This window comes from Triticum urartu, chromosome 7A (assembly GCF_056163025.1).
Source record: "Triticum urartu cultivar PI428250 chromosome 7A, HENAU_Tu73, whole genome shotgun sequence".
Lineage (NCBI taxonomy): Eukaryota > Viridiplantae > Streptophyta > Magnoliopsida > Poales > Poaceae > Triticum > Triticum urartu.
In genome coordinates, this window is record NC_141879.1 from 250,714,674 (window position 1) to 250,786,762 (window position 72,089).

General features: G+C 47.7%; 2 protein-coding genes and 1 pseudogene across 2 annotated transcripts; 2 read left to right on the forward strand and 1 right to left on the reverse strand.

Annotated features, from left to right (window-relative positions):
- Positions 1 to 17,448: 17,448 nt before the first annotated feature.
- Positions 17,449 to 38,415, forward strand: LOC147959210 (bifunctional cytosolic FAD synthase/FAD diphosphatase-like; annotated as a pseudogene).
- LOC147959211 (uncharacterized) lies at positions 23,944 to 25,587 on the forward strand. Its single transcript, XM_087537229.1, has one exon. It carries the CDS (start codon positions 23,944 to 23,946, stop codon positions 25,585 to 25,587), a length of 1,644 nt encoding a protein of 547 aa, XP_087393355.1.
- A 271-nt stretch (positions 38,416 to 38,686) lies between the features above and the next one.
- LOC125530313 (putative cyclin-dependent kinase F-2) lies at positions 38,687 to 40,310 on the reverse strand. The gene has a single exon (XM_087534726.1). The coding sequence runs from the start codon at positions 40,124 to 40,126 to the stop codon at positions 38,963 to 38,965; it is 1,164 nt and encodes a 387-aa protein (XP_087390852.1). The 5' UTR covers positions 40,127 to 40,310; the 3' UTR covers positions 38,687 to 38,962.
- Between the last annotated feature and the right edge of the window lie 31,779 nt (positions 40,311 to 72,089).

Below are 72,089 nucleotides of genomic sequence, written 5' to 3' on the forward strand. Positions count from 1 at the left end.
CGAGGCAGTCTTGCCGAGTGACCTGCTTCACAACGCCCCCCGAGTCGAGCTCTACTCTGAAGATGAAGCAGAACAAGCCCGACAGGACGCAGTCGACCTCCTGGAAGAAGAAAGAGAAATGGCCTTGATTCGATCGACCATATATTAGCAAGACTTGCGTCGATTCCATGCCAGAAACGTGAAGAATCGAGCCTTCCAAGAAGGAGACTTAGTCCTCCGAGTGGATCAGCAGAAACCACATAAACTCGCTCCTACTTGGGAAGGCCCCTTCATAGTCACCAGAGTCCTCCACAATGGAGCATACCACCTCTACAATGTCGATCGTCAGATTGACGAGCCACGAGCCTGGAATGCGGAGCTACTCCGCCCCTTTTATACTTGAATTCTAATTCGGATAAGATGTAATAAGAGAAAACTCCTGTAGTTTATTTATCAAAGACAAGAGCATTATAATTTTCCCAGTGATTATTATTATTTTTGTTTACGTAAGAAATCCCCAGTGGGTGGCTTAGCTGCGAATCCGCTTCGCCTAAGTTTATAAAAATGATCTCCTACCGAGTGGCGAGCCAGCCTCCCACTCGGAGTCTTAGCTGCGAATCCGTTTCGCCTAAGTTTGAAAAAAATCCTACCGAGTGGAGAGCAGCCCTCCCACTCGGGGGCTTAGCTGCAGCCAGGCACTCGCCTAAGTTTGAAAAAATCCTACCGAGTGGAGAGCAGCCCTCCCACTCGGGGGCTTAGCTGCAGTCCAGTACTCGCCTAAGTTCTCTCACTTGAGGACTTAGCTGCAGTCAGGCACTCGCCTAAGTTTGAAAAAATCCTACCGAGTGGAGAGCAGCCCTCCCACTCGGGGGCTTAGCTGCAGTCCAGTACTCGCCTAAGTTCTCTCACTTGAGGACTTAGCTGCAGTCAGGCACTCGCCTAAGTTTGAAAAAATCCTACCGAGTGGAGAGCAGCCCTCCCACTCGGGGGCTTAGCTGTAGTCCAGTACTCGCCTAAGTTCTCTCTCTTGAGGACTCAGCTGCAGTCAGGCACTCACCTAAGTTTGAAAAAATCCTACCGAGTGGAGAGCAACCCTCCCACTCAGGGGCTTAGGTGCAGTCCAGTACTCGCCTAAGTTCTCTCTCTTGAGGACTCAGCTGCAGTCAGGCACTCGCCTAAGTTTAAAAAAATCCTACCGAGTGGAGAGCAGCCCTCCCACTCGGGGGCTTAGCTGCAGTCCAGTACTCGCCTAAGTTCTCTCTCTTGAGGACTCAGCTGCAGTCAGGCACTCACCTAAGTTTGAAAAAAATCCTACCGAGTGGAGAGCAGCCCTCCCACTCGGGGGCTTAGCTGCAGTCCAGTACTCGCCTAAGTTCTCTCACTTGAGGACTCAGCTGCAGTCAGGCACTCGCCTAAGTTTGAAAAAAATCCTATCGAGTGGAGAGCAGCCCTCCCACTCGGGGGCTTAGCTGCAATTCAGTACTCGCCTAAGTTCTCTCACTTGAGGACGTAGCTGCAGTCAGGCACTCGCCTAAGTTTGAAAAAATCCTACCGAGTGGAGAGCAGTCCTCCCACTCGGGGGCTTAGCTGCAGTTCGGTACTTGCCTAAGTTCTCTCACTTGAAGACTTAGCCGCGGTCAGGCACTCGCCTAAGTACAAAAACACATCCCGCTCTGCAGTAACAAGCTACAGGTCGACGACCGCCTCCTCCTTGGAGAGCTTCGCCACAAATACAACATGCACTCCATCCTGCCCTGCAGTACCAAGCTGCAGGTCGACGGCCACCTCCTCCTTGAAGAGCTTCGCCACAAATACAACGTGCACTCCATCCTGCTCTGCAGTAACGAGGTGCAGGTCGACTGCTACCTTCTCCTTCGGAGCTATGCCACAAGTACAAAAAAGTTGTCTCGAATGAAGAACTATTTCCACTCGACGGGGGATTTATAAAGATATTCAACGATAAACCGAGTTCAGATAAATCCTAAAGGGTCCAGACCACAGATCAAAGTGCTCAGGCATTCTGCCCGAAAGAGTTTAACGGTTACAAAAACCACTCGGCATTCCGAGGCAAATTTAAGGTGGGGCATAAAAGTTTGTTCACTCCGCAGGAGGAGGGCTGGCAGGCTCGACGAACTCGTCCAGGTCGACTACATCGGCAATCCGAGTGGCGGCAGCGATGAAAGTCTCCATAAAAGTTCAGAAGTCATGCTTCTGGGTGTTGGCGACCTTGATTGCGGTCAGCTTATCTTGCCGCACCTCCTTGCAGTGGACACGAACCAAAGACAGAGCCACATCAGCGCCACACCGAGCAGAAGACTTCTTCCACTCCTGCACTCGGTCAGGGATTCCATCAAGTCGAGTCATCAGGGACTCAAGATCATTTTGGAGCGTGGCCTCTGTCCAAAGTGCCGGGTCGATTCGTGACATGGCGACCTTCAGTCGAGCCAGGTAGTCCACGACACCGTCGATACGAGATTCCAGACGGAGCAGATTCATGGCAGTTTCATCTTTCATGGGAGAGTTTATTGGATCCAAACCAGGTTCGATCCGCCCAGTCTCCTCCTCGAAGTTTTGGCAAAACTCTGCATTTACGGCCCAAAGATAAGTCAATTTTTTTACGTTGAGTCAACACAAAAAGAAAATCAGTCGGAACAGAATGTGCACCTTCAAGCTTGATGAACAACTTCTTGGCAAGACTTCTTAGATAGCTCTCCAAATCGTCCCTCCTGCGAGCAATGCTTTCCATTTTCTCGCCCTGGACGAGATTCGCCTTCTTCCAGCGCGAGCACTCCTTGTTGGCGTCGTTCAGAGCAGATTTCAGCCTGGTATTCTCTTCTTCCAACTGGCCGACCGAAGCCAGTTTCTATTGAGCTAGAGCGTTTCTATCGTCAGCTTCCTTTCGAGCAGCAGCCAAATCTTGGTCCTTCTTCGCCAGAGCTTCTCTCAGCTTTTCTGCAAAGAAATTGGGCTTGATTCAGAAAGAGCAGAAGGGTACTCAAGCCCAAGACAAACCAGTCGACGAACTCGTCTTACCATTGGCGCCATCCTTAGCCTTTTGCAGCTCAGTCTTGGCCAGCTCCAAGTCAAGACTCAGTTGGATCTGCTGTTTCTCCAAGTCAGCAAAGCGAGCTCCAAGATCACAAGATTTTTGCAATCAAAGAGGAGAAGTTATTTTATAGCAAAAAACAACAAAGACAATAAATACTAAGACTACGGTCGACTGCCCACAGTCCACCATAGTCTCGGGGACTGCACCCAGTGGGTGCACTTTGCGTGCCCCCACCGGTTCTAATCCCACTCGACCGGTCCGCCGAAGTCGAGTCCGGAAAAAAAAGGAAGGCCGAAAGAGAGAAAGTAGAACTCAGACTACAGTCGACTGCCAGCAGTCCACCGTAGTCTCGGGGACTACACCCAGTGGGTGCACCTTGCGTGCCCCCACCGGTTCTGATCCCACTCAACCAGACCAAGTGGAAGAGATAAACTACCAGTTTGGTTTATACATTCAAAAAAATACAACGACTACAGTCGACTGTCAGCAGTCCACAGTAGTCTCGGGGACTACACCCAGTGGGTGCACTCAGCGTGCCCCCACCGGTTCAGAAATTTCAATTGACGCACCCAGTGGGTGTACAGATGCAAAGATTTTTCGGAAAGAGTCTTCAGATAGCATATCCTAATAGAATAAGCAGTGACCAATTAACCTGAACATTGCTTTGGAGGGCCGAGCTGGCGTCGTAGGCAGCCTGACTAGCGTCCCGCACCATCCTCATCTTCTCCATCATGATGCCCGCCTGACGTATGGCTTCCTTGGCAGCATTCGCTTCGTCCTCTGGGACATGATGGGTCGCAAAAACTAAAGGTGGGACAACAGGAGCCTGAGCAGTCGAGGAAGAAGGCAAGGCACTCGACAGTGGCACAGCAAAGGTAACAGAACCCCGATTGGCGTCGCCAGTGTCCTGAACGACTGGTTCCATCCTCGGTGTCGACTCTAGCGCCTCGCTTGTAGGAGCCTGCCTACTCTTCCTCGTCAAAGGCCTCTCGGGCTCTTCATCATCATCGGGGAGGTCAATAATGTTGGGAGCTATGCAAAGTTCAATTGCCAAAACCACATCACCCAATGATGCACATTGCAGTTGAATCGACCAAACAAAGACAGTATGGTGGAAATCATACCTGGATTAGAAGTAACCGCATCCTCCATCACCTCATCATCATCCCTGTAAGCTGAGGTCCCTGAAGTGGCAGCGCTGACAGTTCCAAAGTTCGTCCGGTTAAAACAAGAAAAACAAACAGCGTAGAGCGTCGAGTGAATACAAAGGGAGACACTCACGCGGAGGCGACAGGGATGTCAATCTTGATCTTCGGCAACGTCTTCCGAGTCTGCGGCTCGGCAACTTTGGGATGCTTTGGTGCTTTCTCAATCGGGGTTGGTGAAGAGATCCGAGGACGCTTCGAAGACTGACCAGCCTGAGCCGTTGCCTTTTCACGGGCACTCGGTCGTTCTTGGGCAAGCTTGGATCGCCTCTCCCTGCGAGGAGGCGACTCGACTTCTTCTCTGTTGCTTGAGTCGTCGCTCTCTCCGTCCCCTTCACCGTCGGAAGTCCACTCGCCACTGTCACCGCCGCTCGCCTCACCTTCCAGAGTTTGCTCTTGCTCCCCGTTGGGCATTGAATACATTTCAATAATGGCCTAAAAGAAAGCAGAGAGAGAACAAAGTCAGTCGACGCGGTATAGGCAGCTGCATGAGCCAATTCAGATTACAAGCAAAAGCCCAGAATCAAACCTTCTGGTACATGGGACTGGTCGAATGGAGGAACTCTCCTGGCTCCCCTGGGGTTGTCCTTGTTTCCAGTCAGGCCCGACAGCCACTTCTCCAGTGTGTCATCGTCGACCTCCTCTGGGTGGATCCGAGTGGAGTCTTCAAGACCCGAATACATCCACATCGGGTGGTCTCGGGCTTGAAGAGGCTGGATGCGCCGCTGAAGGAATACCTCCAAGAGATCCATACCGGTGACCCCATCACGGATAAGCTGGACCACTCGCTCGACCAGCACCCTCACCTGCGCCTTCTCCTCCGGGAGCACCTTCAAAGGAGATGGTTTCCTCACTCGGTCCATGGTAAAGAGAGGGAGGCCAGTCGAGTGCCCTGGCATCGACTGGTCTTTACAGTAAAACCAGGTCGACTGCCATCCGCGAACTGAGTCGGGAAGAATCATGGCCGGAAAGGAGCTTTTTCCTCTCATCTAGATACCAAGACCCCCACACATCTGGATCACTTGAGTCCTCTCGTCACTCGGATTAGCCTTTTTCACTGTCTGGGAGCGACAGGTGAAAATATGCTTGAAAAGACCCCAGTGAGGCCGTCAACCCAGGAAATTCTCACACAAAGAAATGAAAGCGGCGAGATAAACGATTGTGTTGGGAGTAAAATGGTGGAGTTGTGTGCCAAAGAAATTCAGAAATCCTTGAAAGAAAGGGTGAGGAGGCAAGGAAAATCCACGGTCGACGTGGGTGGCAAGAAGAACGCGCTCACCCTCCTGGGGTTGCGGCTCGGATTCCTTCCCCGGAAGCCGCGCCGAGTCATAGGGGATCAGCCCTCCCTCGGCCAAGTCGTCGAGGTCGTCATGGGTGAGCTTCGAGTGGATCCAGTCGCCCTGAATCCAGCCCTTCGGCAGGCCGGTTCGCGAGGAGGATCCGCCCCGGCTGGTCGCCTTCCCCTTCGACTTCGCCGTCGCCTTCTTCGCCCGCTCCAGAGTCGCTGTCTTCTCCTTCCCCATCGTCTCCGGCGAGACGCGTGCAGAACGGTGGCGCGAGGGCGAGAGTGGGCGCAGCGGAGGAGCGTGAAGAGGAGAAGAGATAATGGGGACGCACTGTTCGGGGAGCCCCGGTCCAACGCCTTATATGAGGCCGCTTCCGAGTGGCTGACTGGTAGGCCCGGGCGGTTCTGTCAAATCCCGTAACGATCACGCGCACGATACGTGGCGAAAAGGGTGGCGCGGGGATCGAGGCGGCTCCGCTCTATCCCATCCGATTACTGCGGCCTCCCCCGTTCCGCGCGCTTCCCAAAATTCGGATCCCACAAAATCTGCGGGCAGCGGAACAACTTGTCAGACCAAAGATCTCCTCCGCACCGTCACTCGGAGCCTTTCAAGTAAAGAAACTCACTCGACAAAACCCTAAGAATGGATCAAGGCGACTGGAAAGGAAGTCGCTGTCATCGCTCAGGTTCATTGATCCAAAACAAGAAATGCTCACGGCATGAAAAATGAGTCGGAGAAGTGCTCAATCCCTTTTCCACTCAAACCTCGATCCATTCGGAGGCTAATGATGAAGCTATGTACCTAGGGTAGGGGCATGGGTCTGTCCTAACTGACCTACCCAAGGACATCTCCAGAAGAAAACATCTTTCAATCGACTTAGAGGTGTTTCACTCGACAGACTCGAAGATACTCGACCAAAAAGCAATCACTCGACCAAGACCAAGCCACTCGACAGTCAGGAGACTTAAAGGCACTCCGCATGACAACGGTCGGTTATTAAGTAGCTTTTATGGTCCTCATAACACTTTATTACTAGCGTTACCAGTAACGCCCTGCCTTAATGTACATTGAACCCTTTGTAACGTGGGCCAGCTGGGGTCCTGGCGCACTCTATAAGCCACCCCCCTCCTCTGAGACAAGGGTTCGCACCCCTGTAATTCATACACACATAATCCAGTCGACCGCCTCCGGGCTCCGAGACGTAGGGCTATTACTTCCTCCGAGAAGGGCCTGAACTCGTAAACCCTGCGTTCTTACAACTTCTCCATAGCTAAGATCTTGCCTCTCCATACTTACCCCCCTACACTACTGTCAGACTTAGAACCACGACAGAAGCCACGAGAGGAGTCGGCATAGAGTGATCACCGTCGCACGCGTAAACCGCGAGAGGAGTCGGTGTAGAGCAGGCACCACCATCGCGGGCGAAATCCGCGAGAAGAGTCGATGAGTAACGACCATCACAGCCTGCTGAAGATACCGTAGAGGACAGAGTCACACACGGATGAGCACCAAGCACCGAGCGACGGCGCATGTGTGAGACGGGATCAATATACGGAACACCGTCGGGAGTCGGTAGGCAGCGAGGAAATGCAGGCGTGGCGTAAACGCCATATCAGTTTTTTTTTCCTTTTTTTTCTCTTTTTTTCTCTTTTTTTTCTCTTTTTTTTGCACTAAGGGACAACCAACAGAATCAGCCCAAGAGGCAGACGTGCACCCAGCGTGCAATCAGCCCAAAAGGCACTCACGCACGAGGCAAGCAGCCAGCACTCACGCGCGAGGCAAGCACCAGCGGCCGAAACCAGAAGAAGCAGCGGCGGCAAGGGCGCTCGATCCAGAGGACGAGCACGAAGAGCGCCCCGATCGAGAGCGCCGAATCGGGAGACGGGCGTCCCGAACTGGACGTCGGGCCGGGTCCAGTTCCCCTCGTCTTCTCTCCAACCAGAGGAAAAGACCGATGGCGGCGGCGGACGGAGAAGTCGCGGGGCCGCGGCCGCGAGGAGGAGGCGGCCGGCGGAGAAGTCCGAGGCCGCGAGCTGGGAGGAGGCGGCGGCCGGCAGACGTGCGACCAAGGCGGACTCGATTCAGAGGAGGAGAGCGCCGGCGGCTCGAGCCGCTCCTTAGAAGGCGGCAGAGGAGATCCAGCGAGCGGATCGGCTGGAGGCGTGTGTGTAGCAGAGGTCCAGCGGGCGGGTGCGGTGCAGCAGCAACGAACAGCCACGAGGAAGGAGCAGTGGCTGCCGGCAGGGAAGAAGACAGCGACGGTCGGGAGTACCGGTGGACGTGAGATGGATCGGAGAACGCACGAGTTGCGCGTGCGGAAAAAAAACCTAATGCTCTAATACCATGTTAGGAACAACAACTTGTATTATTAGGAGGCCAAAGCCAACATATATACACATACATGAGGATGCCAAAAGGCTACAAAAATATGCCAAAAGACTGAATGCAAAAGGTCAAAAGGCATCACTAATATAACTCTAACAATTGCAACCCGGAAAAGTATTTATTGAAGAACAACACAGAAAAGAGGTACTAGGCAGAATTCGAATCGAGTATGACTAATTGACTATGATGTAGATAAAGAAAACTCAAAATTATGTTGCTAATTTTATAAGGCGGGAGATGGGATCAAGCGAAGAAAAATTTACACCGTAGTCCAATTGATGGTGGTGGGAGGAGTCAGGCGCTGTAGTCTGTAGGCTGTTGATCGACGGCCTGCCGGTTGCCGGCTTGCCGCTGTTGCACCTGCACGAAGGCGTGACGGCGTGAGCCGGCCGGCCGCCCAGCCGTCAGGATCACGGAAGACGATGGGATTGGGATTTGGGAGTTGGGATCGCTGTTTTTCTTTTCTCCAGTGAAAAACTGAAAAGTCACGAAGACGAAGACCGATCGCCCAGCCGCCTCTACGTTCGTGCGAGCGAGATCGAGCGTGAATGTTTTTTTTCGAGGCATCGAGCGTGAATGGGTGAGTTTTGAGCGAGCGTGAATCGATGAGTTGGGCTGCGAGCGTACGTACGTGAACGGGTGCGGGCTGGTTGCTTGGTTTGATGGGCCACCCTGATGCACACCTGATGGGCTACCCTGTTGCCTCAGACCTTATGCCTTAGAAAGAAGTATAGTTTTGTCTCAAAAAAAAAAGTATAGTTACATCATCGTAATATGGCGACAACGAGTGTGTGCGCTTTCTGTTCGGCGCAAGATGATTGGAAGCATGCACTGATAGATTGCGTAATGGCTAGAAGTGTTTGGTCTCTTTGCTTGGAGGAAACAGTGGAGGTAATGCTTGACAACTTGTCCCTTGACGCAAAAAACTGGGTTTTCACGATGCACGACTTGTTATCACATGAAGAATTCACTCGGATGGTTGTGACTCTGTGGGCTGTTTGGCGAGCGAGGAGGAGAGCTATTCACGAAGAGATTTTTGATAGCCCGTTCTCTACCAACTCTTTCATAATCCATTATCTGAGTGATCTGGAGCTACTTGAGAAAGGAGAGAGGGGGGCACAGAAGCAAGCTAGCAGCAGACCAAATGTGTGGCTGGCACCGCCGGATGGGCATGCAAAATTGAACGTGGACGCGGCGGTGTCTACAGACGAAGAGTGCGGTGCAGTGGGTGTGGTGTGCTGAGACCACATTGGCAGGTTCTTAGGAGCTTCAGCATTAAAAATCAATTTCATCACTGATGCAAGTACGCTGGAAGCTATTGCTGTGAGGGAAGGGCAAGCCTTGGCGGAGGATCTTTACGAAAACAAAATTCAGATTGCATCGGATTGCAAGCGGGTGGTAGAAGATGTCCACAAAAGCTCGTCATCGGAGTATGGAGCTATAGTGCATGAAATAATACATCGTGCTAATTCTTTTATGTCATGTAAAGTAGTCCATGAGTTTAGGAGTTCGAATTTCGAGGCTCACAATCTCGCTAAATATGCTTTGTCTTTGGGTTTTGACCGTCATGTGTGGTTGGGCCAGCCTGGAGAGCTTGATTTTGTACCGTTAAACATTATGAAGAGTGAATAAAGCATGCGAGGTTGTCTCAAAAAAAAGTATAGTTTCCACCCTCAAATCCCTCTCAAGGTCTCCATAACCCCCCAAAGTTAATTTTGGTTTGATTTACATCCTGAAATTGTCAAAACCGGTTTAATCAAGCCCTGAGTGGTTTCATGTCACATCTGAAGCGGTTTTGCTGGTGTTTTCATTTAGTTGGTGCTGACTTGGCGCATAAGTGTTGGTGACGTGGCCGTTGATGGCCGAAATAAATGTACGTGTGTTCTCGTTTTCCCTTCGTCTGTTTTGATTCCTCTGTTCGCCCGAGGAGGACGCGCCGCAGCCAGCCATCGTCGTCACTGTCGTCGCCCCAATCGTTGCTGCCAACCGCTGCCGTCAATCGTTGGCGCCTGGGCATCCACTTCGCATGGGATAAAGTGCGGTCTGTGGTCATCCACGGTTAGGGCTACACTGTCATCGATCGTTGCGCCTCCATCTCCTTCAGATTCAAGCCACGGTTGAAGGTATGTTTGTCCGTCTTGGATCTCATCATGTTTCTGTTTCGTGGCCAGTAGTTTAGTGGCATCATGTAGGGTTGTTCCTGATGTTGTTCTTCCATAAAAAGGTTATGATTTTTTGGACGATCGTACTTGTTTTCAGAAGAAAGTAGTTTCTTTTATGTTGTTTCATTAATGACTGGGTTGATAAAAACTGAGCATAGTGACTTTCACCGCATTATTGGGTAACTCTGATTTTGACTGAATTTTGGCTGAATATGTGCGCTGTGTTAACTCTGCATTTGTTGACTGAAGAATGTTAAATCTGCACTTTGTTTTTTGCACTCCAATTTTGACTGAACAATCATTTAACTATGCATTAGAGAGGAAGGATGGATTTAATATTGGACTCTGTCATTTATTTGCACTATAATTTTGATTGAATATTAAGTACTGTACAACTGAATATTTTGACTGAATATTTGAACTTTGTCAGTCATTTGCACTACTATACAACTGACCAGAAATTTCTATCAGTTTGCAGCTTCTTTGGATCCTCGTGATCCACTTGATTACATGTTTGCGAGATTTCATTATCTCGGCTATTTTGAGAGGAAGGATGGACATGTTGATTACTCAGGAGCACTGGAGGCAGAAATGTTATTCCAAGAGACATGCTAAGTTATGCAGAATTGTATTCTTATACTAAAGATTTGCATCAAGTAGAAAGAGGTCACTGCCATTCTGCAGAATGGATGTATGTTTATGTCAAGAACATGAGTTCTGTAGCATGTTATGTGAGCTACATGGGTTTCTGTAGTGAGCAGTCTTGTAATGACTATATTTTGCCAAACTATCTGCTGAATATTGTCTCGTCAAACCATCTGCTATGACAATTCCGATATTCTGCAATAGTATTTTTTTTTTTGCATGATGTGTTGTCAAACATATATGTTGTCAAATTTTTGAACATCGTGGTGTCTAACAGATAGTGTTGTAAGATTTTTTAACACCATGTTGTCAAACAGAAAGCAAAGATATATGTTGTAAGGTTTCTGGAGATCATGTACATTTCAGAATAATTCAAACAGGGCATCCATTTCTAAACATTTCAAATAAAGATATATGTTGTGCATTTCAAATAGTGCTCTTAGGTTTCTAGAGACCTTAACTTCTCAAAATGTACATGCATTTCTGAAGGAAATTTCTTTTTGAAGATATCTAAAGTTCTAAAACAAAAAAGATCATCTCAAACTGTACGGAACATATCTGAACAATTCAAACTTTCTTGATTAACAAGCATTTCTCAAACAGTACATAAGAACAAGCATTTGAAATGCATTACACTATTTTATCTCATCTAAAAAATGGCAACCAGCACACCATAATTCTCTCATTTCTCTGACAGCCAAAACACTAAATAATTCTCCTTTTCTCTCTTGGATTTTGTCGCTCTCCACCACGTCCTGTGCCTGATCTTCCTATTCAAATCCACCACCTCCAGGTTGGATAAAATATACTCGAAACTGTTAGAATAAAACGCTAACGCAAGATCATAGACGACACACCGAGGCACGATATTTGTTAACAAGGTTCACCGATATGGCTACATCTCCGGGGCATGACTACGGGCGCTTCTTCCCAAGATACCGCAACACCGGCCGCCCGGGCACTGGCACAAGCCGTCGGCTCCCCCGCGTACCTGTTGCTATCAAGTCGTCATGGGTTACAACGTGTGGTGCCCCTCCGTATATAATAGGCCTAGGATACAGGTGTCCGACTCCTACACAACTCGTACCTAACCACAACAATTACAACTTCAAGTCCACGTAACCCCTTGCATACATAATATTCGACACAAATATAACAAACTCCACCTTGGCGAATATTCTTCACCAATTAGAAGTCGTCCATACTCGAACCTCCATGTACTCCGGACTTGGGTTGTCTCCTTTGTAGCTTACTGAGAGCTACCCGACGGGTCAGACCCGCCGCCACCGTGGGACTTCGCTGCTACTCCTGCAGCTCCACTCTCCGTGGCTTCACCTGCAATAGTGCTTCCTTGCAACTTGTAAAGATGTGAAGCCGTCCTCTCTCCTGTCATCACAGTCACCCCATCTTTCATGATTTCCATGGTCTTCGTATCCCGATCACAACGAAATTCCATACCACCGTCATGAAGAACACCAAGCAAAATTAGATTTCTCCTTAGCCCTGGCACATGCCTGACTCCCCGAAGCATCCGCTCAACTCCGTCAAACATCTTGATTTTGATGTCACCTACTCCAGCAACACGATAACCTGTATCATCGTCCACATAGGCTAAACCAAACTCACCAGACTTGTACGAAGAGAACCACTCCCTTTTGGGCGTCGCATGAAAAGAGCAAGCTGAATCCAACATCCACGCTTCAGCTTTTGTTGACCGCATGTTTGATACTACGAGAACATCACTACTGCTGTCTGAGTCATCACCATGAGTAGCCGCATTAGCACTTGCCCCACCCTTCAGTTATGGGCATTCCCTCTTTATATGTCCCCAGTCCTTGCACCTATAGCACTGCACCTTTTTCTTCTTTTTCTTCTCCGCCTCTTGTCCCTTCCTGATCTGATAGCCTTTAACTGCCAACCCCATACCTTGAGTACTCTCCTCTGTAGCATTCTTTTGCTTCCTCAACTCATGCCCAAGCAACGCTGCATTGACTTCCTCATTATTGACGGTTGTCTTTCCATGTGTCAATGTAATGACCAAATGCTCATAGGACGGTGGCAACAAAACAAGAAGAAGCAGTGCCTTATCCTCATCCTCAATCTTCACATCCAGACGCGCTAGATCCATGACCAATTGATTAAAGGCATTCACATGCTCCACAAGATCCGACCCCTCCTGCATCTTCAGCCCATAAAACTTTTGCTTCAAATACAGCTTATTGGTCGCTGACTTGGACATATAACGATTTGCCAACTTGTCCCAAATTCCCTTAGGAGAATCTTCGTCCATGACATGATACATGACCTGATCCGCAAGACAAAGCCGTATAGTAGCGGCCGCCTGCACTTGCATATCCTCCCATGCATCGTTGTCAACCTTGGCCGGCTTCGTCTCCTGCAAACCCTTCAAGATTCCCTGCTGCGCCAGAATATCCTTGACTCTTATCTGCCATAGACCGAAGTTACCCATGTCATCGAATTTCTCCACATCAAACTTGGTGAATCCCGGCGCCATGTCGAGCCGCGATCTAACCGACCTGTTGCCGCCGGTCTTACCGCCCTTTTCCTCTACGACTTCCTCACGAAAAAGATCACTGATCCCGTATTCCTCGTCTGAAGCCACGCCGCAGTCCACGATCTAACCAAGAAATCTGACCCACACAACCTTCCTGTTTGCCCTTCAGAAATTCACGTGAAACCCGTCGCCGTAACGCAGATCAATTCTCTCCACCGAAACTGGCTGCTCCACCTTTTTCTTGAACCAGCAAACAATATCTGTGTGCCTTTGCGCCTCGTTGCCCCAGCCCTTTAAGTCAGCTGGTTCAGCCGGCCCTTATTTTCCTTGACTGACACGAAAACGAGTCCAAATCTGTCACGGTTTGAAGGTTTGCTAGGCCTTTGCTAAGTCACACACAGTCCCAAGTTCCATGCATGCACACGTCTCCTTTTTTCCTTTTTTCAATCATAACCAGTAGCAGGCTTGTCCCCTAGACCAAACATGCACACGCACGCAGATTTAATCCCTTGGACTCATGCCACAATACGATTTTTCTTTCCTTGTGTGCTGTACCGCGGACGAGGAAACCTACTGCCTTGACCTTCCTTTGCCTTGCACGTCGCGCAGCTGCCGAGACCGACTGCCACACGTCACCTCCGAGGCTCCAAGCGGCCGTCTCGTGCAACGCCAACTGAAACCTGACCTTCATTTCCTCTGTTCGTGTCCCCTGGAAAAAAATACCGCCGCTGTTGTATCTCCAATGAAAAAGACGCCTCTGATCTTGGTTCTTCGTCAGCGATCTGTACTGCCCCGTCGCGCGTACTCACCGACACCAACCTTGCCGTAACAGTCACCATCTCGCGCATCATCCGTGCACGAGCCGTGCCATACCCTGGCCACCCGCATCGCCGACACAATTCGTCCGCAGTGCCGCGCCGCCGCCCTTGTACAACACCGAACGCATCGTCTTGATGCTCTCACACTCCGATGTATCCGGCCGTCCCCCATGTCTGGTCGCCGGTCTGATTGCGAGCCGAATGCGTCGCCTCCGCAACGTCTTCAACAGCCACTACGCCGGTCCGATCGCCACGTCTAGCCGATCCTTACCGACCGCAGCCCATCGAACGGTCCAGGCCTCCTGCCCGAAGTGTCCGACACCACCGACCGCCTCCGCGATCGCCGCCATGCTCCACCTTGCACCAATCGGACGTTTCATGGCACCCGTCGAGCATGATCCTCGTACCTCCGGATGATCTTCCGCATAGCCTTCTCGCAACCTTGCTCATGATACCACTTGTTAGAATAAAACGCTAATGCAAGATCATAGACGACACACCGAGGCACGATATTTGTTAACGAGGTTCACCGATATGGCTACATCCCCGGGGCATGACTACGGGCGCTCCTCCCCAAGATACCGCAACACCGGCCGCCCGGGCGCCGGCACAAGCCGTCGGCTCCCCCACGTACCTGTTGCTATCAAGTCGTCATGGGTTACAACGTGTGGTGCCCCTCCGTATATAAGAGGCCTAGGATACAAGTGTCCGACTCCTACACAATTCGTACCTAACCACACCAATTACAACTCCAAGTCCACGTAACCCCTTGCGTACATAATATTCGACACAAATATAACACAAACTGCAGGTAGTACAACACACCATTGTCGAGAATGAACAAACAAGTAAGATTTGGAATGAATCGGGAGGAGGGGGTGAAAGACCTGTGCTTGCGCATTGCGGCCGGGAACGCCATGGTCGCCGTTTGGCCAGCTGGGCATGGGTCCCAGGGCAGGGAGGGAGAGGCTGGGGAATGGGCGGTTGGGGTCTGGGGAGGTCGCCGGTGAGCGGTGGATGGGAGCGGCGGCGGCCATGTCGAAGGCCGAGGAGTGAGAGGACTGAATCAGGGGAAAATTAAACCGGCGGCCTAATTATAATACCACGCCAAGTCAGCACCCAGTCAAATGCGCCTAATTACAACACCACCAGCAAAACCGCTTCAGATGTGACATGAAACCACTCAGGGCTTGATTAAACCGGTTTTGACAATTTCAGAATGTAAATCAGACTAAAATTGACTTTGGGGGTTATGGAAACATTGAGAGGGATTTGAGGGTGAAAACTATACTTCTTTCTATGCCTCATAATTAGCAGTAAAATCTTTTTTGGACCCTGTGGCCTGTGCCACATGTTGGCCCATTGGGCTCCGCGCCTGTTTAGTGCTAAGCATAGGCTCGGCTGCACCGTCGCTCTGCGTAACATTACTGTGTTGTTTTTATCTAGCCTACAAGATTGTATGTCCTTTTTTCCAAAAAGTATCAGATGTGTTATAAAAGTTCACTGGAAGTATGAATCATCTCAAATATAATAAAAATCACATTGAGATTTCTGAACCACCGAACGACCACTATTGCCACCAGAACGAGCCACCAACGCGGCATTGTCACCACTTTTATACCGGAGTTGGCTTGACCTTGTCGATGACTGTCGCCGTTGAACCCTTGCATAGATCTAAAGTATCTGACACCAAATATCGCCATATGATAAGAAATTCTAACCTCACAGCTCTAAGGAGATGATGAGAATCTACGTCAGTGCTCCGTTGACCGTCTAGAGACAAGAACTTAAGAAGGACCGGAGTCCCAAAGACAAACTTAAAAAAGAAGCACCGTCAACCGCCTGAGCGCCGCAACTATAAGGACTAAAAGACCTTAACATTTCTTGTGTGATTACTGCTTTATTGGTCCAATTATCACGTTCATTATTTCATTATTACTATCATGTTTTTACCAACCGTTTGTCTGTCTAATTGCCTTTCACGCGCGTCAGCAAAATATAAGCTTACCTTTTCTTTTCTGACTCAAACTCGGACCTTAGAAAATACAAAGCGCTTGCATGGGCGCTTAGAAAATACAAATTAATGATTTTTTTTCTTTAATGACTCTGTTAGCGTCTCCTCGTCCAACGCTAGCAGCGATCTGGCAGGCGCTCGGTGCCGATTCTTTCTCTCACGAGATACGTAAATATCTCTGTAGCGCCCGACGTCTGAGTAGGCGTCGATGCCAAGCAGAATCCTGGGATCGGCCAGGAAGTGAGCATAACTGCCAGGGATTATATCCTGGCGCTCGTCACTAGCATTGGAGGTGCCCTTAAATATTAGTGCGCGTTCCATCAAAAAATAATAATATCAGTGCTCGTGATCCATGCGTGCAATTGGATACTCAAAAGTCTGAAAAACCTAGACCTTAAATATCAGTGCTCGCGATCCATGCGTGCAATTCAATACTACAAAGTCGAAACACTAGAATAGTAACTTGTTTGTATATGTGCTAGCATGATGGTACGTTTTTGTCTTGTGACGTGTGCGGTGCTTTCTCTGTTTGTGTCCTGCTATAGTTTCTCAACGATGGGATACTAGGGCATCTCCATCGGACACTGCATCTGTCCGTTGATCAGTGGATCGGATGGGATCAGTTCGTGAACACTGATGCAAGAACTGATCATCCAATTGTAGCTACATACATTTCAAAGCAGATTTTAATAAATTGGACAAAACCCATGTATACCGGATGATTTTCTTATAAATGGAGCACATTGCCTACGGCGCCTGTCCTCAACGTCCTTGTTCCCTTCCCGCGATCGATGGGTGCATCTCGACGTCTCCATGAGCGGTAGCAATGAGACCCATGAAGTGAAGGTGTAGTCGCCAGAGAGAAAGAGTAGGAGATTGGAGACAAGCCGGTCCACTTGGGACTTGAGGCCCCGCTGCCTCCCATACAGTACTTCTCGTCGGACTTCGTGACATGTTCGTTGCCGGTGGACGTGAGGTCCATGATCGATGTGGATGGGGCGACACGCTTGTCGTCCTACCGGCACCCAAAAAAGTTCGTTGGCGGCGCGTAGGACGTGTAGCTGGCGGTGTTCTCGTCTGCGATCGTGTGCGCCGCCAACGCTGCCTCCGCGTTCAGCTGCGCCGTGACCGGGTTGCGAGCAATGGCGTGCGCATGCGTCGTCTCGGAGAGGAACAGTTGCTCGGCGACGAAATGGGGGTTCATTGTGGCCACGGCTTCCTCGCTCGCGCGCTCGCCCTCCACCAACCAGTGAGCCAGTGTTGCTCGAGGGGAAGGGTTGTATCGTGCTCCTCCTGTGCCTGCCGGAACGCTGACATATGTGTCGGTACCGGCTGCTCCTCCGCCATAGCGGGCTCCGGTGCCGAGTCGTCGTCGGAGAGCTCCAGGGAAATGGCCGGCATGCTGGACTCTATCCGCCTGGCACGGCGGCTCTGCCAGGCGGATGTAAGGACGACCATCACGAGCTTCTGCCCCATCGACAGGCTCTCCCACAACACGTTGCCGCTCGCGGTCATGGCTGATGTGATGCACGGAAGGAGGGTGTGGAGCGGACTTGTAGTGGTGGTGGTTTGAGCCGGGAGTGGCCGCCTTTAAATAGTGAGTGTCTGTGAGGCCAAGTGTCCAGGTATGTTAATGCGCGGGGGGCGGAGTTGGTTTCTTGGCCAGTGTGCATGTTTAATGCCAGCAGACAGACGAACGGACATCCCGTTTGAATGAGGTAGACATCCCTCCCGTCCTGTCCAGTAACGCCTCTCCGGCATCGAACATGCGCGGATACCGAGGACCCGGTGCGGGGAGCGCTCTTGGCCAGCGAGTCGCTTCAGTGCCGACGCCAGTGAGAGGTCACTTCCACTCTGGGCCGGAGCCAATGCAGAGATGTCGCTCTAGAACGACATGAATGCAAGCAACCGCTTGGGGTGAGAATGTACCCGGGCGAGGGAGAGGGTTTTGGTCGGGCATGGTTGTCGGACGCGTGTATGGCAGCGGTCCAGACACCCGCAAAACACCCCCCCCCCCCCCCCGGTTTGCTTCTGGTTTGTAGGGAAAAGGATGTTTGAGCCAGCCCACGGACGGATACATGACCATGTTAGATGGCAAAATACGTCAGGATTTCACGGTCCGGATGGATGCCAGCGGTTTGAGGGTCCATGTTGGAGACGCCCTTATTACAATACAGGCTAGGCAAAACAACATTTACACACCATTTTCTTTTCTTTTTTGTGAGAAACTTTCAATCTATTTAGCTTCAATTATGGCAGTACAAAGAACAACAAAGGTAATAAAAATTACAACCATGTCTGTGGACCACCTAGTGACGACTATAAGCACTGAAGTGAGCCGAAGACATGTCGTCGTCATCGTCCCTCCCTCACCAGAGCCGGGCAAACTTTGTTGTAGTAGACAATCGGAAAGTCATCATGCTAAGACCCCATAGGACCAGTGCACCAAAGCAACAACCATCGCCAAGAAAGTTCTAAATCAGAAAGATCAAACATGTAAACACTCAAACGAAGACTGGATCCAAACAGATCCTCCGAAGACCAATACCGACTAAATCTTGCAAGATCCAACGGAAACGTACCTCCACACGCCCTCCAATAATGCTAAACGCACCATCGGGACGGGGATAGAACGTGAGATACATTATTCCTACTAAGGTACACTGCCGCTGCCACACAACCCCAACCAACATGTTGAATCTAACAAGAACAAGAACAGGATCCCTCCCGCCGGCGGGGGGCCGAGATCCTCCGCAGCTCCATGGCATAGAGGGGACGGAGACACGTACACACCGTTTTCCTACTGACAATGTTGTTAGAGTTTGTTTGAAACAACTCTCTTGGTTGATAGGGCTGGTCACAGTGATCTAAGTTACTATTCTCATAGTGGATAGCGTCATATATGTAATAACATATAGACATTCGTTTATTATTTTGTAAGTCATTTTTATTATATTACTCTATTTATCTCTCTCATCATTAATTATTTGGCACATCATCTTTTTGCAATTTTTTTTGCGGGGAATCTTTTTGCCTATATGACATAGAGGTTGCCTAGGAAGAATAGAAGTCGAGATTGTCAAGTAGAAAATGGATTCTACCGTGCTTAAATCACAAACAAACATAGCTGTAATTCCAATTATCTAAAAAAATCCACTCATCATTGCTTGACAAAATTTATCTTGATACGGCAATACGGATACTTGTGTTCATAGGGTATTCACTATTCACTGATACATGGGACGTGGGTAGAATGAACTTTGCTTGATCCTTTGTTTAGCAATTCAGGACCGTTGGTTCAGTTGTTAACCCAACCAACTTTTGCTTCCCACTGAATCTTTGGGCATATATTCAGCTAAAGAAGAACCACTAAAATTACCAAGGCCCTTCATTTCACCGCACGCCTATCCTGGAAAGGAAGATCCTTTGGTTTAATTGGTCCATTTAATTGTTTTACATGGCAAAAGATAATTAGTCCATTTAAGAGGATTTAGTTTCTTAATCTTTCACAGGTAGTTGATGTAATGGATTGAAGCAAACCACATACATTGCTAGCTACTATGCAGTTTATTTTGATAGCAGCTAAAGCTGCATTGTTGGGTTCTCTGTCCTTTAATATGCATCAGACCTTTAGTGCATTATTGAACTACTATGGATACCTCTTCCTTTGCATAGGTAATCTTTTATGAATGTAGACATGCTCAGGTTTCATACAACTATCGTAGTGATCAGCAATGCGAAAGGGTGTTGTGCCTCAGAAAGTTCATACAAGGAACATTGCTTGGATAACTTTTTAGAGGTAATTTGCTTGGATAACTTTGAGTATACCATTTGTTTCTACTCTCTCTCCGAAGATTTCTTGTTAGCCTGTTTCTTCTGCTTTATGTGGCTAGCCCGACTTTCTACCAGGAATCTTCAAGGAAAGCGGGAAGGTTATGAAGAAACCCATCAATCTATAGATCCCCGTGAAAAATATTGTCCTATCAAATGATGCATACATTTTTCTTTGTATAACAATTAGAGCTGCTAAGATATTATTATTGGTCTGAAAATGAATAGGATATATTCTTATCCTTATTGCTTGAAAACTACTTGCTAGATCCTTCTGCTCGACAGGTCAAGTTACTTTTGATACTAACATCTAATTAATTGTTGCCTTCTGTTATATTCGATGGCTTTGTTAAGTCCAACCCTACTTAAGCTACATTTATACCATATTAATATTATGCCTTAACCGTTAGTGCTTCAATGGTATCGTAAATTATTTAGGACTTCAAGCTTTTTTTCCAGATAATCCATATATGTGGCTGCATGCATCACCCAGATGCAGAGGCCGAGGGTGTATCCTCTTTTTCAAAAAAAAAGTGCCGAGTAAATGACCATCTGCTCCCCTTGGTATTTCAAGACATCGGGGCCAGCTGCGCCCCTCAAGCCTCAAAGACAAAGAGCCACCTTCTTTGGGACGGCTGGTCCGAGCGGCCGGCTGCTAGAAGGCGGCGGAGCCTAGAGGGCGGCCATGAGGTGGGCCGACTCTTAGCAGGCGGCCTCCAGGGAGGCCGGTTCCTGGCAGTCGGCCCCTAGCTCCCTCAAAGTTAGTACCTCATTACGACGATGAGACGGGGCGTGGCTACATTGCAGCCTGCCACTCTTAAATCCAGGACAGAACGTGGCCACAATGCTGCGTACTTGGGAGGTCGTCCCTCGCCCGACGCGGCACTGTTGCCATGCAGCCCGTGACATCACCCATGGCAGAAGAGGCCATGCTCCCACTACGGGCTGTCGGTACGGCCTGCAGGCGGCAGGCCCTACCTGTCCCTGAGAAGCCAGAACGCGGCGGGCCCTGACCAGTCGGCGCGGGAGAGGCCGGCTCCTAGCAGGCGGCCCTCCCCCTCTCTCAAAGTCTGTGCGTCATTAATCATTAGAGATGGGGAATGGCTACAGTGAACGCCCGTCAGGCGGCGGAACTGTAGCCATGCTCTCCCCGACAAAGCACACATTATCAGTGGCACTGCCACAGTACTAAGCAGCCGGCAGGACCCGCAAACGGTGGGCGCGGCCTGTCGGCCAAGTACAAGACAGCCGACGGGACCCACCACGCAGCAGGCCCCAGCAGCCGGCGAAGAAGGCGGCCACCAGAGACGCTGACGGCTGGGTCCTACACCCAGCTGAATTACCATTGTACCCCTGGGGGTAGGCCTATATAAACCCCCAGGGCACCCATGCAAAGAGTTCGGGATCATAGACAACACAAACACACATAGAGAGAGAGAGGAATAGAGCTAGCTTTGCCCTTCTTCCTCCTCTAGCCAAACAGCTCTAGGAGCAACCTTGTAGCCACTCTATTGACATAGTGATCATGAGGAGCCCCCCCGCAGAACATGACTAGGGGTGTTATCTTCTAGGAGAGCCCTGAACCTGGGTAAGATGCTTCGGCGTACATGTCTACGCCTTATCCCGTTTCTAAGCACCGACGACGTATTACTTTTCCTCACCATGATAAGCCATCCTTTGACATATGTCGCACGACACCCCCGACAAAAAATGTAATAATTTACGAAACCATAGCGTAAAAATTTAGGCAACACTCTACCTAAAACATTAAATAGGAAGTGATAAACCGTTCAAATTATTCTAAACTATTTGTACTGTTTAGAATTTTTCAGTTATTTATGTTCTTTCGGCAAGATGGGCGGACGCGGCAACGCACATATTCATGTTCTAGTACTTAAATATAAGACAGAAACATACTGTGTTTCTTAGAGATTTCTGTTTTCTCCTTCCTTGTTTCCGTGTCTCGGAGTTCTCCTTTGTATTAGTTCTCTGTTCTTAGCAGGCATGATACATAAATCTTGTAATCTTGGTCTGAAGCTGACAGAACATAGAAGGCACTGAAAAAGTGTGATACATGCATTTGCCGAAGTTAAAAAGGGCCTCTAACAATTTCAAGTCAACGCTTGGATAGTCGCATATAACTTATGGCAAGATAACACTAATTTATTGTGCAGCGTGCATTACAGATATGCACAAGGATATTTTGAAAAATACTCCTATAACAGTACTAGTATTTTAGTTATCTCTACCTTAATAATAAAACATGTAGGATTTCTGTCCATTCGTCACGCCAATTTGCAAAAAAGTCCCTGCATTATCATGAAATCAACCCGCAGCTCAGATTTAAATCATACCGAACCGTTATTTTACAGTTTTTCAAAAAAAACCTGACGTTTTAGGTATTCCATCCGCGGATCGTATTTAAGTCAAACAAATGCTTTTCTAAACCATCCATATCTTTTAAACCATAACTCCGATTTAAACATGTTATATATGAAATTTGATTAGAAAAACATGTAGAATATGAATATAAGATTATTTTAACCTGTTAAGTATTTATAAATACTATTTTGGAAGATATTTAATTCAAATAAATGGTTTTCTAAATTATACGTATCTTTTAAACCTTAACTCCGATTTTAATATGTTATATATGAAATTTGATTAGAAAAATGTGTGAAATTTGTATATGATGTTAATTTTACCTGTTAAATATTTTTTAAATATTGTTTTGGAAGCAAACTTATAACTATAGCGCATGATCCATTTTTTTCATACAGGCGGCGATCCGGATTGCAAATAAACACCCACTATAATCATATAGGGAAAAGAAAACATCGAGAACTACACATGCTTACCTCTGAATACGCCGCAGGGGAAAACAACAGATTTCTCATCGCGAGTATGAGAGGAAGCGAGAGAGAGGGAGAGGGAGGAGAGAGGGAGAGAGAGACGTCATAGGATTAACCACATTCTAACACATTTTGGTTTGTGTGAACACTAAGCCACCGCCGGCGAGGGTGAGAAGAAGGATAAGCGGCAACACAAATATGATGCGTCGCTAAAATAAAGGAGATGGAGCTATTGTGGTCTTGAGTGATGGTTGTTCGGTTAAGAGTGTGTGTTGTGTTTTTTCTCCCGTTGCAACGCACAGACTCTTTTGCTAGTACAATATCAAATACTGCAAAAACTTTTGGCGTTTCGGTGGGTAGCACTCCGGATCTCATTCTCAGAGATTTCAATTTTACAGGTTCGACGAAATCGCCTTCAGCTTCAACTGTAACAATATCTCTATGCTCTCCTCGGCTCATCATTCTAAGTACATTCTCACTTTTGAATTTCCTTTTGACAAGATAACATTGTGATTTACCACATAGGTACTTCTGCATTTGCTTCGGGCTGGCTACTACCTTTACAAAATTAGTTCAGGCCATGTAGACAAAACGGATCGCACCCTTCGTAACTACCCGTGCGGACCATCTACTTTGAGGACCCTACCGCATTTCCTAAAATTGATTCCTTCACTTACGACACAACTACTGCGTCACTCGCAAAGATTTTACTTCCCTGGTTGATTCTTGTTCTTGAGTAGGGATGCCAGTTTCATGACTTCTCCTTCATGCCCCGCAGCTTTGGTTTGCCATTGGAGTGTCAGCACCACTGACATGCCGGGCCCGTAGATCACCCACGCTGGGCCGGAAGGAGGCCGGCCCCAGCGCGTGCCCAAGGCCACCCCACGTGTCTACGGGCCAGACTGGGTCAGGTGAAGCCCGACGCGTCCACTACTTAACCAAGGCAACCAAGGGATCAAGGCATCCGGTGGATCACGGCTTGGCGGCGACGGCTAGAACCCTAGTTCCCCATTTCTTCCTCTCCATTCGTGTAATCCAATTGTATTTGAGATTTCGACAACCGTGTGAGACAATAGATCGATCCTTGCCAATCTCATCCTAACACTTGGTATCAGAGACCACACACCACCCCTCCTTCGTGCGATCTGGCGCAATTCATCGAAACTCGTCGTCTTCGCCAAGCTCGGGGGCAAATTGAGGCCATGGATCCAACCATGAAAGAGTACATGGACAGGATCACAAGCTCCATGGAGGAGTTTCGGGTGGAACTCCGCGGCAACACGGCGGCAATCCACACAAACACTGCCAAGCTGGACGATCTGGCGGCCTGGCGGCCCGATCAGGAGCGCCGCGTCGACCAGCTTGCTGATGCAGTAGCAGATCTGCAGCATGGGCGCATGCCTGCGGTCGCAGCGTCTGGTGTGGCGGCCAAGGAGACCAACGCCCCCGCTCCAAGCCTGGACGCGGCCAACGCGGCGGTCTGGCGGCCACACGGGTCAAAGGACCACAGCGACGCATTTCTTCACCGGGAAAAGGTGCTGGCGACCCCGCCGGCACCACTCCTGGGCACTGGTCAGTATACTTCCCAGTCGCTCGCTCCGCCCCTATTCCCCTTCGCTCATGCGAGCCAACTCCTTGCCGGATTGGGTCAAGCACACCCATCCGTGACATTTCCCCAATTCGCGGGCGACAACCCGAAATTATGGAAAACACTGTGCGAGCAATACTTTTCCATGTTCGGTATCCATCCGTCGTTTTGGGTACCAATGGCCGCGCTTAACTTTTCTGAGGCAGCTTCGGTGTGGTTGCAATCTCTCCAAAATCGACTCTCAGATTTTGATTGGGAGGCATTCGCAGCTTTGCTCTGCACCCGTTTCGGTCGGGATAAACACCAACTTCTGATTCGTCAATTTTACACCATTAGGCAAACCTCTTCTGTAGCTGATTACATTGAGCATTTTGAGTTAATTGTGAATCATTTGGCATCTTATTCGGAGGCTATACATCCTTACTTTTATCTCACTCGTTTTGTCGAGGGATTACGGGCGGATATACGTGCGGTCGTGCTGATCCAGCGACCGCCCGATCTGGACACGGCGTGCTCCCTGGCGATGCTGCAGGAGGAAGTCGTCGAATTTGCGCAGCAAGCGCAGCAGCCGCGGGCCACGCCGCGCGGCACCGACGCCATGTTTCGACCAAGCACGCCACTGCCACTGCCTCCTCCACCGCGATTGACTCCTGCAGCGGCACCTACGCCAGCGGTGGATCGTCGTGGCTTGGATGGCGCCCGTGCCGACTCATCCAAGGTCAAGGCCCTGCGCGACTATCGTCGCGCGCGCGGTCTTTGCCTCAAGTGCGGGGAAAGGTGGGGGCACGATCACGTGTGCCCCACGTCCGTGCAACTTCATGTCGTCGAGGAATTGCTGGAGTTATTCAGCCTCGACGAGCCACTGGACAAGCAGTTACAGTCAGGGCCAGCAGATGACACGGTTATGGCTATTTCACGATCAGCGCTTTCAGGGGGAGTTTCTGCAAAAGCGTTCCAATTGCAAGCATGGATCCAGGGCAAGGAGGTTCTGATGTTAGTGGACTCAGGCAGTTCAACAACATTCGTCAACAACAAGCTGGCAGCATTTCTGGAAGGGGTTGAGCCATTACCCAAAACATACAGAGTCCGTGTAGCTGACGGAGGTGAGCTCAAATGTTCGTCAGTGATTCCCCAGTGCTCATGGTGTTCACAGGGGCACGAATTCCGGACAGATATGAAAGTGTTGTCACTGGGAATCTACGATGCTATACTTGGAATGAATTGGCTCGAAGAGCATAGCCCCATGACAGTGGATTAGAAGGCTAAACATATCGCAATTCCTTCAGATCAAGGTCCAATCTCATTAAAGGGCCACGACGCCGAATCGACGGAGTGTTTGCTCATTAACAATCTGCAGCTGCAAGGTCTGTGCAACAACAATGCTGTGGCTTACATGGTACAACTGCATGCCGTCCTATCAACTGGAGAAACGAACGATGCAACACCGGAGTGCATCAACGAAATACTTGCAGAATTCGAAGATGTTTTCGGAGAGCCATCTGAACTACCACCCCGGCGTGCCTGTGACCACAAGATTCCGCTGATCCCAGGGGCGCAGCCTTTTAATATTCGACCCTACAGGCACAAACCAGAACACAAAGACAAAATAGAAAGGCAGGTCGAGGAACTCCTCCGCACAGGCATTATTTAGCGCAGCTCAAGCCCTTTCTCTTCTCCAGTGATACTAGTAAAGAAGAAAGACGGCACGTGGAGGTTATGTGTGGATTACCGTCGCTTTAATGCTCTCACATGCATGACTAAGTTCCCGATCCCTATCATCGAAGAGTTGTTGGATGAGTTGCACAGCGCTCAGTGGTTCTCGAAGCTAGATCTTCGGGCTGGGTACCACCAAATCAGATTGGCAGAAGGAGAAGAGTACAAGACGGCGTTTCAAACTCATTCAGGCCATTTCGAATTCCTGGTAGTCTCTTTTGGCCTCGCAGGCGGTCCTGCCACTTTCAATGGAGCCATTCACTTCACATTGAAGCCCCTCCTCGGACACTGCGTGCTCCTGTTCTTCGATGACATACTAGTTTTCAGCAGAACCTTGCAAGATCACCTGGACCACTTGCGCCAAACCTTGGAGTTGCTGCGGCGGGATCATTGGAAAGTGAAGCTGAGTAAATGCTCGTTTGGTCAGCAGCAATTGACATATCTGGGACATGTCATCAGCGTGAAAGGAGTCGCCACTGACCCGGGGAAAATTCAATCAGTGGCAAACTGGGCAGCGCCCAATAACCTCAAGGAGGTTCACAGCTTCCTGGGGCTTGCCGGGTACTACAGAAGGTTCGTGCGCAACTTTGGCGTCATCGCCAAACCCCTAACCAACCTCCTCAAAAAGGGGGTGCCCTTTGTTTGGACACAAACAACAGAAGAAGCCTTTCAGTTGCTGAAAACACAGTTGATATCAGCTCCAGTTCTCGCGTTACCGGACTTCAATAAGCCATTCTCGATTGAAACGGACGCGAGCGAATACGGCATTGGGGCTGTTCTGCAACAAGAGGGCCATCCGATAGCATTCATGAGCAAAGCATTAGCTCCCCGCTACCAAGAATTGCCAACTTGTGAAAAAGAGTATCTCGCAGTGATAGTGGCAGTGGATCAATGGCGCCCCTACCTGCAGCACGGAGAATTTACAATTTATACAGATCAGAAAAGTCTCATTCACCTCGAAGAGCAACGCCTCTCGACCCCGTGGCAAAAGAAAGCATTCACCAAATTATTGGGGCTGCAATATGTTGGGGAACGTTGCAGAAAACAAAATTTTCCTACGGTTTCACCAAGATCCATCTAGGAGTTCATCTAGAAACGAGTGATTAGATGCATCTACGTACCTTGTAGATCGCGAGCGGAAGCGTTCAAAGAACGGGGATGATGTAGTCGAACACGACGTGATTCAAATCACCGATGATCTTAGCACCGAACGGACGGTGCCTCCGCGTTCAACACACGTACAGAACGGATGACGTCTCCTCCTTTCTTGATCCAGCAAGGGGGGAAGAGAGGTTGATGAAGATCCAGCAACACGACGGCGTGGTGGTGGATGCAGGGCGTCACAGTAGCAGGGCTTCGCCTATACTGCGAGAGAGAGAGACGTAACGGGGAGAGAGGAAGCACCAAAGGCTGAGGTATGAAATCCCTCCTCTCCTCAACTATATATAGGAGGACCAAGGGGGGTTGGTGCGCCAGCCCAGGAGATCTAATCTCCTTGGTGCGGCGGCCAGGGGAGGTTTCCCTCCCCCCCAAGGCACTCAGGGGTGCCTTCCACCACTTGGACTCCTCCCCATGGAAACCCTAGGCGCATGGGCCAAGTAGGGCTGGTTCCCTTGGCCCATGTAGGCCAAGGCGCACCCCCTACAGCCCATGTGCCCCCCCCGGGACAGGTGGCCCCACCCGATGGGCCCCCGGGACCCCTCCGGTGGTCCCGGTACAATACCGATAACCCCGAAACTTGTCCCGATGGCCGAAACAACACTTCCTATATATAATTCTTTACCTCCGGACCATTCCGGAACTCCTCGTGACGTCCGGGATCTCATCCGGGACTCCGAACAACATTCGGATTACTGCATATACATATCTTCATAACCCTAGCGTCACCGAACCTTAAGTGTGTAGACCCTACGGGTTCGGGAGACAAGCAGACATGACCGAGACGACTCTCCGGTCAATAACCAACAGCGGGATCTGGATACCCATGATGGCTCCCACATGCTCCACGATGATCTCATCGGATGAACCACGATGTCGAGGATTAATCAACCCCGTATACAATTCCCTTTGTCAATCGGTATGTTACTTGCCCGAGACTCGATCGTCGGTATCCCAATACCTTGTTCAATCTCGTTACCGGCAAGTCACTTTACTCGTACCGTAATGCATGATCCCGTGACCAACCACTTGGTCACCTTGAGCTCATAATGATGATGCATTACCGAGTGGGCCCAGTGATACCTCTCCGTTATATGGAGTGACAAATCCCAGTCTCGATCCGTGTCAACCCAACAGACACTTTCGGAGATACCTGTAATGCACCTTTATAGTCACCCAGTTACGTTGTGACGTTTGATACACCCAAAGCACTCCTACGGTATCCGGGAGTTACACGATCTCATGGTCAAAGGAAAAGATACTTGACATTGGAAAAGCTCTAGCAAACGAACTACACGATCTTTGTGCCATGCTTAGGATTGGGTCTTGTCCATCACATCATTCTCCTAATGATGTGATCCCGTTATCAATGACATCCAATGTCCATAGCCAGGAAACCATGACTATCTGTTGATCAACGAGCTAGTCAACTAGAGGCTTACTAGGGACATATTATGGTCTATGTATTCACACGTGTATTACGATTTCCGGATAATACAGTTATAGCATGAATAGACAATTATCATGAACAAAGAAATATAATAATAATGCTTTTATTATTGCCTCTAGGGCATATTTCCAACAGTCTCCCACTTGCACTAGAGTCAATAATCTAGTTACATTGTGATGAATCGAACACCCATGGAATTCTGGTGTTGATCATGTTTTGCCCTAGGGAGAGGTTTAGTCAACGGATCTGCTATATTCAGGTCCGTATGTACTTTACAAATCTCTATGTCTCCATCTTGAACATTTTCACGAATGGAGTTGAAGCGACGCTTGATGTGCCTTGTCTTCTTGTGAAACCTGGGCTCCTTGGCAAGTGCAATAGCTCCAGTGTTGTCACAAAAGAGTTTGATTGGCCCCGACGCATTGGGTATGACTCCTAGGTCGGTGATGAACTCCTTCACCCATATAGCTTCATGTGCTGCCTCCGAGGCTGCCATGTACTCCGCTTCACATGTAGATCCCGCCACGACGCTCTGTTTGCAGCTGCACCAGCTCACTGCTCCACCATTCAACATATACACGTATCCGGTTTGTGACTTAGAGTCATCCAGATCTGTGTCGAAGCTAGCGTCGACGTAACCCTTTACGACGAGCTCTTCGTCACCTCCATAAACGAGAAACATGTCCTTTGTCCTTTTCAGGTACTTCAGGATATTCTTGACCGCTGTCCAGTGTTCCTTGCCAGGATTACTTTGGTACCTTCCTACCAAACTTACGGCAAGGTTTACATCAGGTCTGGTACACAGCATGGCATACATAATAGAACCTATGGCTGAGGCATAGGGGATGATACTCATCTCTTCTATCTCTTCTGCCGTGGTCGGGCATTGAGCTGAACTCAATATCACACCTTGCAAAACAGGCAAGAACCCTTTCTTGGACTGATCCATTTTGAACTTCTTCAAAATCTTATCAAGGTATGTGCTTTGTGAAAGACCTATGAGGCGTCTTGATCTATCCCTATAGATCCTGATGCCTAATATATAAGCAGCTTCTCCAAGGTCCTTCATTGAAAAACTCTTATTCAAGTAGGCCTTGATGCTGTCCAAGAGTTCTATATCATTTCCCATCAAAAGTATGTCATCTACATATAATATGAGAAATGCTACAGAGCTCCCACTCACTTTCTTGTAAACGCAGGCTTCTCCATAAGTCTGCGTAAACCCAAACGCTTTGATCATCTCATCAAAGCGAATGTTCCAACTCCGAGATGCTTGCACCAGCCCATAAATCGAGCGTTGGAGCTTGCACACCTTGTCAGCATTCTTAGGATCGACAAAACCTTCCGGCTGCATCATATACAACTCTTCCTTAAGGAAACCATTAAGGAATGCCGTTTTGACGTCCATTTGCCATATCTCATAATCGTAGAATGCGGCAATTGCTAACATGATTCGGGCGGACTTTAGCTTCACTACCGGTGAGAAAGTCTCATCGTAGTCAATTCCTTGAACTTGTCGATAACCCTTAGCGACAAGCGAGCTTTATAGATGGTCACATTACCATCCGCGTCTGTCTTCTTCTTGAAGATCCATTTATTTTCTATGGCTCGCCGTTCAACGGGCAAGTCAGTCAAAGTCCATACTTCGTTTTCATACATGGATCCTATCTCGGATTTCATGGCTTCTAGCCATTTGTCGGAATCCGGGCCTGCCATCGCTTCTTCATAGTTCGTAGGTTCACTGTTGTCTAACAACATGATCTCCAAGACAGGGTTGCCGTACCACTCTGGTGCGGAACGTGTCCTTGTGGACCTTCGAATTTCAGTAGGAGCTTGATCAGAAGTATCTTGATCATCATCAATAACTTCCTCTCTAGTCGGTGCAGGCACCTCAGGAACATTTTCTTGAGTTGCGCCATTTACCGGTTCAAGAGGCAATACTTCATCAAGTTCTACTTTCCTCCCACTTACTTCTTTCGAGAGAAACTCTTTCTCTAGAAAGGATCCATTCCTGGCAACAAAGATCTTGCCTTCGGATCTGAGGTAGAAGGTATACCCATAAGTTTCTTTAGGGTATCCTATGAAGACGCATTTTTCCGACTTGGGTTCGAGCTTTTCAGGTTGAAGTTTCTTGACATAAGCATCGCATCCCCAAACTTTTAGAAACGACAGCTTAGGTTTCTTCCCAAACCATAATTCATACGGTGTCGTCTCAACGGATTTCGACGGAGCCCTATTTAAAGTGAATGCGGCAGTCTCTAAAGCATAGCCCCAAAAAGATAGCGGTAAATCGGCAAGAGACATCATAGATCGCACCATATCTAATAGAGTGCGATTACGACGTTCGGACACACCGTTACGCTGAGGTGTTCCAGGCGGCGTGAGTTGTGAAACTATTCCACATTTTCTTAAGTGTGTGCCAAATTCGTGACTCAAGTATTCTCCTCCACGATCTGATCGTAGAAACTTGATTTTCCTGTCACGTTGATTCTCAACCTCACTCTGAAATTCTTTGAACTTTTCAAAGGTTTCAGATTTGTGTTTCATTAAGTAGACATACCCATATCTACTCAAGTCATCAGTGAGGGTGAGAACATAACGATAGCCACCGCGAGCCTCAACACTCATTGGACCGCACACATCAGTATGTATGATTTCCAATAAGTTGGTTGCTCGCTCCATTGTTCCTGAGAACGGAGTCTTGGTCATTTTTCCCATGAGGCATGGTTCGCACGTGTCAAATGATTCATAATCAAGAGACTCTAAAAGTCCATCTGCATGGAGCTTCTTCATGCGTTTGACACCTATGTGACCAAGGCGGCAGTGCCACAAGTATGTGGGACTATCATTATCAACCTTACATCTTTTGGTACTCACACTATGAACATGTGTAGTAATACGCTCGAGATTCATTAAGAATAAACCATTGACTATCGGAGCATGACCATAAAACATATCTCTCATATAAATAGAACAACCATTATTCTCGGATTTAAATGAGTAGCCATCTCATATTAAACGAGATCCTGATACAATGTTCATGCTCAGACATGGCACTAAATAACAATTATTGAGGTTTATAACTAATCCTGTAGGTAAATGTAGAGGTAGCGTGCCGACGGCGATCACATCGACCTTGGAACCATTCCCGACGCGCATCGTCACCTCGTCCCTTTCCAGTTTCCGTTTATTCCGCAGCTCCTGTGGTGAGTTACAAATATGAGCAACGGCACCGGTATCAAATACCCAGGAGTTACTACGAGTACTGGTAAGGTACACATCAATCACATGTATATCAAATATACCTTTGGTGTTGCCGGCCTTCTTGTCCGCTAAGTATTTGGGGCAGTTCCGCTTCCAGTGACCCTTCCCTTTGCAATAAAAGCACTCTGTCTCAGGCTTGGGTCCATTCTTTGACCTCTTCCCGACAGCTTGCTTGCCGGGCGCAGCAACTTCCTTGCCGTCCTTCTTGAAGTTCTTTTTACCCTTGCCCTTCTTGAACTTAGTGGTTTTATTCAACATCAACACTTGATGTTCCTTCTTGACTTCTACCTCTGCTGATTTCAGCATAGCAAATACTTCAGGAATGGTCTTTACCATCCCCTGCATATTGAAGTTCATCACAAAGCTCTTGTAGCTTGGTGGAAGCGACTGGAGGATTCTGTCAATGACCGCGTCATCTGGGAGATTAACTCCCAGCTGAGTCAAGCGGTTATGTAACCCAGACATAGTGAGTATGTGCTCACTGACAGAACTATTTTCCTCCATCTTATAGATGAAGAACTTATCGGAGACTTCATATCTCTCGATCCGGGCATGAGCTTGAAAACCATTTTTAGCTCTTCAAACATCTCATATGCTCCATGTCTCTCAAAACGCTTTTGGAGCCCCGGTTCTAAGCTGTAAAGCATGCCGCACTGAACGAGGGAGTAGTCATTAGTACGTGTCTGCCAAGCGTTCATAGCGTCTTGGTTCTGTGGGACGGGTGGATCACCTAGCGGTGCTTGTAGGACATAATCTTTTTTGGCAGCTATGAGGATGATCCTCAGGTTCCAGACCCAGTCCGTATAGTTGCTGCCATCGTCTTTCAGCTTGGTTTTCTCTAGGAACGCGTTGAAATTGAATACAATGTTGGCCATTTGATCTACAGGACATATTGTAAAGATTTTAGACTAAGTTCATGATAATTAAGTTCATCTAATCAAATTATTAATGAACTCCCACTCAGATTAGACATCCCTCTAGTCATCTAAGTGTTACACGATCCAAGTCGACTAAGCCGTGTCCGATTAACACGTGAGACGGACTAGTCATCGTCGGTGAACATCTCCATGTTGATCGTATCTTCCATACGACTCGTGTTCGACCTTTCGGTCTCTGTGTTCCGAGGCCATGTCTTCACATGCTAGGCTCGTCAAGTTAACCCTAAGTGTTTTTGCATGTGTAAATCTTGCTTACACCCGTTGTATGTGAACGAAAGGATCTATCACACCCGATTAACACGTGATGCTTCGAAGCGACGAACTGTAGCAACGGTGCACAGTTAGGGGAGAACACTTCTTGAAATTGTTGTAAGAGATCATCTTATTCACTACCCTCGTTCTAAGTAAACAAGATGCAAAACATGATAAACATCACATGCAATCAAATAATAATAGTGACATGATATGGCCAATATCACATAGCTCCTTTGATCTCCATCTTGGGGCTCCATGATCATCCTTGTCACCGTCATACTCATCGACATGTAAGTTGTGATTCCTTGTATAATAGCATGAACATCTCATACATCACATATTGATCATTCATCATTCATCACAACTTTGGCCATATCATATCACAAAGCACTTGCTGCAAAAACAAGTTAGACGTCCTCTAATTGTTGTTGCAGGTTTTACGTGGCTGAAGTAGGGTTCTAACAAGAACGTCTTCTTACCTACGTTAAAGCCACAACGTGATTTGTCAACTTCTATTTACCCTTCATAAGGACCCTGTTCATCGAATCCGCTCCAACTAAAGTAGGAGAGACAGACACCCGCCAGCCACCTTATGCAACTTGTGCATGTTTGTCGGTGGAACCTGTCTCACATAAGAGTAGGTGTAAGGTCGGTCCGGGCCGCTTCATCCCACAATTCCGTTGAAGCAAGATAAGACTAGTAGCGGCAAGAAAATTGACAACATCAACGCCCACAACCAATTGTGTTCTACTCGTGCAAGAGAACTACGCATAGACCTAGCTCATGATGCCACTGTTGGGGAACGTTGCAGAAAACAAAATTTTCCTACGGTTTCACCAAGATCCATCTAGGAGTTCATCTAGCAACGAGTGATTAGATGCATCTACGTACCTTGTAGATCGCGAGCGGAAGCGTTCAAAGAACGGGGATGATGTAGTCGAACACGACGTGATTCAAATCACCGATGATCTTAGCACCGAACGGACGGTGCCTCCGCATTCAACACACGTACAGAACGGATGACGTCTCCTCCTTTCTTGATCCAGCAAGGGGGGAAGAGAGGTTGATGAAGATCCAGCAACACGACGGCGTGGTGGTGGATGCAGGGCGTCACAGTAGCAGGGCTTCGCCTATACTGCGAGAGAGAGAGACGTAACGGGGAGAGAGGAAGCACCAAAGGCTGAGGTATGAAATCCCTCCTCTCCTCAACTATATATAGGAGGACCAAGGGGGGTTGGTGCGCCAGCCCAGGAGATCTAATCTCCTTGGTGCGGCGGCCAGGGGAGGTTTCCCTCCCCCCCAAGGCACTCAGGGGTGCCTTCCACCACTTGGACTCCTCCCCATGGAAACCCTAGGCGCATGGGCCAAGTAGGGCTGGTTCCCTTGGCCCATGTAGGCCAAGGCGCACCCCCTACAGCCCATGTGGCCCCCCCGGGACAGGTGGCCCCACCCGGTGGGCCCCCGGGACCCCTCCGGTGGTCCCGGTACAATACCGATAACCCCGAAACTTGTCCCGATGGCCGAAACAGCACTTCCTATATATAATTCTTTACCTCCGGACCATTCCGGAACTCCTCGTGACGTCCGGGATCTCATCCGGGACTCCGAACAACATTCGTATTACTGCATATACATATCTTCATAACCCTAGCGTCACCGAACCTTAAGTGTGTAGACCCTACGGGTTCGGGAGACAAGCAGACATGACCGAGACGACTCTCCGGTCAATAACCAACAGCGGGATCTGGATACCCATGATGGCTCCCACATGCTCCACGATGATCTCATCGGATGAACCACGATGTCGAGGATTAATCAACCCCGTATACAATTCCCTTTGTCAATCGGTATGTTACTTGCCCGAGACTCGATCGTCGGTATCCCAATACCTTGTTCAATCTCGTTACCGGCAAGTCACTTTACTCGTACCGTAATGCATGATCCCGTGACCAACCACTTGGTCACCTTGAGCTCATAATGATGATGCATTACCGAGTGGGCCCAGTGATACCTCTCCGTTATATGGAGTGACAAATCCCAGTCTCGGTCCGTGTCAACCCAACAGACACTTTCGGAGATACCTGTAATGCACCTTTATAGTCACCCAGTTACGTTGTGACGTTTGATACACCCAAAGCACTCCTACGGTATCCGGGAGTTACACGATCTCATGGTCAAAGGAAAAGATACTTGACATTGGAAAAGCTCTAGCAAACGAACTACACGATCTTTGTGCCATGCTTAGGATTGGGTCTTGTCCATCACATCATTCTCCTAATGATGTGATCCCGTTATCAATGACATCCAATGTCCATAGCCAGGAAACCATGACTATCTGTTGATCAACGAGCTAGTCAACTAGAGGCTTACTAGGGACATATTATGGTCTATGTATTCACACGTGTATTATGATTTCCGGATAATACAGTTATAGCATGAATAAAGACAATTATCATGAACAAAGAAATATAATAATAATGCTTTTATTATTGCCTCTAGGGCATATTTCCAACACAATATACCATCAGATACAAGAAGGGAAAGGAGAATACAGCAGCGGATGCTCTATCTCGCTCCAAACCTGACGAGACACTGAACCCAATAACCTCCTGCCAGCCAGCGTGGTTGGGAGACATTCTGTCCAGCTACAACTCGAACCCCCAAGCGCAACTGCTGCTGGAACAGCTAGCGATTCACCAGACCCAAAAGGACGATTCACCCTCACTCAAGGGCTGCTTAGGTTCAGAGGACGGATTTGGCTGGGTGGTACCACAAGTCTCCAACAGAAGATCATTGCAGCATTTCACGACAACCCTATGGGGGGGCACTCAGGCATCCCAGCTACATATCGTCGCATACAGCGACTCTTTGCCTGGCCCAAAATGAAGACTCATGTGCACAACTACATACGCTGTTGCTCCATATGTCGGCAGGCCAAACCGGATCGAGCTGCCAGTCCAGGGCTTCTAAACCCACTACCAATACCAACTGCACCATGGGATATGATCACTATGGATTTCGTCGATGGCCTACCGCAATCCGGAAAATTCAACTGCTTGCTGGTTATTGTGGACAAGAGGACAAAGTTTGCCCATTTTCTACCCCTAGCACATCCCTATACTGCATCTAAGGTGGCTCTCCTTTACATGAATCAAATATACAAGCTGCATGGTCTGCCCGGAGCCATTGTCTCTGATCGCGACCCGTTCTTCACCAGCCACTTCTGGCAGGAGCTGTTCAAATACGCTGGAACAGAGCTGCGGATGAGCACGGCCAACCACCCACAAACAGACGATCAAACGGAGTGAGTCAACCAGTGCTTGGAAACCTATCTGCGTTGCTTCACGCACACGTGTCCGCGACGCTGGAGCTTCTGGATCCCACTTGCACAGTTTTGGTACAATTCCACCCATCATTCAGCGATCGGGATGACTCCTTTCAAGGCCCTGTTCGGGTACGAACCAAGACACTGGGGCATCTCAGCAGCGTCATCGTGCTCGGTTCTGGCTCTGCAATCATGGCTGGAGGAGCGTCAGGTAGTGCAGCAACTCCTCCAACAACATCTCAATCGCGCACGCCAATGCATGAAAACTCAGGCAGACAAGAAGCGTTCATGGCGCCAGTTTGAAGTGGGTGACAAGGTATTTCTCAAACTTCAGCCATACATTCAAACATCAGTTGCTCCGCGCGCCAACCACAAGCTCTCGTTCAAGTTCTTCGGACCCTTTCCAATCATCGCCAAGATCAACGAGGTCGGGTACAAACTTCAGCTACCTCCAGATGCCACCGTGCATCCGGTGTTCCATGTCTCGATGCTCCGGCGTGCATTGCTCCCAGGTGCGGCGGCTAGCCTAGAACTACCTATTGACCAAGACATGCTAGCGATACCAGTGCAGATCCTACAATCGCGATGGCGCAAGGGAACGAGCGGCATGGTCGAACAAGTCAAGGTTTGATGGTCTCCACGCGACCAGGTGGACTCCACTTGGGAAGACAAAAGCTGCTCTTCAAGCACGCTTCCCACACGCGGAGGCTTGGGGGCAAGCCTCGACACAAGGAGGGGGGATGTCAGCACCACTGACATGTCGGGCCCGCAGATCACCCACGCTGGGCCGGAAGGAGGCCGGCCCCAGCGCGTGCCCAAGGCCAACCCACACGTCTACGGGCCAGACTGGGCCAGGTGAAGCCCGACGCGTCCACTACTTAACCAAGGCAACCAAGGGATCAAGGCATCCGGTGGATCACGGCTCGGCGGCGACGGCTAGAACCCTAGTTCCCCATTTCTTCCTCTCCGTTCGTGTAATCCAATTGTATTTGAGATTTCGACAACCGCGTGAGACAATAGATCGATCCTTGCCACTCTCATCCTAACATGGAGACTATCAGGACAGATTTCAAGTCTCGCTTGGAAGCTCTGTTGAAACAAAAACCTGGAAAAGCAATTTTACCTGGCACTAGAAAAGGCAATCCAAATGCGGTACATTTCTTTTTAGGGATCTAATATGATTGTGGACTATTCAGTACCCATGCATATCTTCATACTCCTAGTTCAGCTGGCTAGCCTCTTTTCGAGGGTGAATCCTATATCCTGGATTTGGTCCTGCAGGTACTTCCAATTCTGAAGAGCATACTATTCTCTGACATGGATGTTTGGTTTTTCCTCTTAACCTGCAAGGTTAAATAGTGCAGCCTTTATGATCAAGGATTCAAGGGTATGTTCTTCTCGGTGTTCAGACCTTTACGGGTAGATGTTAGGTGACCCTATGGATCAGGGTACGATTTATTACATCATCCTCTGAGAAAGTTAACTACTAATAAGCCTCTAAATTCCCTTTGCTTGTATGTCATTACCATGGTATTCTGAACTTTCACCTCATTCTGTAAAACCAACTTGGCACCTTCGCAGTTTGAAGTCATCTACCCTTTCATGTATAAAGTTTCCAATCTCATGCATTTCTCTGTACTTGCTCTGATTTCAGGTACACTTGTATTGGGAGCATACATGACACTGTCCTGAATGCACTCTTGAGTCGTCTGTAGTAAACGCAATTAAACAGGCATACATGCTGTCAGATGGAACACTTGAAAGGGCTGGTAGATCAATCACAAAAAAGAAAATAATTAGGTTGCAAGAAAAGGCATGGACAAAACTGATCCTCGACAAATGAGTCGTCTGTAGTAAACGCAATTTCGAATACCCACTGAAATTCATGTGTTCCAGACAGAACATAAGCCTTGCGTGCTTGCCTTGTAGTATCATCTTCTGGATGTATCCTTTTTGTGTGAAATATATGCATCTATATGCCCAGTTTGTACCCCTCTAATCTGACAGAAGTTACACACATGTGAATTGGTAAGACTTATATAGCTTGAATATTTGAATGTAGCACTGCTTGAATATTGGTCAGTTGGTGGATTAGAGACGAAGATCAAAAACATATTTCCTGTCAGCACTCAGGCTTATGTTTACCTACACAATCAGATTGGTAAATTTTCGCAAGAAACTGACTGAATGTGTATAACATAAATCAGACATGAGAGAACCAGTTTAATCTGACACAGGTTTCTCAATGGTCGTAACATTTTTTGCCTACACAATCTGCATTTCAAGAACTTCCAATTTCACATTCAGCAGGTTGTCACCAATTTCATTCAACACATTGCATTGAACACTACATATTACAGGATAAAACAAACACTGCAACGCAGCAAGCCTGCAAGTGTGCAGATGCTTCGAGCTTGAGCAGAGACAATTTACTCCGCTCTGGGTGCACTAAATTGTCATCCAAGCATCTACATATTTTGCATCCGAAAAGTCCCAAGCATCGAGGCAGAAGAAGAAGATCTCTGCGCCTTCATGTGGCCGGTGGAACGATCAGCGGCGCCTTCTTCCTGATCAACGTCTTCTTGGCCGTGACTCTCTTTCTAGGAGGCATCAACGGAGCGAACTCCACCACCTCCTCCTTTATGGACAGCGCCATCGTGTCGATCTTGGCAGCAGCAGCAGCAGCAGTCGGAGCAGAAGGGCGGGCGTTTGCAGCAGCGGTGGCGAACCACGGGAGCTTCAGCGCGGCGGTCGCCGTCAGCCGTTTGTCGGGGTTGCATGTAAGAAGGCCGTTGAGGACCTGGAATCCCTCCGCGGACAGCACCTCCTCCGGGAACAGATCTCGCAGCGTGCTCTGCTGCCCCGGCACCAGCGGCGGCGGGGCGGCGTGCGGCAGCGACGTGAACCCCGGCCACGTCGTGTCGTCTGGCACGCCCACCACTTCGAAGATCCTTTGGAAGAGAGAGATGAATTCAGCGGCTCGGAAAATCCTCTCGCCAGTGAGCATCTCTGCCATGACGCACCCGAGAGACCACGTGTCGACGAGCGCGTCGTAGTCCTCTTTTCCCAGCAGCATCTCGGGCGCCCGGTACTCCCCCATGCCAGCCTCCTCCTCGTACGGCGGCGCCTCCGACATGGACATGGCGACGCCGAGGTCGCAGATCTTGACGAACCCTCTTCCGGCTTCTTCCCCTCCGACGAGGATGTTAGCAGGATTGATGTCGCGGTGGACGACGTGGCACCGGTGCATCTTCTTGGCGGCCGTGAGGAGTTGCCACATGAAGGTGCACACCGTGGCCTCCGGGAGCCCGCCGCTCCTCTCGCTCAGGAGAAGTTTGAGGCTCTTGCCCTCGACGTAGTCCATGACGAGGCAGAGCTCGTCGGTTACGTAGTCGAGCGTGACGCCGCGGAAGCCGACGATGTGCGGGTGGCCGCCGCACGCCTCGAGGAAGCGGGCCTCCCGCAGCACCTCGCGGGGGTCGGCGGGGTCGTGGAGGGACTTGATGGCGACGACTTGGCCGGTCGCGCGGCACCGCGCCTTGACGACGGCGCCGAACTTGCCTCTGCCGAGGCACGACTCCTGGTCGTAGTCATAGGTGGTCCCGATGACGCGCCTCCTCTTCCGGCACATCGCGCCCGGCTGGCTGGCGTGGCCGTCGAGGGACGCGGCGGGTCGCTTGCAGGTGAACGCCATCGGATGGATCGATCGGCGCGCTGAACAGAGATGACGGAGACAGGGGAGAGCGCGTCTGATCTAGGAGGAGTGGGGGTGGCGGCGACGAGATGGACGAGCGGCAAATACATCGTACATATATATACACCGAGACGACTTGGATCGACGGCGGCTCGGTTCCCGTCTTCCAAACGGATTCCGGGAGGAGTTACGGTGGCTGTGCCAACGAGTTTTGTTTCGTTTGCTTGACGCTTGCGTTCACAAGTCAAACTACTCTGTTCCAATCCGATTCCGACCAACACTGCTTGCAGGCGGTGCAATTATCGCACATACTAAGAGCAACTCTAGCCGACCCGCATCCGGCGCAGACCCGCATCCCGTGCAAACCCGTATAATTCCGGTGATTATACGGGCTCGGTTCATTTTTCTGACCAGACCAGAGACCGTATCGGTGTCTGGCCCACTCGGGGATAAGGCGGAGCGCCGCCGCCGCGCCAGATCTGACGCCGCGCGCAAGCGGGGGGCGCGTCGATGGCTCAACCACGATGCTTGTCGCCGCCGGCATTCAACCGGCGCGAGCTCGACGAGTTCGAGCTCGAGCGCGCCCGTCGCCGCCGCGCCTCCTCCGGCAACTGGTCCGCGAGGAGCTCTTCCGGCTACGGGTCCGCGGGGTGCTCATCCACGGGCGCATCGAGCTCGCGACTCGTTCCGGTGAAGAGGGAGCTGGAGGAGGCCGTGCCCGATGCGCCGCCGCGCCGAGGCGTCATCGGACCCGAGGACTACCTCCCACCGGGGCAGGAGGAGCTCCTCGAGCGGTCGGCGAGGGGTCAGGAGGAGATGGAAGAGTGCATCCGGCGCGAGCTCGACTACGAGCGGTTCTTCCTCGAGACGGGCCTCACGGCATCACAGGCGCACGCATCGAAGGAGGCCGACCTGCGCGTGATGAAGGCGGAGCAGGCGAAGCTCTACATCGACCTCGACTCCGACTCCTACTCCGACTCCTCTGACTCCGACTGATCGCCGCCGGTGGGCAGCTACCGCAGGAGCTCCGGTGAGCTCAATTTTGTTGTAGTGGTGCGGTAGCGTAGGCCCTGTCTAGCATATCTAACCTGTATGTATGTATGTGACGTGCATGAACTTATTATGCGAAGAAGAACCATCTATGCGAGCGAGCTCCAGCGAGCTGCTGCTTAAATTTCTCGCGCGAAACAACTTTTTTAAAAATTTAAGAGTTTGTTTGCGGTTTCTAGTCTGCCGCCGCAAAATTCGGCCTGCATAACCGTTCCCGTGCGACCTGCAAACACATTTTACAGGTCGACAAAATGCAGGGTATGCTAGAATTGCTCTAAGTACTTTCTCTATAAACTAGACGTAATATCATCAGGAGTTATACAACTTGCATCATATGTTCAGTTTTTGATGCTAAAACTTTAAAAATATGGTTTTGTGGTCATCTAACTACACATAAGGATGCAAATGAGGTCATAGTACGCGTATACGAGTGTATCCACAGTATGGACCGACCTGTCATGAGTGGTAGAGCTGGGCATGACGCACTCCTCATACTTTTTTATTTACAGAAATATTCGACCACAACATTCTGTTATATGCGAAAATTGACAAAAAAACAATAGATGTGGCGGGAATCGAAACCGCTGCAAATAGTACTAACCTGGGACGGTGTAGCTAAAAAAACCAAATAAGCTGCGTGTCTCTAATATCGATAATACAAATATACGTACTCATCTCGAGATTAAATGGGCTGCGTATACTGCGGCCGATTTTGTACGCGCTATTTTTTTAAAGATATATTTGCTTTTTTGTGATGGTTAAATATATTATATTCAATTTTTTTGTGTTAAATATATTATATATACGGATGATGATTAGTAAATAAAAATAATTAAATATAAACTTGTGTATTATATATGAAATATTAAGTAAAATGTGAGTGAAAAATACATTTACAATATTTGTAAAGCATAATAAGTAATAAAATTATGTTCAAAAAAATTGTGTGTTAAAAACGCTATACATACAAACGCTGATTAGTAAATAAAAATGTTCAAATAGAGACTTGTGTATTATATAAAATATATTTAGGTAATATAGACATTGAAAATGTTTACTAAATAAATATGTTTGATGAACCGAAAAATATACACTTTCAGGTTATATTAAAATTATAAAAAATGATGAATACAAAAAATCAGTAAATATTTATGAATACTCATTTATGTATAATTTTTACACATGACTTATATTCAAAAAATATATAGAAATTAAATAGTAGGTACTATTGAATTTCCATTTTAAAATTAAAAAATATGAATAGTATTGATTAGACAAACATTGTATTAATATTTGAATTATAATTTTGAAAACCAAATAGATAATACACACTTTATATAGCACACTGGTTTATATTTATTTTTTATGTTTTTATCTTAAAACAATGTGAAAAAATATATGTAATAAACACATTTATATAACACACTGGTTTTACCAATATCTTAAGAAAAATAGTACGTGCAAAATAAACCGAAATATACGCAGCCCATTTAAGCTCCACATTCGCCACCTTTAAGTACATATTAGTTTTACCGGTTTTGGACCTACTCACCTAGAGAGTCTAGCGGCTAGAGTGTTCTGTTTTAAAACAGTCAGTTTTTCTTTAATACAGTACAGAGGCAAGTGTTCATATACACGCGCATACACTGATTTTTATGAATGCGCACACACACAGTCATCGTAGGCACCTCGTCGTGGATGGGAACGTCTCCTTCCATTGAATGCGCATTGTCAGAAATTCTGAAATAAATCTAGGAATAAATGCGAACACCAGGATTTAAACCCTGGTGGGCTGGGAATACCACAGTCCCTCTAACTATTCAACCACAAGTTAGTTCGCAAAACAGTCGATTAGTGTGTGTATAATTATCTAGTTAATAAAGCTGACCCTATTTTGTTGGGAGTACTGTCGTTTGATTTTCTGTATATCAAAAAATGTGAACGTCTTTTTATGCAAATATTGTTGTGGTGGTTGACTATTTTCGCAACTAAAAAATTATAAGGGTTTTGTTGTAAAATTATGTCACGCACAGTGTCATCATTTTACTGACACGTGGGGCCATACATATGAATATGCTTGCATATGTGTACTGTAACTGTATTTGAACGCTTGAGTCAAGTTAGGTGACTAGAAAATCGTATTTTAAAGTTCTAGTATCAAACTGAACATGTGATGTAAGTTCTATAACCCCGTGTGATATTACCTCTATAAACTAATATAAAATCGTTTAGATCACTATTTTAATAATCTAAACGGTTTTATATTAATTTACAGAGGATATCAGTTTAGCTAGAAATGATCCTAAAAAAAGTTTAGCTAGAAGTTGGGCTGATTCGGGGGAGAAGGGAACATGCCTTTTCTTTCAGAGAAAACAAAAGGCTGGGAACGAGCCTGAGTAAGGCTCGATGGACGACGCAGAGTTTCTCCATGAGCTCGGGTGGACAGTTAAAAAGAAAATTAAAAAAATGAATTTTTTATAACAAAAATTAACAAATGTCGTAAGCGATTTTCTTTCTTAAGAGGCATGACCGTGTCTCTCAGGAAAGTAAATATGCGCCTCTAGCGGAAGAAAGAAAAAAAGAAAACGGATTTTCTCTATGAGAGAGGCACAACCGTGTCTTTCACGGGAGCAAATCCATAACTCCACAAGAAGTAAATCCACACCTCTCGTGAAAGGAAATAGAACACCTTTTTGCCTTTTCTCGAAGGCACGACCGCGCCTCTCGCATAAGTAAATCCGTGCCTTCACGAGAATTAAATTTATGTCCCTCATGAAAGAAAAAAATACAAAAATACATTTTTTTTCTTTCCCGAGAGACACGATCGTCCCTCTCGCGGAAGCAAATTCGTGCCTCTGCGAGAAATAAATATGTGCCTCTCCTAGAAGAAAAAACATATTTTTCACGCAAAAATATTAATTTTTTGTCCAAAACCTAAGAAAAACCGGGAGATACCCGAAAGTAAAAAAAATCATCTAAAAGCCAAAAACGCGTAGAGAAAAAAATTCAGGAGGGAGCGTTCAGACACGAGACGTGCCTGCAGCTGAGAGCATGCCAAGTGGCCCCTTGCGTGTGCTTCCGAAGAAGTACTCGCTGATTAGTTGCTCTCGACTGATAGAAATATGCTATTTGGTGCTTACGCATCACACACGTTCCTTTTCGCTATGTCCTAAGTGGGCAGGAGCATGTTAACCGTACTCTTTCTACTTGAAGGTTCCCTCTAGTTTCAAAAGGTTCCCTCTAGTTCTTGGGCTGGTTTCCTTGGTTTTGGTTCGCTTTTTAGAAAAACAATTATTTTCGCTCTTTCTTTTTGGTTTTCATGAACAAATTCCAAAATCATGAACCTTTCTCAAATACATGAAAAAAAATTAAAAACAGTGAAGATTTTTGGATTTCACCATTTTTTCAAAGCTAAAAAAGGGCTAGTTTTTCTCCTGATACAGTGGACCAGTAGCTTCAGGCACACGTAGGAGCGAAGCAAACATCGAGCGGGCGGTTCAAGTCATGCCACGTCATTCTTTTTTTTTATATATTAAAACATAAATACACATAATAAATTTAAAACCATGAATTTTGTAAAATATTGACATAGCATAAAAAGTTAGTTAGCGCAGTTTTCAAAAATATTGATAGCTTGAAGAAAAAGTTTCTGAGAATAAAAAATGTTTCAGTGTTTGAAAAAATGTACTTGTGATTTTTTTTCTCAATGTGTATGCAATGTAAAAAATGTGTAATGCAAAAACTATTTCGTATCAACAAAAAATGTACTATGTGACATTTTTGGAAATATTCTGGCATTTTACAAAATGTGTGTGACATTAAAAAATATATATACGATGTAGAATAATTTTTGTGTTGATTAAAAAACTTTATTTCCTAAACAAATGTGTGTGTGTCATTTTAATTAAATATTTAGGTGTCTCAAATAATGACTATGGAAGTTTACAAAATGTTTATACAATATAAATAGAATGTTCACATACTTTATAAAAATGTTTAATTAAATTTAAAACATGTACAACGTGTATTTGGAAAATGTTTCTATGTATTTGAAAAAGTGTTCAAAACATGCATTTTTTAAGATATGCATGTTGTATTTGAAAAGCGTCCAGCCTATATTAGAAAAATATTTCACGTGTGCGCAAAAACTGTACATTGTGTACCGAGAAAAAATAGACATTAAAAATGAAAACCGATGTAAACCGATGAATAAAAAGGAAACCGAAGAAAACCAAGAAAGAAAGAAAGAAACCAAAATATAACGAAGCAAAATACAAATGGAAAATTAAATGATTAAAAAAACGAAAGAAAACTGTTCAAAAACTCCACAAAGAAAACCAAAGTAGAGTGAACCTACAACACATTATGAGCGACAGAGAGCAATCTTGCAAATGGCCCGGCCCGCTAGCCATCGCCCACAGGCGATTTCCGATTAGGAATCGATACGAGCGACATACAACAATTGCCATCAGTACGAGACATCCATATCTTGATGAAAAGCTATCAATTTTTCTTAGCGGAAACACCCCAACTTTATTACTGCATCAACACATTGTTTACATAATTTGTTTTTTTTAAGGAACATGGCAGTAGTTCTGCCTTTTCATATTAGAAGAGGGAAAGAAACCAAGGTTCCAGGTGTTGTACAGAGCGGCGAAAGCCCACACTCACACTCTTAAAGAAAAACACAACTCTGGAAACCAAAAGGAAAGGAAATAAAGGCGCTAAACAGTAGCCTCCTTGAACATTGCTATTTCATCTCTAGCCATAGCAGCAACGGTCTCGGGGGAGCATCTCTTCCCTTCAAAAGTCCGCCTATTTCTCTCTTTCCAAAGATTCCAAGCGATGTATACAGCCGAGGTGATCTGCATGTGCCTAGTTGGATTACCGCGCAGCTTCCAGACCTTCCTCCACCAGCCCTTGATCGTCATTGAGGTTGAAGCAACAGTAGAGGCCTCAGGGTCACTTTGCAGGAAGGAAAACCAAACCTCCCGGGCAAAAGGGCAAGTCAAAGTAAGATGAGCAGCCGACTCGATGATCTGATCGTAGAACATGCACTTCTCGTTGTGTGGCCATCCCCTCGTGGCAAGCCGATCCGCTGTCCAGATTTTGTTTTGGAGTAGTAACCAAAGGTGAAATTTGGTCTTCGGCTCGGCCTTGCTCTTCCAAACAGCGTGTAGTTGCGGTTCCGCAATGCGGACCAAGAACTGAGCCTTGTAGGTGGAGGCAGCAGAGTAGCAACCGTCAGCAGAGAACTTCCACCGAATAGAATCTGGGATATCCGAGAGCACAATGGGTTAGAGCATCTCCCACAGCCTGACAAACTGGTCGAGAAGCTCCTCAGAGGAAATCCTCTCCAGGCCCTTCATCCAGCGACCACGGTCCAAAGCCTCCTGCACAGTCAAAGTTTTCCTCCGCGCCAAACCAAACAGGCCAGGAGCAATATTGACCGGAGCCATACCATCCAACCAACGATCATGCCAGAAATGTGTGCTCTTTCCATTTCCCAGAGAGATGTCAGTGCAAGCCGAAAATAACAACCTATCAGTGCAGTCACAAGGGATGGGAGTGCCCAGCCAAGGCCTAGGGGTGGGGCTCCATTCAAGCCAAGCCCATCGCAGCCGTAGTGCCCTACCAAAACAGACAATATCTTTGATTCCGAGGCCACCCAGATCCTTAGGGGAGCACACCCTCTTCCAGTTTACTAAACATTTGGCTCCGCTACACTCGCCATCCCCATTCCAAAGGAAGTTGCGCATAATCTTCTCCATTCTCTTTGCTGCCCATTTGTTAACCACAAAACTAGTAAGGAAATAAGTGGCCATGGACGTAAGCACATAATTTATTAGCGTGAGCCTGCCAGGTTTTGCCATCAATTTGCCTTTCCATCCCTTAAGTCTGCCAGCCATGCCCTCAATGAGTGGGAGGACCTCAATTCTCCTGAGCTTGCGGAAGCTAAGCGGGAGACCAAGGTAGCGACACGGAAGAGATCCTGTCGTGCCACCAAAGTCCTGAATGATATCCTGGAAGTCAAAACCCTCGCACCTAACCGGGTAAGCAACACATTTCAGGGCGTTGATCCTTAGTCCAGAGGCCTCCCCAAATCTGTTCAAAATTGCTCTGACCGCCTGCACCTCCTCCTTAACAGGGTTAATAAACAGAGCCACGTCATCAGCATACATGCTAGTACGTAGTCTGGCAGTCTTGGTCCGAAGCTGGGATAAAACCCCCCTCTCTGTTGCAAGATCTAACAACTTTCGAAGTGGCTCCATGACAAGAATGAATAGCATTGGGGATAGGGGGTCTCCCTGTCGCAGGCCGCACATGTGCTTGAAAGGCATGCCAGGGGTGCCATTTAGCAAAATCCTTGATGAGGTGGAGCTCAGAATGGCAGAAACAATATTTCTCCAACGTTGTCCGAAGCCAAAAGCAGATAAAGCCTCCAGCAAAAAACCCCAACCAACTGAATCAAATGCTTTTGCAATGTCAAGCTTCAAGAAGATTAGAGGCTTCTTTTTGGTGTAGGCCTCTCTGATAACATTGCGCATGTAAAGGAAGTTATCTTGAATGCATCTCTTTTTAATAAAGGCACTTTGGGAGTGAGAAACCAGAGAATCGAGCTCCGGGGCCAATCTGTTGGCAAGCAGCTTGCAAATGATCTTGGCAATGATGTGCATCAAGCTGATCGGCATGTAGTCCAAAGGGCTGCCGGGGGCATCTTTCTTAGGGAGTAGCACAATATGAGTCGAGTTCAACAAGTGCAAGTGGTCTGTTCTGAGAGAGTGAACTAGATCAATAGCCCTCATGAGATCGATCTTCAGGACATCCCAACAACTCTTGAAGAAAAGCCCAGGGAAGCCATCAGGGCCTGGTGCCTTCTCAGACTGCATTGAATCAATCACCTCTTTTAGCTCATCTATGGTGAAGTCAGCATCGAGATGTCGCAGGTCATGGCGTGGCAACTGCAGGAAATCCCAATTCAAATTGTGGTTGGCCTTGAAAGGCACACCCAGAAGGCCCTTAAAATGTTGCAGTAGGATCTCTGCCTTCTCCTCGTGGATATTGGTCTCTGATCCACATTGCTTTGTGAGGGTATAAGAATGTGATTCTTACGACGCCTGCCATTGGCACGCAGGTGGAATAGCCTTGTGTTGGCATCACTAACTCTGATTGTAGTCAATCTGGATTTTTGCCTCCATCTCGCTCGTTCAATGGCCGCCAACCCCATCAGTCTAGCCTTTAAAAGACGCCTCAAATTTAGTTCATCATTGGACAAAACCCTTTCATCTTGTGCCACATCCAAATGGAAAATGACGTCGTTGGCGATGGCCTCCTGTAGCCTCAACTCGGACATGCGAGCTTTGTTCCACTTCTTGAGGACAGCAGTCGTGCGACAGAGCTTTGTGTGTAGAACTCTGAAAGCATCTAGGGAACGCACATCCCTGTTCCAGGCCTCCTGAACAATTTCCCTAAAACCAGGCAAAGAGACCCAAAAAGTTTCAAATCTGAAACCAGAGTAGCGCTTCAGTTTCATCTTCTTGAGCAGAAGGGGACTGTGATCTGAAATGGCCGTGGAGGCAGGCATTAGATTGTATTGGGGGAACTGCATTTCCCAATCCTGGGTCATGAAAATACGATCCAGTTTGGAGCAGGTGCGATGGCTATTGTCACTGTCCCAAGTGAAAAGCCTTCCAGTCAACTGGAACTCTCTAAGCTCAAGATCCTCGATGACGCTTCTAAACCAGCCCATCATACGAATGTTTACGTTGGAGTTGCTCTTCTCGCTTGCACTCGCAATAAGATTGAAATCACCAGCAATAAGCCATCCATTTTGCACTAAGCACTTGATGTCACGAATCTCTTGAAGAAAAACAATCTTGTCTTGATCGTCTTGTGGTCCATACACAACAGTCAGCATCCACGATGATCCATCCGATCTATCTGTCACAATGGCAGACAGAGAGAAGGAATTCGGCACGGCTGGCAATGGGGTAAGTGCGAAATCAGCAGTGCACGCAATCAGGATGCCGCCACGCGTGCCATTAGCCCCCTTAAACAGATAATTATCAGCAAATCTGGGTCCCAAAGTTTCCACCACCAAGTTCCTCGAGAGATCAGCGACCTTGGTCTCTTGTAGGCATACAAAGTTACAGTTCCAGCCATTGCACAAATTCTGAACGGCACGACGTCGTGCCGGGTTATTCAGGCCCCTGACATTCCAATTCACAAGGTTTAAATCCATTAGGAAACTAGGGATAACGCAGGCACACCCTTCCTCGTGGAGAAACAGTAGAATAGACATCCAATAGGCCCGAACAGCAGAACATCCAAGAATTCAGATTCTTCAGACAACAAAATCGGCACAACATCATAGCAGCAGCAGCCTTGAGCAACCATCTCCCAGTAAGAGAACACACCCAGCCAATTCAAAAATTCTACTAACATGGGGAACAAATTGACCCAGATACACTTCAGAATAGAACAATCATCAGGTGCAGGCCACCTGATCCCTATTTGTCTTGTTCTTGGACAAAGAAGAAGTAGCGGCAACCAGCTCCGTGACCGCCTGAATAAAGGAACCCGGCAACTGCTTGGAGTACATCATCATGTAGCATTGCAGCTCCTCAGCCTCAAGTGGCCCGTCATGGAGCACACTGCCGCCCCTCTTGAGAAGCACGGGCCTTACCCTCTCCTCGGCAGAGAGACCGCGGTTGGGCTTCGCGGCCAGCCTGCCACTGCAGCGAGGGCCCCCCACTTCCGTGGACATGGCATCGGTGCGAGGGAGCGGCGCAGCCACCGCGCCGGTTTGGGGAGGTGTAGGGGCGAGCTGGGGATCTGGCACCGGCAGCGGCAGCAGAGCAGGGGAGGAAGGCAGCGAAGCGGCCAGCAGGAAGTTGGATAGGGCCTCTGCCAGCCCAATCGCGGTGGTAGCATGGCCAGCCCCACCCAATGCAATCACAGGCCGCAGCCCAAGACCACACAGTCTTGCCTAAGCACCTGAGCCGGGCCGCCGGTTGGGACTGCGTCCATGTCGAGGCCTTCTTCTAAGGAGCGGTCAACGCACGCGTCGTGGTCATCTTGCGGAGCAGGAGCACCACATGGGACCAGAGACGGTCCCATGGACCCGTCCTGCAGTGGCCTGCTGCCAGCGATCTGACCGAGCAGCACAGGAGCCATAGCCAGGTCCTCCCATCCGTCCAGAGATAGCGCAGCCGTCCCCAAATAAACATTGGGGAGCCAAGCGGCTGCTGAGACAACCTCGTTTGCAGGGGTACAGGGGTTCCCGTTGGAGCCAGTCAGCACTGGCGCCCTGCCGCCTGACACAGGGGGGCAAACGGATGCCTCGCCCGTGGCGTCACGCCCGTGCCGCCTGCCCGATCCGTCCTGCCCGAACGGCGCCGTAGCCGGCAACGCACCATTCCGGCTCGTCGTCCTGCGCCTGCCACCAGAGCTAGCGCGGTCATCCATCTGGCCCTCGCCAGCCAAGCAGTGGCGGAGCCAGCCAGCTGAAGGAGCCGGGGCAAAGTCTTTACACGGCGATGTTGCCCGGCATTTGCCCAAGTAACTAGTACTGCAAATCATGATTTCTTTGTATTGTTTAGTGAAAAATGGCCGTAGCAGCCCGGGCAGCTGCCCCAGGTCACCGGGAGCTAGCTCCGCCACTGCAGCCAAGCCACCACCTCTAGAAGCACCGTCGTCGTCGTTCCCGGGCTGAAAAACCAGTCGAGAGTGGACCGGACCGCGAGATGACGGCGGTAGGGTTCCGTCTTCACTCCTCAGCTGCCACTTGTACCGCCATTCTTGACGTCCGGAGCCTCCAGCAGAGCTCTCCGGCAGCATGCCTCTGATGCCAACTTGGTCACTCCGTCCACTGCCACCATCATAGGAAGCCGGGGAGCTGCGGCAGTCGATCACGCAGTCTAGGTGGATGAGCACGCCGTACTCCAGCAGACGCAGAGGCCCCTACCTCGGCGCCGGCTCGGCGGAGATGCCAAGCCCAGAGGAATGGGAGAGGGCCGCGCCCTGCTCGAGCGGCTCTTCCAGCTGTAGAACGCCGCGGGTCGCCAGCAAGTTAACGTCGTCCATCCACACCCAAAGCCTCATGCACGCCATCTCTTCTTCGGAGGTGAAGGTGAAATCCTGCGCGTCCAGGATCATGGACCGGTCGAAGAGAGGCGCCACCGCCTCCGGACTCCAGGCGCTGCGCGGGACCCGCTCCAAATAGACCCGCACCTTGAATCGCATGGCGGCCGCCGTCGCGTTCCGGAACCTCGTCCACAGAGCGATCCGGAAAGGAGACCGCGCCCAAGGTGAGCAGGCCCGTGACCGCCATCGCCTTGTTCCTCGCCTCCAGGTCATCGAAGTAGAGAAGGAACCCCCCCTGGTCAAACAGCGACGCGTGAACGCACTCGTCCGGCACCCCGAAGCGACCCGCGAAAGCGCGCTGCACCTCAGAGAGCGTGATCTCGCCGCCGTAGCCCACGACCACCGCCACCACCGCCCGAGCCGAGAGGGCGCGCTCAGCCTCCGCAACCGCCGCCCGACGCGGCGCCACCGCCTGCACCGAACCATGCCTCGCCAGACCGGGAGCCTCCATCCTGGACGAACTGCGCCCCGCAACCGGAACCGAAGAGACCGCTCCACGGAACGATAGCGGAGCTGCCCGAGCCTCCGCCCTAGACACGCCGACGCCTCGACCCCCGCACTGATGACCCACAAGTATAGGGGATCTATCGTAGTCCTTTAGATAAGTAAGAGTGTAAAACCCAACGAGGAGCAGAAGGAAATGATAAGCGGTTTTCAGTAAGGTATTCTCTGCAAGTACTGAAATAAGTGGTAACAGATAGTTTTGTGATAAGATAGGTTGTAACGAGCAACAAGTAACAAAAGTAAATAAAGTGCAGCAAGGTGGCCCAATCCTTTTGTAGCAAAGTACAAGCCGGAACAAACTCTTATAATAGGAAAAGCGCTCCCGAGGACACATGGGAATATCGTCAAGCTAGTTTTCATCATGTTTATATGATTCGCGTTCGATACTTTGATAATTTGATATGTGGGTGGACCGGTGCTTGGGTGCTGTTCTTACTTGAACAAGCATCCCACTTATGATTAACCTCTATTGCAAGCATCCGCAACTACAACAAAAGTATTAAGGTAAACCTAACCATAGCATGAAACATATGGATCCAAATCAGCCCCTTACGAAGCAACGCATAAACTAGGGTTTAAGCTTCTGTCACTCTAGCAACCCATCATCTACTTATTACTTCCCAATGCCTTCCTCTAGGCCCAAATAATGGTGAAGTGTTATGTAGTCGACGTTCACATAACACCACTAGAGGCTAGACAACATACATCTTATCAAAATATCAAACGAATACCAAATTCACATGACTACTCATAGCAAGACTTCTCCCTTGTCCTCAGGAACGAACGTAATTACTCACAAAGCATATTCATGTTCATAATCAGAGGGGTAATAATATGCATATAGAATCTGAACATATGATCTTCCACCAATTAAACCAACTAGCATCAACTACAAGGAGTAATCAACACTACTAGCAACCTACTAGCACCAATCCCGGACTTTGAGACAAGAATTGGATACAAGAGATGAACTAGGGTTTGGAGATGAGATGGTTGTAACGCCCTCGATGCGGCTATATCTCCCACGTCTCGAAGCACGACTTAGAGGCATAACCGCATTGAAAGCAATGTCGCAAATGAGGTAATCTTCACACAACACATGTAATACATAAGGGAAAGAGATACGTAGTTGGCTTACAATCGCCACTTCACACAATACATGAATAAAGCATTACATCATCCAAATACAATCAAGGTCCGACTACGGAACCAAAATAAAAGAAGAACCCCAAAAGCGACAAGGTCCCCGATCGACCCCAATTGGGCTCCACTACTGATCAACTAGAACGGGACAACACAAAGGACAAGATCTTCATCGAGCTCCTCCTTGAGCTTGGTTGCGTCATCTGCACGGACTCATCGGCACCTGCAAGCTGGTTTTGGAAGTATCTGTGAGCCAAGGGGACTCAGCAATCTCGCACCCTCGCGATCAAGACTATTTAAGCTTATGGATAAGGTAAAAGGTATGAGGTGGAGCTGCAGTAAGCGACTAGCATATATGGTGGCTAACATACGCAAATGAGAGCGAGAAGAGAAGGCAAAGCACGGTCGAACAACTATGATCAAGAAGTGATCCTAGAACAACCTACGTCAAGCATTACTCCAACACCGTGTTCACTTCCCGGACTCCGCCGGAAAGAGACGATCACGGTTACACACGCGGTTGATGCATTTTAATTAAGGTCAACTTCAGGTTTTCTACAACCGGACGTTAACAAATTCCCATCTGCCCATAACCGCGGGTACGGCTTTCGAAAGTTCAAATCCCTGCAGGGGAGTCCCAACTTAGCCCATCACAAGCTCTCACGGTCAATGAAGGATATACCTTTACCCGAGACATTCTGATCAGACTCGGTATCCCGGTTCTACAAGACAACTTCGACAAGTTAAAACAAATCCAGCAACACCGCCCGAATGTGCCGACAAATCCCGATAGGAGCTGCACATATCTCGTTCTCAGGGCACACTCAGATTGTCCAAACTTCCGGTAGGCCAGCCCAGAGTTGCCCCTGGTGGCCACCGGCGACTGACAGGTTGGACCAACACTCAAAGGAGCACTGGCCCGGGGGTTTAAATAAAGATGACCCTTGAGTCCGCGGAACCCAAGGGAAAAATAGGCTAGGTGGAAAATGGTAAAACCAATGTTGGGCATTGCTGGAAGAGTTTTATTCAAGGCGAACTGTCAAGGGGTTCCCATTATAGCCCAACCGCGTAAGGAACGCAAAATCCGGGAACATAACACCGATATGACGGAAACTAGGACGGCAAGAGTGGAACAAAACACCAGGCATAAGGCCGAGCCTTCCACCCTTTACCAAGTATATAGATGCATTAATTAAATAAGATATATTGTGATATCCCAACAAGTAAACATGTTCCAAACAAGGAACAACATCTCCATGTTCCAACAAGGAACAAGCTTCAATCTTCACCTGCAACTAACAACGCTATAAGAGGGGCTGAGCAAAGTGGTAACATAGCCAAACAACGGTTTGCTAGGACAAGGTGGGTTAGAGGCTTGGCTTAACAATATGGGAGGCATGATAAGCAAGTGGTAGGTATCGCAGCATAGGCATAGCAAAAGAGCGAGCAACTAAGCAAGCAAAGATAGAAGTGATTTCGAGGGTATGATCATCTTGCCTGAAATCCCGCAAGGAAGAAGAACGAGTCCATGAAGAAGACAAACGGACGTAGTCGAACGGTTCCTCACAAACGCGACGTTATCAGAACCAACCCGAAGAAGCCACACCGGAAAGGAGCAAACAATATAGTAAACAACCAACACATACACATGGCATGATGCACAATCAAGTATGATGCATGTCGGGTTTAATGAAGCATGGCATGGCAAAGTGCACAAACAATACTACAAATTAAGTGGAGCTCATTATGCAACGGAGTTACATATTGAAGAAAACACCACATGACTTATTTAGGTTCGATCTCGTTTATGTACCCAACAATATTAAATGTTGTTAAACATGGCAAGAGGGTGAAGCAAAGTAAAACTACCTATCTAGTCAAGTTTAAATGAGGCCGGAAGCAACGAACAACAATTCCGGAAACTCCTCATATGCATATATTAGGTTTGGTACTGTTTGCCCTAAACATAATTTTAGAGTTATTGAACATGCAAAGTAAAGACACCATGTTAAACTAGGCATTTTTTCACCCCAATTACATATAAAGTTTATTAAGTTTGGAGCTACGGTTATTTAGTTATGAAATAAATCATTTTAACAAGTTATTTAAGCAAATTAAAACAATCGGCTATTTAAACATTTCAAACATGGATGGAAGTTGAAAATTATTAAACTACATTAAATTCTAAGCATTATACATATATATATTGTTTAATTTGGATGCAAGGATATTTAGTTATTAACAATACAAAAGAGTGGCATTCCTATAATTATGCATACACTGGAAAAATACTAAAACCACAGAAGGGAAAAAAGCATACGTGGGCCGGATTGCAACCACAGAAGGGAAAAAAGCATACGTGGGCCGGATTGCAACACAGTGCAGCGGCCCACGAGGAGATTTGGCCTGGCGGTTGAGGTGCAAAATAAACAGGAAAACATAGCAAAAATGGGGCCGGCTGGGAATTGATCCCACGAACTCCTGGATAGAGGAGCAGCATGTTGACCACTACGCTACTGCTACTTATTTGTGCTAAACCGGGCGTGGCGAAAGTTGAACCGAAGCAAAGGCCAGTCCTTCTTCTTCGCGAATCACCGGCGAACTGGGTGACGGCGCCGGCGAGCAAGACGGCGACCGTCGCGAACATAGGCTGACGGCGGGGCTGCGGAAACGGGGGATGGGTGCTACTGCGTGTGCGCGGGCGCGGAGCAACGGCGGGTGCAGCACGAGCTCAAGGCTTTCGGTCATGGCGGCCAAGCCTCGGTGTTGTGCGTGCAAGCGCTGGGCGAGGCATGCGGCAGTGCGTGCAGAGGAGGCGATCAACCAGAAAAAGGTACAGGGAAGCGCGGCTGCCCACGTAGCGGGGCTCAGAGGAGTCGATCAAGCTCGGGGACGCGACAAATTTAACCGGTGGCGAGGTGGACCGGCTGGGCTGCGGATGCAGACCAAGGCGAGGCCGGCCCAGGCGAGGTCAATGCGCCTAGTTCCTTCGCTGCAGGGAAAACAGGGGATCGAGCCCGTGCTCGGCAGGAGGGAGCTACGACGCAGGGACGCGGTCAACGAAGACGTTCGAGGCAGAGGCGATGCAGGTGAGGTCCAGCAGGGGCGCAGGTCTCCAGGACGGCGGATCTGGCCCGAAACGGGCTTGGACGGCGACTGGCCACGCAAGAAGACGAGGACGACGGGGTACTTGAGGCAGCAGCGGGACTCGAGGAGCTCGGCGAGGGACTTGGCGGCGCTGGAGGTCAACCCCGACGGGGAAGGCAGGGCCCGGAAGGAGAGGGCACACGGCAGCTTCGTTCGTCGGCGGCCACGGCATCAGGGGCGAGCCCCTTTCGTATCCTGGCAGAGAAGAAATCAAACGAAGGGGGAAGATTAGAGGAGGAAAGATAGGAAAACAGGGGGAAGAAAAGGGGACGGGCGGCGACTCATCTGCTCGTCGGCAGCCGCTGAACGGAGGCGCGCGGGAGCAGGGGCTGGAGGGCTCCTGGTGCTCCGGTGGTTTGTGGTGACAGGGGGATCGGGCGAGCGGTGCTGGTAGGATGGATCGAGGGAGGAGGTTTGCGGGCTGATTGGAAGAAGAATGGGAAGGGATCCCGAGGGAGATTTGGAAAGTGGCGGCGCGAGGGGGAAAGATGGGACAGCTCTCCTTGATTTTAGGGTTGGTCTGATACATATATAGCATGTGGATTTTTGGGGTAGGGGCTACCTCGTCCCTCCGATCGAAATTGGGCGGTCGAGAAAAAATATATTAGGAAGTCCAATTAACAAAACGGAGACGTTTTGTAGATGTTTGGGGATGATCCGGACCCAATGGTGGCGACTGCCCGGGTCGGGTCCGGGACAACTTTCGGACGCGCGCGCGAGGAGGTCCGCGGACTGACGAGAGAGGTTAGGTAGGTCCTGGCGGTTATGTAGTGGGCCGTGCAGAAAGCCTTGGGCTGAGAGAAGAGAAGAGAGAGACCCGGCGACTGTTTCCGGAGACCGAAAACGTCCAACGTTTAGACCGTCTATATTGTCGCTATAGTTAACGGTTGGGCTATCAAACAGACTCCGAACGCGATGAAATTTGACAGGCGGTCTTCCTACACTAAAATAAGACCACATGCCAACTTTCTTCCCATTCCGAGAACATTTTCTGGCCACTTATAAAATATTATTTCGGACATGCCGCGGGCGCGTGCAAGTGTGGTTGGGTTCAGAACGAACAACGGAGAGAACTCGGAGAACCCGGACGAATGCATGTTTTGAAAAACATGATGATGCTATGCAAATGATGACATGATGAAATGCAACACGCAAGAAAATTACATGGCAACGCAGCGACTAACTGGAAGACACCTGGCACATCGGTCTCGGGGCGTCACAATGGTGCTGGTGAAGATGTTGATGGAGATTGCCCTCTCCCGATGAGAGGAGCGTTGGTGATGACGATGGTGATGATTTTCCCCTCCCAGAGGGAAGTTTCCCCGGCAGAACAACTCTGCCGGAGCTCTAGATTGGATCTGCCAAGGTTCCGCCTCGTGGCGGCGGAGTCTCGTCCCGAAAAGTTCCTTCTTCTTTTTTTCTTATCGAAAGACGTCATATAGGAGAAGATGGGCGGCGGAGAGCCACCAGGGGGCCCACGAGGTAGGGGGCGCGCCCTAGGGGGGGCGCCCCCACCCTCGTGAGCAGGGTGTGGGCCCCCCTGGCCTTCATCTTTGGCGTGGATTTTTCTTTATTTCTTTTAAGACGTTCCATGGAGTTTTAGGACTTTTGGAGTTGCGCAGAATAGGTCTCTAATATTTGCTCCTTTTCCAGACCAGAATTCCAGCTGCCGGCATTCTCCCTCCTTATGTAAACCTTGTAAAATAAGAGAGAATAGCCACAAGTATTGTGACATAAAGTGAAATAACAGTCCATAATGCGATAAATATCGATATAAAAGCATGATACAAAATGGGCGTATCAACTCCCCCAAGCTTAGACCTCGCTTGTCCTCAAGCGAAAAGCCGATAACAATAAATATGTCCTCATGTTTAGAGATAGACGCGTCGATAAAAATAAAATACGGACATGAAGGCATCATGATTGTGTTGGAAATATGCCCTAGAGGCAATAATAAATTGATTATTATTATATTTCCTTGTTCATGATAATCGTTTATTATCCATGCTATAATTGTATTGATAGGAAACTCAGATACATGTGTGGATACATAGACAACACCATGTCCCTAGTAAGCCTCTAGTTGACTAGCTCGTTGATCAATAGATGGTTACGGTTTCCTAACCATGGACATTGGATGTCGTTGATAACTGGATCACATCATTAGGAGAATGATGTGATGGACAAGACCTAATCCTAAGCCTAGCACAAAGATCGTATAGTTCGTATGCTAAAGCTTTTCTAATGTCAAGTATCATTTCCTTAGACCATGAGATTGTGCAACTCCCGGATACCGTAGGAGTGCTTTGGGTGTATCAAACGTCACAACGTAACTGGGTGACTATAAAGGTGCATTACAGGTATCTCCGAAAGTGTCTGTTGGGTTGGCACGAATCGAGACTGGGATTTGTCACTCCGTGTAAACGGAGAGGTATCTCTGGGCCCACTCGGTAGGACATCATCATATGCGCAATGTGACCAAAGAGTTGATCACGGGATGATGTGTTACGGAACTAGTAAAGAGACTTGCTGGTAACGAGATTGAACTAGGTATTGGATTCCGACGATCGAATCTCGGGCAAGTAACATACCGATAGACAAAGGGAATTGAATACGGGATTGATTAAGTCCTTGACATCGTGGTTCATCCGATGAGATCATCGTGGAACATGTGGGAGCCAACATGGGTATCCAGATCCCGCTGTTGGTTATTGACCGGAGAACGTCTCGGTCATGTCTGCATGTCTCCCGAACCCGTAGGGTCTACACACTTAAGGTTCGGTGACGCTAGGGTTATGAAGATATATGTGTATGCAGTAACCCAAATGTTGTTCGGAGTCCCGGATGAGATCCCGGACGTCACGAGGAGTTCCGGAATGGTCCGGAGGTAAAGAATTATATATAGGAAGTGCTGTTTCGGCCATCGGGACAAGTTTCGGGGTCATCGGTATTGTACCGGGACCACCGGAAGGGTCCCGGGGGCCCACCGGGTGGGGCCACCTGTCCCGGGGGGCCACATGGGTTGTAAGGGGTATGCCTTGGCCTATATGGGCCAAGGGCACCAGCCCCTATAGGCCCATGCGCCTAGGGTTTCCATATGGGAGGAGTCCCACTAGTGGAAGGCACCTCTAGGTGCCTTGGGGGGGAGGGAAACCTCCCTTGGGCAGCCGCACCTAGGAGATTGGATCTCCTAGGCTGGCGCACCACCCCCCTTGGCCCTCCTATATATAGTGGGGGAGAGGAGGAACTTCATACACCAGCCCTTGGCGCCTCCCTCTCTCCCCGTTACGTCTCTCTCTTGTAGTATAGGCGAAGCCCTGCTACTGTGACGCCCTGCATCCACCACCACGCCGTCGTGTTGCTGGATCTTCATCAACCTCTCCCTCTCCCCTTGCTGGATCAAGGCATGGGAGACGTCTCCGGGCTGTACGTGTGTTGAACGCGGAGGTGCCGTGCGTTCGGCACTTGATCATCGGTGATTTGAATCACGACGAGTACGACTTCATCAACCCCGTTCACTTGAACGCTTCCGCATAGCGATCTACAAGGGTATGTAGATGCACTCTCCTTCCCTTCGTTGCTAGTTTCTCCATAGATAGATCTTGGTGACACGTAGGAAAATTTTGAATTTCTGCTACGTTCCCCAACAGTGGCATCATGAGCTAGGTCTATTGCGTAGATTCTATGCACGAGTAGAACACAAAGTAGTTGTGGGCGTTGATTTTGTTCAATATGCTTGCCGTTACTAGTCTTATCTTGATTCGGCGGCATCGTGGGATGAAGCGGCCCGGACCGACCTTAAACGTACTCTTACGTGAGACAGGTTCCACCGACTGACATGCACTAGTTGCATAAGGTGGCTAGCGGGTGTCTGTCTCTCCTACTTTAGTCGGATCGGATTCGATGAAAAGGGTCCTTATGAAGGGTAAATAGCAATTGGCATATCACGTTGTGGTTTTGCGTAGGTAAGAAACGTTCTTGCTAGAAACCCATAGCAGCCACGTAAAACATGCAAACAACAATTAGAGGACGTCTAACTTGTTTTTGCAGGGTATGCTATGTGATGTGATATGGCCAAAAGGATGTGATGAATGATATATGTGATGTATGAGATTGATCATGTTCTTGTAATAGATGATCATGGAGCCCCAAGATGGAGATCAAAGGAGCTACATGATATTGGCCATATCATGTCACTATTTGATTGCATATGATGTTTATCATGTTATGCATCTTGTTTACTTAGTACGACGGTAGTAAATAAGATGATCCCTCATTAAAATTTCAAGAAGTGTTCTCCCCTAACTGTGCACCGTTGCTACAGTTCGTCGCTTCGAAGCATCACGTGTTAATCGGGTGTGATAGATCCTTTCGTTCACATACAACGGGTGTAAGCAAGATTTACACATGCAAAAACACTTAGGGTTAACTTGACGAGCCTAGCATGTGAAGACATGGTCTCGGAACACAGAGACCGAAAGGTCGAGCATGAGTCGTATAGAAGATACGATCAACATGAAGATGTTCATCGACGTTGACTAGTCCGTCTCACGTGTTAATCGGACACGGCCTAGTTCACTCGGATCATGTAATCGCTTAGATGACTAGAGGGATGTCTATCTAAGTGGGAGTTCATACGATGAACTTAATTATCCTGAACATAGTCAAAAAGGATTTTGCAAATTATGTCGTATCTCACGCTTTAGTTCTACTGTTTAGTTATGTTCCTAGAGAAAAAAAATTAGTTGAAAGTTGATAGTAGCAATTATGCGGACTAGGTCCGTAGACTGAGGATTGTCCTCATTGCTTCTTAGAAGGCTTATGTCCTTAATGCACCGCTCAGTGTGCTGAACCTCGAACGTTGTCTGTGGATGTTGCGAACATCTGACATACACGTTTTGATAACTACGTGATAGTTCAGTTAAACGGTTTAGAGTTGAGGCACCACAGACGTTTTTTGAAACGTCACGAAACATATGAGATGTTTTGAGGGCTGAAATTGGGATTTCAAGCTCGTGCCCACGTCAAGAGGTATAAGACCTCCGACGATTTTCTTAGCCTGCAAACTAAGGAGAAGAGCTCAATTGTTGAGCTTGTGCTCAGATTGTCTGAATACAACAATCATTTGAATCGAGTGGGAGTTAATCTTCCAGATAAGATAGTGATGTTTCTCCGAAGTCATTACCACCAAGCTGCTAGAGCTTCGTGATGAACTATAATATATCAGGGACATATATGATGATCCTTGAGATATTCGCGATGTTAGACACCACAAAAGTAGAAATCAAGAAGGAGCATCAATTGTTGATGGTTTGTGAAACCGCTAGTTTCAAGAAGGGCAAGGGCAAGAAGGGATACTTCGTCAAACGGCAATTCAGCTGCTGCTCTAGTGAAGAAACCCAAGGTTGAACCCAAACCCGAGACTAAGTGCTTCTGTAATAAAGGGAACAACCACTGGAGCAGAATTACCCTAGATACTTGGTAGATTAGAAGGCTGGCAAGGTCGATAGAAGTATATTGGATATACATTGTGTTGATGTGTACTTTACTAGTACTCCTAGTAGCACCAGGGTATTAGATACCGGTTCGGTTGCTAAGTGTTAGTAACTCGAAATAAAAGCTACGGAATAAACGGAGACTAGCTAAAGGTGAGCTGACGATATGTGTTGGAAGTGTTCTCAATGTTGATATGATCAAGCATCGCACGCTCCCTCTATCATCGAGATTGGTGTTTGCGTTGAGCATAGACATGATTGGATTATGTCTATCGCAATACGGTTATTCATTTAAGGAGAATAATGGTTACTCTGTTTATTTGAATAATACCTTCAATGGTCTTACACCTGAAATGAATGGTTTATTGAATCTCGATTGTAGTGATACACATGTTCATGCCAAAAGATAGTAATGATAGTACCACCTACTTGTGGCACTGCCACGTAAGTCATATCGGTATAAAACGCATGAAGAAGCTCCATGTTGATGGATCTTTGGGCTCGCTCGTTTTTGAAAAGTTTGAGGCATGCGAACCATGTCTATTGGTGTATATGCATGAAGAAACTCCATGCAAATGGACCGTTTTGTACTCACTTGATTTTGAATCACTTGAGACATGCAAATCATACCACATGGGCAAGATGACTGAAAGCCTCGTTTTCAGTAAAATGGAACCAGAAAGCAAATTGTTGGAAGTAATACATTTTGATGTGTGCAGTCCAATGAGTGCTGAGGCATGTAGTGGATATCGTTATGTTCTTGCTTCACAGATGGTTTGAGTAGATGTTGAGTACATTTACTTGACGAATCACGAGTCTGAATTATTGAAAGGTTCAAGTAATTTCAGGGTGAAGTTTAAAAGATCGTCGTGACAAGAGGATAAAATATCTATGATATGATCATAGAGATGAATATCTGAATTACGAGTTTGGCACAGAATTAAGACATTGTGGAAATTGTTTCACAACTAATACAGCCTGGAACACCATAGTGTGATGGTGTGTTCGAACATCATAACTGCACCCTATTGGATATGATGCATACCATGATGTCTCTTATCGAATTACCACGATAGTTTATGGGTTAGGCATTAGAGACAACCACATTCACTTTAAATAGGGCACCACGTAATTCCGATGAGATGACACCGTATGAACTATGGTTTAGAGAAACCTAAGCTGTCATTTCTTAAAAGTTTGGGGCTGCGACGCTTATGTGAAAAAGTTTCAGGTTGATAAGCTCGAACCCAAAGCGGATAAATGCATCTTCATAGGACACCCAAAACAGTTGGGTATACCTCCTGTCTCAGATCCGAAAGCAATAAGGGATTGTTTCTGAATCAGGTCCTTTCTCGAGGAAAAGTTTCTCTCGAAAGAATTGAGTGGGAGGATGGTGGAGACTTGATGAGGTTATTGAACCGTCACTTCAACTAGTGTATAGCAGGGCACAAAGAGTTGTTCCTGTGGCACCTACACCAATTGAAGTGGAAGCTTATGATATTGGTCATGAGACTTCGGATCAAGTCACTCCCAAACCTCGTGGGATGACAAGGATGCGTACTACTTCAGAGTGGTACGCAATCCTGTCTTGGAAGTCATGTTGCTAGACAACAATGAACCTACAAGCTATGGAGAAGCGATGGTGGGCCCGGATTCCGATAAATGGCTCGAGGCCATAAAATCCGAGAGAGGATCCATGTATGAAAACAAAGTGTAGACTTTGGGAGTACTACTTGATGGTCGTAAGGCTGTTAGGTACAGATGGATTTTAGAAGGAAGACGGACGATGATGGTAAATGTCACCATTAAGAAAGCTCGACTTGTTGTTAAGATGTTTCCCGACAAGTTCAAGGAGTTGACTACGATGAGACTTTCTCACTCGTAGCGATGCTAAGAGTCTGTTGGAATTATATTAGCGATTACTGCATTATTTATGAAATCTTGCAGATAGGATGCCAAAAACCATTGTTTCCTCGACAATTTTCTTGCGGAAAGGTTGTATGTGATACAACCGGAAGGTTTTGTCAATCCTGAAAGATGCTAATAAGTATGCAAAGCTCCAGCAATCCTTCTGGGGACTGGAGTAAGCATCTCGGAGTTGGAATGTATGCTTTGATGAGATGATCAAAGATTTTGGGTGTATACAAAGTTTGTGAGAAACTTGTATTTCCAAAGAAGTGAGTGGGAGCACTATAGAATTTCTGATGAGTATATGTTGTTGACACATTGTTGATCAGAAATGACATAGAATTTCTGGAAAGCATATAGGGTTATTTGGAAAGTGTTTTTCAATGGAAAGCCTGGATTAAGCTACTTGAACATTGAGCATCAAGATCTATAAGAATAGATCAAAATGCTTAATGGTACTTTCAAATGAGCACATACCTTGACGTGATCTTGAAGGTGTTCAAGATGGATCAGTCAAAGAAGGAGTTCTTGCCTGAGTTGTAAGGTATGAAGTTAAGACTTAAAGCTCGACCGCGGCAGAATAGAGAGAAAGGACGAAGGTCGTCCCCTACGCTTAAGACATAGGCTCTACAGTATGCTATGCTGTGTACCGCACCTGAAGTGTGCCTTGCCATGAGTCAGTCAAGGGGTACAAGAGTGATCCAAGAATGGATCACGGGACAGCGGTCAAAGTTATCCTTAGTAACTAGTGGACTAAGGAATTTTCTCGATTATGGAGGTGGTAAAAGAGTTCGTCATAAAGAGTTACGTCGATGCAAGCTTAACACCTATCCGGATAGCTCTGAGTAGAGATACCGGATGCATATAATGGAGCAACAATTTAGAATAGCTCCAAGTAGAACAGTTATTTGGAATAGCTCCAAATAGAGCGTGGTAGCTACATCTAGGAGATGACATAGAGATTTGTAAAGCACACACGGATCTGAAAGGTTCGGACCCGTTGACTAAAACCTCTCTCACAAGCAACATGATCAAACCTAGAACTCATTGAGTGTTAATCACATAGTGATGTGAACTAGACTACTGACTCTAGTAAACTCTTGGGTGTTAGTCACATGGCGATGTGACCTGTGAGTGTTAATCACATGGCGATGTGAACTAGATTATTGACTCTAGTGCAAGCGGGAGACTGTTGGAAATATGCCCTAGAGGCAATAATAAATTGATTATTATTATATTTCCTTGTTCATGATAATCGTTTATTATCCATGCTATAATTGTATTGATAGGAAACTCAGATACATGTGTAGATACATAGACAACACCATGTCCCTAGTAAGCCTCTAGTTGACTAGCTCATTGATCAATAGATGGTTACGGTTTCCTAACCATGGACATTGGATGTCGTTGATAACTGGATCACATCATTAGGAGAATGATGTGATGGACAAGACCTAATCCTAAGCCTAGCACAAAGATCATATAGTTCGTATGCTAAAGCTTTTCTAATGTCAAGTATCATTTCCTTAGACCATGAGATTGTGCAACTCCCGGATACCGTAGGAGTGCTTTGGGTGTATCAAACGTCACAACGTAACTGGGTGACTATAAAGGTGCATTACAGGTATCTCCGAAAGTGTCTGTTGGGTTGGCATGAATCGAGACTGGGATTTGTCACTCCGTGTAAACGGAGAGGTATCTCTGGGCCCACTCGGTAGGACATCATCATACGCGCAATGTGACCAAAGAGTTGATCACGGGATGATGTGTTACGGAACTAGTAAAGAGACTTGCTGGTAACGAGATTGAACTAGGTATTGGATTCCGACGATCGAATCTCGGGCAAGTAACATACCGATAGACAAAGGGAATTGAATACGGGATTGATTAAGTCCTTGACATCGTGGTTCATCCGATGAGATCATCGTGGAACATGTGGGAGACAACATGGGTATCCAGATCCCGCTGTTGGTTATTGACCGGAGAACGTCTCGGTCATGTCTGCATGTCTCCCGAACCCGTAGGGTCTACACACTTAAGGTTCGGTGACGCTAGGGTTATGAAGATATATGTGTATGCAGTAACCCAGAATGTTGTTTGGAGTCCCGGATGAGATCCCGGACGTCACGAGGAGTTCCGGAATGGTCCGTAGGTAAAGAATTATATATAGGAAGTGCTGTTTCGGCCATCGGGACAAGTTTCGGGGTCATCGGTATTGTACCGGGACCACCAGAAGGGTCCCGGGGGCCCACCGGGTGGGGCCACCTGTCCCGGGGGGCCACATGGGCTGTAAGGGGTGCGCCTTGGCCTATATGGGCCAAGGGCACCAGCCCCTATAGGCACATGCGCCTAGGGTTTCCATATGGGAGGAGTCCCACTAGTGGAAGGCACCTCTAGGTGCCTTGGGGGGGAGGGAAACCTCCCTTGGGCAGCCGCACCTAGGAGATTGGATCTCCTAGGCTGGCGCACCACCCCCCTTGGCCCTCCTATATATAGTGGGGGAGAGGAGGAACTTCATACACCAGCCCCTGGCGCCTCCCTCTCTCCCCGTTACGTCTCTCTCTCGTAGTATAGGCGAAGCCCTGCTACTGTGACGCCCTGCATCCACCACCACGCCGTCGTGTTGCTGGATCTTCATCAACCTCTCCCTCTCCCCTTGCTGGATCAAGGCATGGGAGACGTCTCCGGGCTGTACGTGTGTTGAACGCGGAGGTGCCGTGCGTTCGGCACTTGATCATCGGTGATTTGAATCACGACGAGTACGACTTCATCAACCCCGTTCACTTGAACGCTTCCGCATAGCGATCTACAAGGATATGTAGATGCACTCTCCTTCCCTTCGTTGCTAGTTTCTCCATAGATAGATCTTGGTGACACGTAGGAAAATTTTGAATTTCTGCTACGTTCCCCAACAGATTGTTCTCATAGCAGCAACATATATAGACTTTGTCATATGATTACTTATGTTCAAGCGATGATCTATTCACAATGCAAGAGTATAAATCATAAACCTTATTGGGCTCCGACAAACTATAATCTCAATCATTGAAGCAATTGCAATTTATCATAACATCGGAAAGAGTCTATGTCAGAGCTAAAAAGCAAGTCCACATACTCAACTATCATTTAGTCCTCCATAATTGCTAACACTCACGCGATACTTGTGGTTACGGAGTTTTAATCGGACACAGAGAAAGATAGGGGCTTATAGTTTTGCCCCACAACCTTTTACCTTAAGGGTAATGTCAACAATAATGGTTCATGCTCCTCTACATCGAATTATATATATAGGAGTAGGATTTTCTACAAGTGCTTGCCACAGAACTAGTTAAGGGTTTCAACGGTGCAAAAGTTCTCAAAAATTCTGAAAAAAATACTGAACCAACACACCTATAATATAACATGATCCAACGGAGGGATTAAAAAAATATGACTGTATGTGTCCTAGACAAAAAAACAAATAGTTTGGTATATATTTATGTCGCAGTGAGCGGAAATGCTTACTATTTTTGGCTAGGACACATAAATGCATATTTTGACAATCCTACTCCGTTGGATCATCTTATTACATTAGAGAGATGCTCCCATATTTATTTCATATTTTTTGGTAACTTTTGAACCGTTAAAAGTTTAGGGACACTTAACTAGTTCTGTGGCAAGCTATGGTAGACACAATTTTACCTATATATATATCATGTTCTTTCCAACATGCTGAGCTTGCCAAAGGATAAAATGAAAAAGGAAAGGTGAAGATCACCATGACTCTTGCATAAGGTAGAAGATAATAATAAAGGATAGGCCCTTCGTAGAGAGAAGCAGAGGTTGTCATGCGCTTTTATGGTTGGATATATAAAATCTCAATGTGAAACAACGTCACTTTATATTGCCCCTTGTGATATGAACCTTTATTATGCAGTCCGTCGCTTTTATTACTTCCACATCACAAGATCGTATAAAGCTTATTTCTCCCACACCAATCAATCATACATATTTAGAGTAATTTTTATTGCTTTGCACCAATGACAACTTACTTGAAGGATCTTACTCAATCCATAGGTAGATATGGTGGACTCTCATGGCAAAAACTGGTTTAAGGATATTTGGAAGCACAAGTAGTATTTCTACTTGGTGCTGAGAATTTGGCTAGCATGAGGGGGAAAGGCAAGCTCAACAAGTTAGAGGATCCATGACAACATACTTTATCTCAGATATAAAAAATACATAACTCATTACGTTGTCTTCCTTGTCCAATATAAACTCTTTAGCATGTCATATTTTAATGAGTGCTCCCAATCATAAAATATGTCAATGATAATATATCTATATGTGAAAACCTCTCTTTCCTTATTACTTCCTATTAATTGCAACAATGACCAAAGCTATGTCTGCCAACTCCCAACAACTTTTAATCACCATACTCTTTCTATGTGAAGTCATTACTCTCAATAAGATCAATATGAACTTTTTGTTTCTTTTTATTCTTTTTCTCTTTTCTTTTATTCACCCAAGATCATGGAAAAATAATCAAGCCCTTAACTCAACACTAATCTTTATTATATATAGCTCACTGACTCGATTACATAGAGAGATCATAAAGCAAAACTCAAAACTAGATCATGCCATAAACTTTATTCTACTAGATCAAGATACTACTAATAGGATCGAACTAAGAAAAACGGTAAAGATAGGAGTTGTGATTGTGATACGATACCGGGGCATCTCCCCCAAGCTTGGCAGTTGCCAAGGGGAGTGCCCATACCCATGTGATTATATCTCCTTGGTTGGTGAAGAAGGTGGCGGTGACGGATAATCGCACATCGAGCGTAAGAGGTCCTCCAGCTTGCGAATAATGCCCTTGAGTGCAACAATATGCTCCTTCAACAAAATATTTTCTTGTGTGAGATACTTGTTTTATATACGAGCTAACTCAATCATCTTAAAAGCTTCGATCTCAGTTGGGGTGAGAAGATTATGATCAGTTGGAGGGTGTCTTTTGCTGCGGGAGCTTGGTCCTCCATGGCCTTCTTGATCCTTTCATGTAACGCCCTCGATGCGGCTATATCTCCCACGTGTCGAAGCACGACTTAGAGGCATAACCGCATTGAAAGCAATGTCGCAAGTGAGGTAATCTTCACACAACCCAAGTAATACATAAGGGAAAGAGATACATAGTTGGCTTACAATCGCCACTTCACACAATACATGAATAAAGCATTACATCAACCAGATACAATCAAGGTCCGACTATGGAACCAAAATAAAAGAAGACTACCTCAAATGCTACACAGATCCCCGATCGACCCCAACTGGGCTCCACTACTGATCAACTAGAACGAAACAACACAAAGGACAAGATCTTCATCAAGCTCCTCCTTGAGCTTGGTTGCGTCACCTGCTCGGTAACATCGGCACCTGCAAACTGGATTTTGGAAGTATCTGTGAGTCACGGGGACTCAGCAATCTCACACCCTCGCGATCAAGACTATTTAAGCTTATGGGTAAGGTAAAAAGGTATGAGGTGGAGCTGCAGCAAGCGACTAGCATATTTGGTGGCTAACATACGCAAATGAGAGCGAGAAGAGAAGGAAAAAGCACAGTCGAGAATCTATGATCAAGAAGTGATCCTAGAACAACCTACGTCAAGCATAACTCCAACACCGTGTTCACCTCCCGGACTCCGCCGGAAAGAGACCATCACGGTTACACATGCGGTTGATGTATTTTAATTAAGGTCAACTTCAGGTTTTCTACAACCGGACATTAACAAATTCCCATCTGCCCATAACCGCGGGCACGACTTTTGAAAGTTCAATCCCTGCAGGGGTGTCCCAACTTAGCCCATCACAAGCTCTCACGGTCAACGAAGGATATTCCTTCTCCCAAGACAATCCGATCAGACTCGGGATCCCGGTTACAAGACATCCTCGACAATGGTAAAACAAGTCCAGCAAAGCCACCCGAATGTGCCGACAAATCCCGATAGGAGCTGCACATATCTCGTTCTCAGGGCACACTGGATTGTCCAAACTTCCGGTAGGCCAGCCCAGAGTTGCCCCTGGTGGCCACCGGCGACTGACAGGTTGGACCAACACTCAGAGGAGCACTGGCCCGGGGGGGTTAAAATAATGATGACCCTCGGGAGCGCGACTCCCAAGGGAAAAGAAAATGGCTAGGTGGCGAATGGTAATACCAAGGTTGGGCGTTGCTGGAGGAGTTTTATTCAAAGTGAACTGTCAAGGGGTTCCCATTATAACCCAACCGTGTAAGGAATGCAAAATCCGGGAACATAACACCGATATGACGGAAACTAGGGCGGCAAGAGTGGAACAAAACACCAGGCATAAGGCCGAGCCTTCCACCCTTTACCAAGTATATAGATGCATTAATTAAATAAGAGATATTGTGATATCCCAACAAAATATCCATGTTCCAACAAGGAACAAACTCCAATCTTCACCTGCAACTAACAACGCTATAAGAGGGGCTGAGCAAAGCGGTAACATAGCCAAACAATGGTTTGCTAGGACAAGGTGGGTTAAAGGCTTGGTTTAACAATATGGGAGGCATGATAAGCAAGTGGTAGGTACCGCAGCATAGGCATAGCAAAAGAGCGAGCAACTAGCAAGCAAAGATAGAAGTGATTTCGAGGGTATGGTCATCTTGCCTGAGATCCCGCAAGGAAGAAGAATGAGTCCATGAAGAAGACAAACGGACGTAGTCGAACGGTTCCTCACAAACGCGAGCGTTATCGGAACCAACCCGAAGAAGCAACACCGGAAAGAAGCACATAATATAGTAAACAACCAACACATGAACATGGTATGATATGCGGGATGCGGTATGTGATGCATATGCATGATTTGGAAAGAAATGATTAAACCTGGCCTCAACTTGGAAATCCAAGAGTTCCACTGGAAAGGTGAGTTGATTTCGGTTGAAATCGATATAAAGATCACCGGAATCGGATGCACGGTTTGGAAATGGCAAGCAAAACAAATATGGCACCGGTCTGCGATAAACAGCAAGTAGCCATATAATGCAACAAGATAAATATGCTATAGCACTCAAACATGGCAACAAAATACATGGAAGGGATCCACTCATAATGCTTGACAAAAGATGAACACTGAGCTACGGCTAATTCACTCATTAACAGGTTCAAACAAGCATGGCAAAAGTGCAAATGATAACAGGTTACAGACTTAGTGAAATTAACACAAGTCTGGAATTAATCAACAGGAAGCAATGTTTAGAGCACGAAAACTACATGCTACAGGAACTTAAAATGGCAAATCAAGGCATGGAATGAAGCTACTCAAAGCAATTAACAAAAGTCCCTTAGTGACCATGAGCCAAAAGGGATCAGAAAATACCATTGCAAGCATGTGAACATGGCAAAAACATAAACAGATTCAGACTTAGTGAAAAACTGGAGCATGGCAAAACAGTTAACAAGTAGGCATGTTTACGAGCTCGATGCACTCACTACGAGGCATGGCATGACAAACTAGGCATACACCCATCAAGAAGACATGGCATAGAAGCTAGACATGGCAAGAACAACAACATAGCATGCATGGATCAATAGCAACATCCTCGGCAAAATCGCTAAACATGTCAACAACCTGCCAGGATCATTATATAGCAAAAGTAGAGCTCAATTGACTCAAGCTAGAGTGCTCCATAAATGCAAACAAAGACATGGATGGATAGAGCACCATAATAATAACAAAACATCCTTACTGATCATCCTCAAAAGAGGCACGGATCACTAGGAAACAACATGAACATATGGCATAACAACAAAATCAGGACAAGGACTTGGTGAAATTCTAAGTCCCTGAAATCAGCATCAACGATTCCGCTACTTTGCATGCTTGTGCTAGTCACCACAAAGATCACAAAAATACATGGCAAACACCCCTGTAAAGATGGCATGGCATTCATCAAAACACATGTAGAGCTCAGGATCATAGCATGCACACATTAATCATGGCAAAAATGACAAAAGGCCATTTGCTGAAACAGATCTGCAACTTTCCTCACATAGACCTCTTCCAATAGCATTTCGGGCATCAAGATGAGCTCAAATGAAAATGATGCAATGAGATGAAATGATGTACTCGTCGAGACGAATATTTTGATATGCTACACGCACGAATCGGAGCAATGGCGATGAAGTTATGATGCGATGAAAAGTGCATATGATTACTGGGACTTAGACGAAATTTAGACCTCTCCGAGAAAGTCAACCCGGGACGGAGACGTGCGGGACGGAGGCATCCGGATCTGGACGGGGCGTTTGGATCGGGGGAGTGGTGGATCTGGTCCCGATCCACGGGACCTCGCCGGAGACGACGGAGATGGCCGGACTTGGAGGAAACCTCACCGGAGCGTGGTGGAGGAGGACGCAGGGCTCACCGGAGTTGCACCGGGGGCGGACCCGGCGACCCAAGGCGGCGGCGCCGCTTGGATCTGGGCGGCGGAGCAGCTCGCAGCGGCGGGAGGCGAAAGGCGGCGGAGCGGCGGCGATGCGCGGCGGCGGCGGAGCTGTGCGGCGGAGCCGGCAC

What these genes read in the sequence shown, in the direction of transcription:
- LOC147959211 (XM_087537229.1), top strand. Translation starts at nt 23,944, where the DNA reads ATGGATCCAACCATGAAAGAGTACATGGACAGGATCACAAGCTCCATG.
- LOC125530313 (XM_087534726.1), bottom strand. Translation starts at nt 40,126, where the DNA reads ATGGCGTTCACCTGCAAGCGACCCGCCGCGTCCCTCGACGGCCACGCC.